The sequence below is a fragment of the Musa acuminata genome, chromosome BXJ3-9, assembly GCF_036884655.1.
Source record: "Musa acuminata AAA Group cultivar baxijiao chromosome BXJ3-9, Cavendish_Baxijiao_AAA, whole genome shotgun sequence".
NCBI classification, from domain to species: domain Eukaryota; kingdom Viridiplantae; phylum Streptophyta; class Magnoliopsida; order Zingiberales; family Musaceae; genus Musa; species Musa acuminata.
The window spans coordinates 39035001-39092498 of NC_088357.1; the positions used below are offsets into that span (position 1 = coordinate 39035001).

General features: G+C 35.4%; 2 protein-coding genes across 4 annotated transcripts; one reads left to right on the forward strand and one right to left on the reverse strand.

Annotated features, from left to right (window-relative positions):
• Nucleotides 1-13548: 13548 nt before the first annotated feature.
• On the forward strand, nt 13549-23447 carry LOC135648447 (pre-mRNA cleavage factor Im 25 kDa subunit 2-like). 2 transcript variants are annotated; one of them, XM_065166153.1, is made up of 8 exons: nt 13549-13819; nt 14030-14122; nt 15020-15065; nt 21437-21530; nt 21658-21731; nt 22365-22451; nt 22538-22648; nt 23148-23447. In XM_065166153.1, exons 1-8 carry the CDS (start codon nt 13701-13703, stop codon nt 23217-23219), a joined length of 696 nt encoding a protein of 231 aa, XP_065022225.1. In that variant the 5' UTR covers nt 13549-13700; the 3' UTR covers nt 23220-23447. The 2 variants fall into 2 exon arrangements, with proteins under 2 accessions (XP_065022225.1, XP_065022226.1); XM_065166154.1 differs by lacking the exon at nt 14030-14122 and having other exon boundaries at nt 13551-13819.
• Nucleotides 23448-30891: 7444 nt separating this feature from the next.
• On the reverse strand, nt 30892-43654 carry LOC135649144 (uncharacterized). Of its 2 annotated transcripts, XM_065167255.1 has the most exons (7): nt 43419-43654; nt 40128-40256; nt 39938-40039; nt 37627-37761; nt 37406-37513; nt 32392-32538; nt 30892-31043 (listed from the first exon to the last, which is right to left on the reverse strand). In XM_065167255.1, exons 1-7 carry the CDS (start codon nt 43500-43502, stop codon nt 30942-30944), a joined length of 807 nt encoding a protein of 268 aa, XP_065023327.1. In that variant the 5' UTR covers nt 43503-43654; the 3' UTR covers nt 30892-30941. The 2 variants fall into 2 exon arrangements, with proteins under 2 accessions (XP_065023327.1, XP_065023328.1); XM_065167256.1 differs by lacking the exon at nt 37627-37761 and having other exon boundaries at nt 43419-43639.
• Between the last annotated feature and the right edge of the window lie 13844 nt (nt 43655-57498).

A 57498-nucleotide genomic window follows, 5' to 3' on the forward strand; every position in this document is an offset into this window, starting at 1 on the left:
GGCAAAGGTAGCTACTACAATGATGTAGCTACTAACCGTGAAGGGCTGCTAATCTGCAAGGAACAAGACATATGCTGAATACGTGCTGCATTTGTTGCGTCGTGATTGTGAACCTCCATGGCATGGCATGTTTATAATCTCGTGCAAGACATTCTCACTTTTTTTCCTTTTTTTTTTCAGATATAAAATTTTTCATGATTTTTGCAAAGAAAATATATGTGTTAATTCCTTAAGCATTGGTTTTTTTTTTGTTGCTTAGTGAATTAAAAATTTTCTTTTTGGATAAAAAAAAGTCTCAACCACTCACAAACATACGCACTAAATTTCTTCTTTTTACAAAAAAAAAAAGAGTCCCAACTAACTACTCACAAACATAATCTAAACCAAAGATTTTATAAATCGATGCATTGTTTTGCTATATTTGTCGATTGTTTTGAAGTTCTTTAACACTTAAATTAGGCACAAATAAGCATTAATTTTCAACAAAATATTGAAAACAAAAAGGAACCCACCCTTCGCACAATCATATTTTGTTATTCGAATTGTTGAAACAGATTTAATTAAATCATTAATTAATATTGTGAGCATAAAAAACTATAATTATGCTAAATCAATTATGCGGAATTAACCTATATGCCAGGATTGAAATTCAATACATAGATCTAATTATACGATGCGTACTTTTGATGCCATCCGTTCAGAGATCTTGTTTGATCTGCTCAGCACCGTGATCCAAGATTGTTGCAGGCTCCGTCTTTAATCCGATCGCACTGCGGAATCTGCAGGGAGTGCAGGGAGTGCGAAGAGTAGACCCTTTCTCCTCTCTTCCTATCCTTTCACAGGATCACACAGATTGATGGATTTGGGGAGAGGGTTTTGGGGAGAGAGTCGAGGAGAATAACTAAATTCATACGTGTCAACGTTATGACGCTCTAACACACTAACACACCCTCAACCACTAGAGATCCTGTCCGTTAGAGCAGAGGGTCGAGATCTCAGAAGATTTCCTCCCATCAAGAATATCTCCGAGGAATCGTTCCGTAGTGGACTAGTCTATATTGGCTAAAATATCGCAACGGAACCCAATTAGTTATTCTATCTTATTCGGGCCACATATTCTAACATTCTCCCACTTGGCCCATTAATTGATAAGATATAAAAGAGATACAAAATCAAAACAAACAAAACAAAATTTGTTTGAAAACAATTTTACCTAATTGGATTCCAAAAAATTTTGAAAAAACATTTTATACATGGCCATGTTTTAAAATAAGCCAATAAGTCCAATAATCACAATAATACTATATTAAGTCCAACTATCAATGCGAGTCATAGCGGTTGTATTTCATCAATGTCATACTCCCTTCTATGTACCACAACATTGTTAGTCTTTCCTAACATAGTCCATAATGACCCATGTAATTTGTCTTGTCAAGACAATCCTGTTATTACATTCAACCATAATATGCATAAACATAAATGTAAACAGGATAGCAGAAACAGATAACTTTAATTAAATAAATATCAATAATAGCATCCACATAAATATGCATCACCATATCCTTTATGACTTGCTCACAAGCCCCATTCTAAGAACATGTTCTTTGAATATTTTGCACTGTAAGGCTTTTGTCAATGGATCAGCAATCATCATAGTGGTGCTCAAGTTCTCAATTGACACTTGCTGTTTCTGGACTCTTTCTCTAACCACCAAGTACTTTATCTCAATGTGCTTGGAACCACTAGAGTACTTGCCATTCTTAGAGAAGAAAACTGCTGCGGTGTTATCACAAAATATCTTCAGCGGCTTGGCAATTGAGTCGACCACACCAAGTCCTGAGATAAAATTTCGCAGCCATAAAGCTTGATTTGTGGCCTCAAAGCATGCCACAAATTCAGCTTCCATTGTTGATGATGCAATAAGCGATTGCTTTGCACTTTTCCAAGAAATTGCCCCACCAGCTAACATAAATACAAATCCTGAAGTGGACTTCCTGCTGTCGAGGCAATTTGCAAAATCAGCATCTGAATATCCAGTTACTTCAAGCTGATCAGATCTCCTGTATGTGAGCATATAATCTTTTGTCCCTTGTAGATATCTCATTACTTTCTTTGCAGCTTTCCAATGTTCCATTCCTGGGTTGCTTTGATATCTTCCCAGCATTGCAACTGCAAAACTGATATCTGGTCTTGTACATGTTTGAGCATATAATAGACTTCCAACTGCGCATCCATAAGGAATATTTTTCATTTGATTCTTTTCTAAGTCATTTCTTGGGCACTAGTTTTGACTGAATTTTTCACCTTTAGTAATAGGTACATCATTGGTTGAGCAAAGCTGCATATTAAATCTCTCCAAGATACGATCAATATATCCTTTCTGAGACAATCCTAATAATCCTTGAGATCTATCCCTGAATATCTCAATGCCAATGACGTAGGATGCCTCATTCATATCAACCATCTTAAAGTTCTTGTTGAGAAATATCTTGGTTTCGTGCAATAAACCAAGATCACTATTGGCAAGTAAAATATCATCCACATATAAGACCAATATAATAAACTTGCTCCCACTTACCTTCAGGTATATACACTGATCAACAGTATTTTCCTTAAATCCGAAGGAAGTAATGGTATTATGAAACTTTATATACCATTGTCTGGAAGCTTGTTTAAGGCCATAAATGGATTTCTTAAGTTTACAAGCCCAACTTTCTTTTCCCTTTTCTATGAATCCTTCAGGTTGTTCCATATAGATTTCCTCATCCAGATCCCCATTCAGAAATGCTGTTTTCATATCCATCTAATGCAACTCAAGATCATAATGAGCTACTAATGCCATAACGATTCTCAATGAGTCCTTTTTAGAAACAGGAGAAAAAGTCTCATTATAATCGATGCCTTCCTTCTGAGAAAAACCTTTGGCCACAAGTCTGGCTTTATATCGTTCGATATTGCCCGTTGAGTCGCGTTTTGTCTTAAAGACCCATTTACAACCGACTCTTTTACAATCATTGGGCAATTCAACGAGATCCCAGACATCATTCTGTACCATTGATTTTAACTCTTCTTTCATTGCATCATACCATTTTTCAGAATCGTTACTTTCTATGGCTTGTGAAAACGATAAGGGGTCTCTTTTTATTCCTATATCATAATCTGATTCTTGTAGATATACAACATAATCATCAGAAATGGCATGTTTCCTTTTCCTTTGAGATCTTCTCAAATCTGCCAATTGTGATTGTTCTACAAGATCATCAGCGGCGACATCAACATCATGTGAGAGTTCTTGGATGTTATTTTGTTGTTCACCCTCATCAATACTCTCATTGATTTGAGGAACAACAATCTCTCGGACAGGAGATGATATGGGAGAATTAACCTGAATCTCCTCAATATCAAAATTAACCCTTCGAGATTTTTCACTCCCACTGATTTCGCCATTTTCTAGGAATTTTGTATTACCAGATTCTACTATTCTCATACTATGATTAGGGCAATAAAATCTGTATCCCTTGGATTTTTCTGGATAACCAATAAAATATCCTGAAATAGTTCTTGGCTCCAATTTCTTTTCATGTGGATTGAATACTCTTATCTCTGCAGGACATCCCCAAATATGTAAATGTCTCAGACTGGGCTTCCTACCAATCCATAACTCAAATGGAGTCGATGAAACTGACTTGCTAGGAACCCTGTTCAAGATGTACATAGCTGTCCTAAGAGCTTCACCCCACATCGACTCAGGTACAGAGGAATAACTCATCATGCTCCTAACCATATCCATCAGAGTACGATTTCGCCTTTCAGCAACACCGTTCTGCTGTGGCACACCTGGTAATGCATATTGAGCACAAATACCCCGTTGTTCTAGGAATCTAGCAAAAGGACCAATATTCTGACTAGATCCATCATATCTGCCATAAAATTCACCACCTCTGTTAGATCTGACAATTTTAACTTTTCTATCTAATTGTCTCTCAACTTCATTTATGTATACTTCAAGAGTATCAACGGCTTGAGACTTTTCATGTATTAGATAAACTTTGCCATATCTAGACAGATCATCTATAAATGTGATGAAATATTTTTCTCCACTAAAACAAGGAATATGGAGTGGTCCGCAGATATCAGTATGAATAATCTCAAGGAGTTCTTTACTTCTTGTGGCATTTTTCTTTATTTGTTTAGTTTGCTTTCCCTTAATGCAATCTATACAAATATCAAAATCAGTGAAGTCTAAATGTTCCAAAATATTATCCTTCACTAATCTTTCAATTCTTTCCTTGGAGATATGCCCCAATCGTCTATGCCACAATATAGAAGATCTTTCATTATTGAAACTACGTTTCAATCAAACATTTGATTGCAGGGTCATTAGTGTCTTTGCAAACTCAAGATCCAAATTAATTCTGTACAAACCATCACACAGAATTCCAGAACCAACTTTTATTGAATCATAAAATATGCTGAGTTTGCCACTACCAAAAGAAATACAATATCCCAACTCATCAATTCTAGAAAGAGAAATCAAATTTCTAGAAATTGTAGGGACATAACATGTGTCAACAAGATCCATCAAGTGACCCGTCTCTAAGCGTAGACGATAAGTTCCCATTGATATCACTTTCGCTTTAAGACGATTTCCCATAATGATGAATCTTTCATGTTCTTTTGGTTTCTGAATTGAATGGAATCCCTGCATGTTATTTGTAACATGAGTTGAAGCACCGGAATCAATCCACCAAGTGTTAGAAGGAACTTCTGTAATGTTTGATTCGAAACATACAAAGGTCGAGTTAATACCTTTCTTTTCGAACCAAGTCTTGCGTTTAATGCAATCCTTCTTCACATGTCCTTTCTTGCCACAAAAGAAGCACTTTACATAAAGACTTTCTTTTCATTAGTCTGTTTAACATTTCCAGACTTAGCAAATCTCTTTGATGGATGATGCTTTAACTTTCTTTTCTTATTACCACCTCCTTGAGTAGTCGTCATGACATTATATGAATTTTCCTGTCTTAATCTCAATTCTTTTTGAACACACATGCTAGTCAACTCATTCAAGTCCCACTTATCCTTATTTGTATTGTAATGAATCTTGAATGGGCCAAATTGAGAAGGAAGAGAATTGAGAATAAATTGCACAAGGAAGGATTCATCAACATTCATGCCTAATGTTTTAAGTTTTGCAGCTTTGTCAGCCATATTGAGGATATGATCCTGAATTCCTCGAGTACCATCATACTGAGCCGTAGTCAGTTCTTTCATCAATGTGCCAGCCAATGACTTATCAGCAGATTTAAATCTGTCTTCAATAACCTTTAAATATTCCTTTGCGCTAGTTGCAATCGGTAATGAAGTCTTTATGTTATTTGCAATTGTCATTCTTATGAACATTAAACTAAGCCTATCAGATCTTTCCCAAGCCTTCATTTCATTAACTTGTTCTGCAATACTTTCATCAGTCAAGTCTGCAGGCTTTTCAACAAGTAATGCTAGATCAAGATCTAATACACCCAGTGTGAATTGCATATGCTCTAACCATTCTGAATAATTTGATCCAGAAAGTACAGGGACACTTGAAGCATATGAATGTATATGCGGAAGTACCACTGCAAAAAGATATATAACAACATTAATGCTTTGAGTTTGTCAAAAATTGATGAACTATTGATATAATCTATATTACACCTTTGGGTGAAATATTGATATATCTAGTGTTCACTCAAGAATATTTTTGGAGGACTGATACCATCCTTGAGGAATAGGTATTGTTACCTTTGGGTATACAACCCTAAACTGCAAAGATATCTAAAATAGTATCATCCTACCCAATCACATAATTATTTGAATTAGATTCTCCTTTGGGATTATCTAAATCTCATAATTATATGTGCCATTATGAATATTATTTCTTTAATATCATTTAGAACTAATTCTTTAATATTATTTTATAAGTCATTAGTCCATGTCACTTTGGTGGCTACAAGACTAATGCCATGATATAAAATAAAATGTCCTATAAATGATAAAACTTTTATTGTAATTCATATCACAAAAGTCTATCATCCTAGGCCACTTTGGCAGCTACTAGTCAGATAAAACTTAAGGAAATAAATTACAAATAATATTCATCAATATTTCTTTAATTTTGCTAAGCAGTTCAATAATAAAAATAACAATAATAATTATTGAACATTTATGTAAAGCAGTTCAATAATAAATAACCATAACAATTACTGAACATTAATGCAAAGCAATTCAATAATAAATAACAATAATAATTATTGAAATTTAATGCAAAACAGTTCAATAATAAATAACCATAATAATTATTGAACAATAATGCAAAACAGTTCAATAATAAAAATAACAATAATAATTATTGAACATTATGCAAAACAATTCAATAATAAAATAACCATAATAATTATTGAATATTAATACAAAACAGTTCAATAATAAATAACCATAATAATTATTGAACATTAATAAAACTCATATGATAATTTCAAGCATATACATGTGAATAAATAAATAAAAAATTCCAAAAACAATAATTGGATTTTAATTTTATTTACCACATATATAATGAATAATTCATATGAGAAAACCATAAAATAAACCATAATTTATAGTTTTTTTTTAATCAAAATTAAATCCAATCAAAAATTATAATCATGATTAAAATTAATCATAATTATAATAAATGATATTTATCAATTTTATAATTGAGAATTTAACCTAAATTTCTCAATTTCATAATGATAAAAAAAACGGAAATATTTGATAAGATATAAATCGAAAATATGTGAATGGCAGAACTGTAATTTGGCAGAAATTAGACTCGAGGGCAAAATCGTAAATATGTTGATAGAACATAAACTGTAATTACGATATTTGCAAAGCGTAAAACTGTAATTTTCAAAACCCTAGCCTCAATGGTAAAAACGTAAATATGCCAAAACCCTAATCTGCCATCGTCGTCGCTGCCGCCTGCGCGAGCGGCGCTGCCGCTGCTGCCTGCGGCCTGGCCGCCTGTATGCGGCTGCGGGTTGCCGCCTGTGCGCGGCTGCCGCCTGTACGCGGCTGCGGGCTACCGCCTGTGCGCGGCTGCCAGCGATAGATCTAGCCTGCGCACGGCCACTGCCGCCACGGCGCTGCCGCCGCGGGGCATACTGCTCATGCGCGGCCACTACCGCTGCGGCGGTTCCTGCCCGCAGTTGGCTGCTGCCAGCACGCGGCCGCCGCCTGTGCACGGCCTACTCACGCATGGCCGCCTCCTGGGCTGTCTGCCTGCGTGCGGCCGACCGTCGCATGGACGGATTCTGGCTGTGTGCGACCGGGGTTCTGTGATGCCGTCGCACGGACGGGGTTCGGTTATATGATGCCGTCGCACGGACGAAGTTCTGTGATGCCGTCGCACGGACAGAGTTCTGTGATGCCATCGCACGGACAGAGTTCTGTGATGCCGTCGCACGGACGAAGTTCTGTGATGCCGTCACGTGGACGGGGTACTGTGATGTCCACATATGGGACGAGTTCTGTAATGTCCGCATATGGGACGAGTTCTGTAATGCCCGCATATGGGACGAGTTCTGTAATGCGTACGCTACTCGGCGTAACCGCAGATTTGCAGCGAGGTCGACGGTGACCATTACTGCTTAGCAGTTCTTGGAAGATAAAGGTAATTATGCATCGTAAATTAATTTACAGATCTAATGCATGATTTCAAAAACTGGGCTCTGATACCAATTGTGAGCATAAAAAACTGTAATTGAAATGGATGAGTCAGATGTTATGATTAAATTGAACTCATCAAATTATTCCATTTGAAGGCGTATGATGAAAGATTTACTTTATTACAAAGATTTATATAAGCCCATTAAAATTAAAGATAAACCTTCTACTATGGATGATGAAGAATGAGAAGTTCAATATAGATTTGAATATAAATTTGAATAAGCATATTTCTGATGAAACCAGAGCTGATATTGTTTGGCAAATATTAGAAAACCTCGTTGCGAAAAAGGTAGTGGGAAATAGAATTTCTCTCCTCAAAAGACTTGTAAATTTAAAGTATAAAGATTGTGGTAACATTATTGAGCACATAAACATATTTCAGAGTCTTGCAAATAAGTTGGTTGCTATAAAAATGAATATAGATGATGAGATGCAAGGATTATTACTTCTCAACTATTTACTAGAAAGTTGGGAAACGTATGTGATGACAATTTGTAACTCCATGCTAGAGGGAACTTTAACTATAGATATGGTTAAAGAAAATTTGCTAAATGAAGATGCCAGAAGAAAAAAAAAACAGAGAGAATCTTCTTTTGGTGCATTTGTTACTGAAAAATAAGAAAGACATGGAAGAAGTCATAGTAGAAATTTATATAGTTATAGAGGAAAATCCAAATCTAGAAGAGATATCAAATGTTTTCACTATAACGGGCTAGGTCACACGAAGAAAGAGTGAATATTTTAGAAGTGAGAACAGAATGAAAGGAAGAAAAATGAGAAAGAGACCAATACATTTGCTGCTAAAGGTGATATCATTATTGTTTGTGATGACGGTTGTGTTAGTCTTACAGCTTAGGATAGTAATTGGGTAATTGACTCTGGTGTTTCATTTCATGTCACTTCTTATGGTGATTTCTTCAGATCTTATATTACTGGTGATTTTGGTAATGTTAAAATGAGAAACAGTGATACATCTAAGATTGTGGGTATTAGAGATATTTGCTTGAGATCAGTATTGGGAGTAAATTGATACTAAAGATGTCAAACATGTTCTAGATATTCGTCTTAACTTGATATCTACAAGTAGACTTGATGATGAGATATTTACATACTATTTTGGTGAAAGTAAATGGAAACTCACTAAAGGTTCTCTAATTGTGGTAAGAGGAAAGAAGCTTAACCCTTTTTATATCATGGAAGCTAAGCAACACAAAGGAGAGATTAATGCAATTCAGAATAGCGAAAGTATAGAACTTTAGCATAAGAGGCTTGGTCATATCAGTGAGAATGGACTTCAAACTATTGCTAGAAAGCAATTCTTATAAGAGTTGCAAAGTACATCTCTTAAAACTTGTGATCATTGCTTAGTTGGAAAAACACATAAAGTTACATTTCATACATATCCATCATCTAGAAGATCAGATATTATTGATTTAGTTCATACTGATATTTGTACTATATAAACTAGAACTCTTGGAGGTGCTTTTTTATTTGTTACTTTTATTGATGACCATTCTAGAAAAGTTTAGGCGTTTGCTTTGAAATCTAAAGACTAGGTACTCGATGTTTTCAAAGAAATTTTGTATCATTGTTAAAAGAGAAACTAGCAAAAAACTAAAAGTGTATTCGAGCAGATAATGGTGGCGAGTACAAGGGTCCTTTCTAAAACTCCAACGGTGTGCAGAAATGATGAACATAACCATTGAAGAAAGGATTATGTGTATCCTTTCCTACTCCAAGTTACCTAAGTCATTTTAGGGGGAGGCTATGAGAACTACAATGGACTTGATATATCTTTCTTCATCAGTTCCTCTGAAAGGTGATGTTCCAAAGAGAGTTTAGAAAGGAAAAGATATATCTTATAATCACTTGAGAGTCTTTGGGTATAAAGCATTTATTCATATTCCCAAAGATGAGAAGTCCAAGCTTGATAATAAGAGAAAAGCATGTATTTTCTTGGGATATGATCATGAAGAGTTTGAGTATAGATTATGAGATCTAGTGAACAAGAAGATTAATAGAAGCAGAGATGTTATGTTTCTTGAAGATCAATTGTTTGATGATGGTGATAATGTTGAGAAGTCAAAAACCTCTTTTTATATTCCTTAGAGTTTGGGTCCAATTCCTTCACCTGTAGTTCATGATGATCATGGGGAAGATGAACAAAAAGATTATGGTAAGAATGCTAGTGATGATACTCCTACAGTTGATGATATTGAACCAACTGAATAAGTACCTCCACCACCAGTCGAGATTCCATTGAGAATATCCACAAGAGAGCGACAACCATATACTATATATCCTCTATATGAGTATGTTATGCTTACTAACAAGGAAGAACTAAAAACTTACCAAAAAGCTATTCTACATGAGTATAAGAATGAGTGGGTTAAAGCTATATAAGAAAAGATGAGATCCTTCCTTGAGAACCATACCTATGACTTGGTAAAATTGCCTAAAGACAAGAAAGCTCTAAAAAATAAATGAGTTTACAAATTGAAAACTAAAAATAATAACTCACAACAAAGATACAAGGTAGGACTAGTTATGAAAGGATTCAATAAAAAAAAAGGTATTAACTTTGAAAAAATATTTTCTCTTGTAGTGAAAATGTCCTCTATTCGAGTTGTTTTTGGTTTGACTGTCCGCTTAAATTTAGAAGTTGAATAACTTGATGTGAAAACAATATTTTTTCAGGATGACTTAGAATAAGAAATTAAATAGAGCAACCAGAATATTTTAAAGTCAAGGAAAAAGAAAATATGGTGTGTAAGCTTAGAAAAATCTTATATAGACTCAAACAGGCACCTAGATAGTGGTATAAGAAATTTGATTCATTTATGATGAGCCAAGGGTATAATAGAACCACATCTGATCATTGTGTATTTATGAAAAAAGTTTTCAGGTGATGATTTCATTATTTTCTTGCTATATTTGATGATATGTTGATTGTTGGCCATGATGCTGGTAAAATTAAAAAACTTAAAAGAGAGCAAAATAAGTCTTTTGCCATGAAAGATTTGGGATTGGTGAAACAAATACTTGGCATGAAGATTCTTTGTGATAGGAAGAAAAGGAAGGTTTGGCTATCTTAGGAGACTTACATTGAAAATGTTCTTGAAAGATTCAACATGAGTAAAGCCAAAGTAGTTTGTTCTCTACTTGAAGGTCTTTTAAAGCTTAGTTTGAAACAATATCCTACAAGTCAGAAAGAAAAAGAAGAAATATCCAAAGTGCCTTACTCATTTGTAATAGATAGTTTGATATAATGCTATGGTTTGTATTAGGCCAGATATAGCTTATGCAATTGAAGTTGTCAACCGATTTATCTCTAATCCTGGTAAGAAACATTGGGCAGCAATGAAATAAATATTAAGATATTTAAAAGGTACTTCCAGGTTATGTTTATATTTTAGTAGTGATGAACCTATGCTAGAAGGATATACAGATGTAGACATGACAGGTGATATTGATTCCAAGAAGTCCACTTCGGGGTTTTTGATAACATGTACAGGGGGAGCTGTCTCTTGGCAGTCTAAGTTATAGAATTGTATTGCTCTATCAACCACAAAAAGCAGAATATATGACAATTACTAAAACTTGTAAGGAAACTTTATGGATGAAAAAATTTCTATAGGAATTGGGATTAAAACATGAAGGATATATTGTTTATTGTGATAGTCAGAGTGTTATTCACCTCTCCAAGAATTCAACATAACATTCTAAATCCAAACATATTGATGCGAGACATCACTGAGTTCGTGATGTGCTTGAGATGAAGGAATTACAATTAGAAAAGATGCATATCAAGGAGAATAAATCAGATATATTGATAAAATTTTTGCTTTGAAACATGTAGGCGAAGAGCGGGCTTAATATAACCCACCATATGAGTTGGAGAGGGAGAATTATTGGGTCCATAGAGGGGGAGAATTATTGGGTCTAGCTCACATGTGAGCTTGGACTAGATAATTTAAATCTGATTTATTTAAAAAAAGAAAAAGAAAAAGAAAGAGACGTGCGCAGTTGAGGGCAGCTAGCTAACTATGTGTGCAGAAATGGTGGCAGCCCATAGTGAGAGAAAAGAGGGGAGAGAAAAATAGGATTTTAAATTTTTTTTACTTAATGATCAATGGTCAAATTTGATCAGTTTTAACCCAAATTATGTGTGAAGAATCCTTACAGTAAATTTTATAATCCTAACGGTGCTGATCTATAGTTTACTCTTTTTGAGGTATTTTTTTTGCTATACTTGATTGGTGAGACTTAAACTTTTCTTTTAATGAGATCCGATATGTTATTATTGAGTTAAGACATTTGGTATTGACGTGATCATCTTATTATTTTAAAGAAGATTTATTATAAATCTGTTGTTAGTGGAAGTTTAAGGTGGATTACGGTCCCATGATTTTTCCTACATTAAATTTTTTACGTTAAAAATTTGATCTTACTTTGTGATTAATTTATTGTTCTATTATTTATGTTGTTCTGGTTCATATGTGTTTTTAGTATTAAGTTGATATTTTAACGAGGAATTTATTGATGTACAAAAGAATTATTTCACTAACATTAGGTATATGAGTTCATGTTGTTTTTTTTTTTTTTTTTTTGGCATCATTGATGTGATCAGGAAAACAGTCAGATGGTGTCACTTTCCAGAAATTGCTATGTATCATTCAGAAAATTGATTTGTATCATTCAGAAAACATGACTTGATCATGAAAACCATATGATTGCCTTCTAATTCAGATTTTTTTTTTGTTTTTTGTTTAGCAGTGAGTTGTAGTCTTTGCTATTACCCCTTTAGATCGTATATTTAATTATTCTTAAAATAAAATATTATGGACAATATTAAAAATATTTTTGTAATAAAATGATACAGAAGAAGAAGAATATATGTATGTTGAGAGGATGAGAAAATAGAAATACAATAGAGTTTTAAGTCTTTTATTCCTATAACGAAGAAGAAGACTTTTAAAATTATTGTATTTGATAATAAGGAAAAAGTGAAGAATATAAATAAATTCAGTCTTTTAAAATTTAAACAATCGAATTAGTTTTCTCGATTCAACCGATTGAATTTAAATTTTATATTTATGGTCGTTGGAATCGATAAATCTTCCTTCCTTGGTTTCTTGTTTTCTCGTGCATTATTTCTTGTCAGATGGAAGGATTCAGCTTGATTTTTTTAAAAATTATTTTCGATATAAAAATTTGTAGTTAATGGTAGTGGGGTCCACAAGGCAAATGATATTTGATGAAATGCCACGTTCACGCATTAAGATACCAAACACTGACAATCATATTATCTACAAGTGACAAATGCGTGTAATTTTTTTTTGGTCATTTTCAATAAATATAACCTCCATCAAATTATACTTTTTACGATGAATTTGAATTCTTGCTTGATTGTCGAAAACCTCCATGAATATTTCTTTTTCTATAATTTATATTTATTCAAATGTTTTGCGTGATTTACGCAATACTTACTATATATATATATGTATATATATATGTACATATATATATACATATATATATATATATACATATATACATATATATATATATACATATACATATACATATATATATACATATATATATATATATACATATATACATATATATATAAATATACATATATATACATATATATATATATATATACATATATATATATACATATATATATATATATACATATATATATATATATACATATATATATATATTACGCAATACTTACTAATGATATATGGACACAATCTATTTCTTTGAAACAAGGAATAAAACACTTTTTATTTGTTTCAAACTCCCCAACTCCCCAAAAAAAAAACACAAAAAATTCTCCAGGATAGAGTTCGTCTTTCTCTGCCTCCTGTCTTCCGCCGGCCGCGATCCCCAAACGCTGCGTGGAGCGACACAGCCGTGGAGGCGGCGGAGGAGCGATGGTGACCTCGCCGGTGGTGAACACGTACCCACTCTCGAACTACACCTTCGGGACGAAGGAGCCTAAAATGGAGAAGGACACCTCCGTCGCCGATCGCCTTGCCCGCATGAAGGTCAAGTAAGTCGGCTTCCATCTCCATCCCCATCCCAATCCCCATTTGTATCGTCTCCCTGGAACCCTGCCGAAACCCCGGTGTTTACCCTTCCTCTCCTGGTGTTAAACCCTAGTAATATATGACTTGTGGTTCGTGCGCCTTCTTTGTGGATCTACGCTGTAAGATTTGGCGTGAAACCCTAGAACCTCTAATTATGATGTAGAATGATGCAGAGTCCATTATTGGGTCCAATTTTCTGCGCCTTCTGTCGATGGGGATTCGTACTCTCATGTCGAGACTTGGAGGCTAATATACTCATTTTTGTGGTAAATGTATCATCTGTTCGAAAATTTCATCTTTTCTCTTGTGCAAGTGTAAGAGTTTTTGGCATAATCATCTTCAGAGGAATTCGAACTACTTTCCTTGTTGACTTTCTGACAACACACGTTCTGAATTTTCTAGTAACGGTTGGAAGTCTGTGTTGCGGGTAATGTATAATTTTTATTCTTGAGAACCATCATGATTATTTTCTTTTATCAGGTTTATTTTGCAGCTCTGTCTATCCATTATTATTTGCATTGTTTTAGCTCAAACCTGCTTGTTGATATTGACTTTGAGATCTGTAGCAGGTTTTATAGCCAAACGGTCTTAGGAATTACTAACTTTTGCAAAGTGATGCTCATCCTTAAAATGATTTCTCTTAATTCTTTTTGTTAGCTGCAAATCGTAGATCGCTTTGAGGACCTAATATATGATACCAGGTCATGCAATTTTTTTTTAATTTTAAAATTAAGGATATGAAAGTTCCAGTGATTTTGGTTCTAACAAGTAGTAACTTAGTAACAAAGAAAAAATGAATAAAGAAGGCATCAAAAGTCAGTGGACAAATATTGATTGAATTGTCAACTGCCACAAAGGCAATTTGCATAACTTGATCTTCTTTATAGTTTTATGGTTTTTTGATTATACATTGTGTATTGATAAACCGTAACTTCTATTTCTCATATACAACTGAGTACCATATTGTCCATAATTTGGTCTCTGGGGCCAATGTATAACTGATAGTTAGTGCTAATACAACTACATTTCTTTTACTTCTTTCTAAATTTGGAACCTACTCTAGGTGAAGGTTGTCTTAACTTAGCATATCTCATGCTCTTATTGAAGATCTCTAATGCAAAGTATACTTTATTGTTTGACTGCTTCCTTTTCTTTTGATTCAGCTATATGAAAGAAGGCATGCGGACAAGTGTTGAAGGAATTTTATTGGTAAGGATCTCCATGGTATACCATTAACGTATAAGCTTTTAGTTATAATTTGTTATCTCAGGTTTGCAGATGATAAAAAAATGTAACTTAGCGTTCACATTTTTCTTTGGAAGAGCGTTAATTATTTTGGAATGTTAAAACATGCGGTTGTTGCAGTGAATTTGTTTGTTATCCTATGATCCCTTGATTCTGATGTAATTTTCTTAGCTGCTAATGTGTACTGGATTTGGCACCGTTTCAAGACAACTGATAGGTGGCCAGTGATGAATCATTGTTAACTTTTTTGATGCAATGTTATTGATATTGGTTTGTGCTTTATAGCAAACCATACATTCATAGGATAAAAACAGGTCATGTACTTGACATTGGAGGTTTCAGTTTCTTTTTTTCTGAAAAATAAAATTTGTAAGCTTAAACCAGTCTGGAACAAAAAGGTCCCTCTTTATCAGAGGGGAAGATATTACAAAATTGGTTTGGCTAGTTTCCTTACCACAAAAAGGTAGTAGCAGTGAATCTTGCAAAAGCATCACCTCCCTATGATTGTGAGTGATTTGTGTCACTTCAAAATTTCTCAATAGTTGCTGAATGCTATTGTAGTCTGTCTTCAATCTCCATATAGGATTTTTCTGTTTGTTAAGGGTGTCCACCAGCAGGGTGGAATCACTTCCAACCAAAATGTGAGTCACTCCTCCTTTGATGGCTGCCTGAATGCCCTCTAGTACCACAAGAACCTCACAAGACTCCCCATCCCCTTTATCAACGTACCTGCAACTGGAAAGTGAACAATTACCAAAAGCATCACTAATAACAAAACCACTGCCCCCTTCTTTGTTTTTCTCAGACCAAGATCCATCTGAATTAAGTTTGAACCATCCTTGGCTAGGTTTCTCTCATCTAATGAAAATTTGAGCTGATCATTATATGCAGACAGTAATTCTTCAGCATAAGAGGCTGTGAGTGCTAAGTCTTTGTGGCAGACATCACTGGGAGTGATCTTGGCATTGTCAACTCTAGCCTCATTCCATGCTTTCCATAAGGCCCACAAGCAATTCGCCATACTGGCCCTCAAAATCAGATAGTTCACTTGATTGTCCTCCTCTCCTTCCTTGAGCCATAGCCCAAGGTGTCCACTGATCCATGTACTTGAATTGAATGTTCAAAAGGGACTGAACAATCTCACAAACATCCCTAGCCATCTTACAATCAGAGAAGATATGTTTCGTAGAATCATTTTGATCATCTCTTCCACAAAGCCAACAATTGTGAGCAGTGGTCAAGTTAAGGGCAGCCAATCTTTCTAAAGTAGGCAATCTTAGAGACCCTATGGGCAGTTGGCAGCTTCCAAAGGTTACCCCTGCTACCTCACAAAGTTTCAGTTCTGTTAGTTCCTCCTTTGAGAAATCTGTAGGCAGACTTGACAGTAGCTTTTCCACTCTCAGTGTGTCTCCAAATCCAATTGTCATCACTAGACTGGTGAGCTATATCAATTTTCCAGATCTTCTGGGAGATAGAAGTGACAAAATTGTTAATAAGAAGCTCCATGTTCCAGACAGTTGATGGTTAGGTCTTTTACAGTGGACAAATTTGAGATTAGGATTAATGTAGGTTGGAGGTTTCAGTTTTAATGTTAAAAGACACAACAGAACTATAACATCAAACATTTGTCCTTTATAAACAGGGATATCATAGTTGTGAAATAAAAAAAAGATTATTTATAGCCTTGACAAGAAGATGCATGTAACTTTTATGAATAATGAGTTGCCTATATTTTGGAGTTATGACAGAAAACATATTGCAAATATGGACAATGAAGTAATTTGATATTATGATTTTAAAATTGAAAAATTACAATTGTTGGGTTCTCCTGAGGGGTTTTGAAGTATCTTGAAGATTCATAATTTGGCCTCCTCCAATACTTAGCTGGATTGAAATACTATTATTGTTTCTAAATTTATTGTCTTTATGATATCCAAAATAGTTTGGAGTAGTGATTGCAAAAGGCGCTCGGGCGCTCGCCTAGGCGCTCGGGCGAGGCGAGGCGAGGCCCGAGCCCCTCGCTAATGTCCCTGGCGGCGCGCTTCAAACAGGCGCCGCCTGGGCGCTCGCCCGAGCCCAGGCGTTGGGCGCTTCGGGCGAGCTCTTGGGTAAACCAAGGCGACCGAACCAGAAGTTTAGGTCTGGTTCGGTCCTGGTTCGGTTGTTAGTTGGTTCAATCGAACCAACTAAACCGATATAACCCCAACCCTAACCCTAACCCTAACCCAACACTAACCTGCTGCCGCTGCTGCTCTCGATCCCGATCCCGATCCCGATCCCGATCGCGATCTCGTCGCTCGCTGCCGCTGCTCCCGCTACCGCTGCTCGCCGCTGTCGCTGCTCGCGCCTCCCATGAGCCCTCCCGCGAGCCTTCCCGCTGCTCGTGCCTCCCGCGAGCCCTCCCGCTGCTCGCGCCTCCCGCGAGCCCTCTCGCTGCTCGCGTCTCTTGCGAGCCCTCCCGCGAGCCTTCCCGCTGCTCGCGCCTCCCTCGAGCCCTCCCGCTGCTCACGCCTCCCGCGAGCCCTCCCACTGCTCGCGCCTCCCGCGAGCCCTCGCGCCTCCCGCGAGCCCTCTCGCCTCCTGCGAGCCCTCTCGCCTCCTGCGAGCCCTCCCGCGAGCCTTCCCGCTGCTCGCGCCTCCCTCGAGGCCTCCCGCTGCTCGCGCCTTCCGCTCCCTTTCCCTTTCCCGCTGCCGCTGCCGTCGCTCGCCGCTGCTGCTGCTGCTGCCGCTGCCGCCGCTCGCTGCTGCTGCTGCCACCGCTGCTGCTGCTGCCACTGCTGCTGCCGCCGCTGCTGCCGCCGCTCGCCGCCGCCGCTCGCCACCGCTGCTGCCGCCGCTCGCCGCTGCTTCCTCGTTTCTCCATCAGGCTCAGTATACTCTTAATATTAAGTTTATTTGAATTTTGAAATGATTAATTTTCTGTTAATAGATTAATAATATATTATTTTGATTTTAATGTTGTTAATTTTTATTTATTTGAAATTATTGTTATAATTATATTATATATTTTTATAATTTAGATAATTTTAAATAATTATATTATATATTTTTATAATTATATTATATATTTTTATAATTTAGCGCCTCGCTTCGCTCGGGCGAGCGCCTAGCGCCTCAAGCGTTTGTGGACCTTGGCGCCTTTTGGCGCCTAGCGCTTTTTAAATCACTGGTTTGAAAAATATTTTGTTATTTCTAGTCATTGATATCATAGATTGATGTGAAATGTATTGTTGGTTATCTTAGCTAGGATTGAGCCAGTTCCATATTAGATCTATGATGTGGAATGCATGTTAGGTCGAAGCCATAGGCAAATCGACCTGCTCTAACAAGTTCTCTGAAGTGGAATGCATGTTAGCTCTAAAAGGACAAGTTTGATTGTCATTGGTCACTATTCCTTTCTTCATCTCTTTCTCCTTTTCCTATTTTTGTTGATTCAATTCCTTGATTTTTAATATGCTTTTCATAAATTCAATAATCATATCTTTCTTTGCCCTCCCAATCTCAAGGAATGATTTTCTAGCTTGGCCGTAGCTCAACTATTCACTTGGTAATTCTCTTTGATGTTTCATTCAATCTTTTAAGTGAAAGTGTAAGAGCCTATAAACTAATTATGATTTTCTTTTACATTTTTCTAACTGATATGTCAAAATATAGTGCAAGTCTAAGCCCAACTTAGTTGAAGTATACTAACTTAAAACATTCTGGATTGGTTAATCAGTACTTCTTATTTTAGATCATTGCTTTTCCACTTGATGAGTTACCCTTTTTGCATTGAATTTACTCTTCTTGTCCTACCATTTATCATGTCATGGCACAAAGTTACACAATGTAACAATGAATTATAAATTTTGAACAAAACATAATTTGTATATGTCTATATTCATATACGTGCTTCTACACATCTTGGGATAAGTACATGCCTAATGTACTTTTTACATGATGGAGTTTAACCAAAGCATAAACCTCCTGTAGGGATGTAGGACTAGGCTTATGTTAAGGTTTGTCTGAATGATGAGTCTTGAATGTGGATTAGGTTTTTAGCCTTCAAGTTGCTCATTGTTTTTAGGGTTAAGATTCATTTTAGCCCATGTAGTTTTGGAAATAGATCACTTAAGCCCTTATGATTTACTCGTGTCTAAACTAACCCTTTACATTTTTAAAACGTAGCATATAAGCTCCTCCTGTCAAGTTTGAGTTAACAGACGTTAGAGTTTACTTACGTGACATGTTGACTCATAATAAACTATTAATATAATGTCACGTGTAATTTAAGTTTAAAAAAAAAGGGTCCATTTCACCCTTTGTGGTTTTGGTCATGGACCACTTAAACCTTTATGGTTTTGTTTGTGTCTAATATAATCATTACGGTTTTAAAAATGTAACATATAAGCTCCTCTCGTCAAGTCTAAGTTGACAGACGTTATAATTTGCTTACATGACATGTTGCCTCACAATAAATCATTAATATAATGATACGTATAATTTAAGTTTAAAAAAATATCTATCTTATCGAGGAAGAGGAAGAGGAAGAGGAAGCAGCGTAGGTTATAGTGGCGGACGAAGACGAAGAAGCAGAGGTAGGAGATGCCGAAGGCAGAGGTGATGGAAAGTTGGACCACCACATTGTAGGCACGATGGGTGGGGGCGCAGGAAAGGACGAAGTGGAAGGTGGTGGGACGAAGATGCCCAAGAGGAGGAAGAGGGACCAGGAGACCATTGCATGCCTAACGTCGGACTAGTCGACGCACATCCACCTGAGGCAGGATCGTAAGCTCCTGAGCTTATCGTCAGCTCGGGAGAGGCTGCGTGCATGTGACGCTCTGCTAGGCAGCAGCGGCTTAGTGCTGTTGCTAGTGGTCGCTTCTGCGATAATGCCTCCTCTCGTCATTGATGGTGGTCTCAATTTTTTTAATTTAAATTACACGTGTTACTATATTAATGATTTATTATGAGTCAGCATATCACGTAAGCAGACTTTAATGTTTTTTAACTCAGACTTGACAGGAGGGATTTATATGTTATGTTTTTGAAAATGTAGGGGTTATTTTAGACATGAGCAAAACCATAAGGGTTTAAGTGGTCCATGACCAAAACAACAAGAGCTAAAATAGATTTTTTTAAAAATTTAAATTACACGTGTCATTATATTAATAGTTTATTATGAGTTAGCATGTCACGTAGACAGACTTTAACATCTGTTAACTCAGACTTGACGGGAGGGGTTTATATGCTACGTTTTTAAAAATGTAGGAGTTATTTTAAATACAAGTAAACCATAAAGACTTAAGTGGTCCATGATCAAAACTACATGAACTAAAATGAACCTTAACCCTTGTTTTTATCCTTATGATATATTAATTTTTGATCTACTTAAATATTTGTATGTTGGACTTAGTCCTTTTATGCTATATAGGAGCCTTGGAGCCTTCCTGTTTTATGTCAACCTGTTCTGGAACAGGCTTATCTAACTTGATCTAAAGTCTTAGACAAATAGGCTTTTCTCTAGATTTGTTTTTGTTGCAAAACCTTTTCATATTGCAGGCTAAACATTTTCATCTCTTGGCCTCCATAAAACACTTTAAAGTTGAACCTTTAGGAAACTTTCATTTTGCACTGGTTGACATATAGGCAGATGACTCACTGGTCTTATAAATTTCAACTCAGAATAAAATCTTCAGTAAACTTCTGGTTGACATATAGTCTGATGCCTTGCTGGTCTTAAAATTCCACCCAGAATGATACTCTACAGTATATTCTGTAAGGATTTGACTGTTAACTGGTAGCCTGTCATTATAAAATGATTGATTAGGTTCTTTCTTGTTGTATTATTTTGGCTAATGTAAGTTGCAAATTCTGACTTTCTTTATTGAAGTTCGTTAAACATATATAATACATAATAATAATATGATATGCTTAATATTTGTCTGACTGGGCTAATTTGATGAATTTTGCCTCACAGGGGTTTCCTTTTCTTTCAGCTATCTTATATGCTTAAATTATATTTTCTAAATATCTTGCAATAAAATTTAGCAAATTTAACGGGAGCTGACTGCTAAGTGCTAACCAGATGTTTCCAGAACTAGTAATGATTGCTTCTATGTAGCATGACTAATATGCTGTGGTGTTGCACATGCAAAATATAGAAAAGAATTCTTATCTTGCACAGGTTATCGTTAGTTTGTCATACACCGTGTTATTCATCTGGACATGTGATAGTAATGGTTCTCCTGGGTTCATCTTGTTTTTAGCATATAATATCTATGTTAAATTAAAAAGCTGAATAAAAGTTTAAGTTTCAATTGCATTAATTGTGGAACTCTTTCCTTTTCTTGTAGGTCCAGGAGCACAATCATCCCCATATACTTCTACTGCAAATAGGAAATACTTTTTGTAAACTTCCTGGTGGACGTCTGAAGCCTGGAGAGAATGGTAGGTTTTCATTGTTAGTGGAATTTTATATCCTTACTCCACTCTTTCTGAGCTCGTTAATTGCTCATGACAAATTTTCACACATCGGATCGTGTCTGAGCTGTGTTTATGTGACTACACTCATCAGAAATGGAGGGTCTGAAACGAAAGCTTTGTAGCAAACTTGCTGCAAATTCACCTTCCTTTCAGCCAAACTGGCAGGTACATAATCTCCGCCTTCACTAGATCCACTTTCTAGTTATAGATCAAAGAATTCTATAAAAAGAAAGACTATAAGAATTGAACATAATTCATAAAGCAAAATTTGCTGTTTTGTGTTTGTGGTTAAATCATATTCAAAGAAGCATTCATCATTACAAGAAAAATAATTCATGAACATCAACACAGTGGCCTTCTATATAACCTTAGTCTCAGCAACTTGCATGTTCCACTCCACATTCTATGCCACCAGAGGTGGCAGATGGCTAATTGTTCCCCAGTTTGTTTCTGATTTCCTAAACCATTAACCAGCATGGGTATTCATCTGGAAATTTGTGGTGTTGGAGCAATTATGAGTTCTACTTACAGTTTTCCCTGTTATAATAATTGCAGGAATGCTATCAGATTTCTGTTGTCACTTGTTAGCTTAAGTCCTTCAAAACTTTTACTTTTCTGCATGGGTCAATTTAATTACTTTACCTGTGTCACGAGTTGATAATGAACTGGTTGCTATTTCATTGAATTGTTGCGGTACGCCGGTACATATGTTTACCATGTTGTTCTGTGAATTCTAGCAGTGAACCTCTTATGATGGTGATATTGAATTATTAGTTACATGTTTGCTTTAACCTGCAGATCGGGGAGTGTGTTGCTACCTGGTGGAGGCCGAACTTTGAAACAGCAATGTACCCATACTGTCCACCTCACATAACTAAGCCCAAGGCAAGTTGCATTTGTAGCTTTAGAAGTCGGATGCAATTTAGTGGTGACCAATTTCTGATTCGGAACCTGAATGTTTCTATTTACAGGAATGTAAGAAGCTCTTCCTCGTTCACCTGTCAGAAAGAGAGTATTTTGCTGTTCCAAAAAACTTGAAGCTGCTTGCTGTTCCACTGTTTGAACTCTATGACAATGTTCAGGTACCAGTATTTTCACATGACATTCTAAATATACAGCAGACATCTTAACCGTTGGAAGATCTGCTTTATTACAACAGATGCAGTCAATGGTTTATTCTGTTAAATATTAGTGTTGTGCATTATTTTTTTAATTCCTCGTCCATTATTAAAATTTCTTATAGATAAATATACCAATTTAACTAGATATTAATTTTCAGAGATTAGCCTATATATTCAAAGCATAATATCTTATGTATATTGGAAACTGGTTTTGTGGTCTCAATTATCTGTTAATTTTACCTTATTTGCAATTTTTCTTTCTTTTACCTTATTTGTAATTGTAAGGTCCTAATTCCTAACTGTATTTCATTTTTTGTGATGGTGGACTTACATTGTAATCTACATCACATGGTAAACTAATATTTTTATTGGCCATTTTACTGTTTTTATTGGGTATACCTTGTTTGCTGACTTGAGAAAATCATGGATAAGCTGAACCTGGCTGTTAAAATGAATGCAGAGATATGGTCCTGTTATATCTACAATTCCGCAACAATTGTCAAGGTTCCAGTTCAACATGGTTACATCCTAAAGCTGGTGGAGCTAATGTGGTTACTTTCAAGGTAGTTTGCATGGGTAGAAAATTGCTGAAGCCAATTCAATCAAACTTGATCTTGTCTGATACACAACAAGTATCTTAGTTTTTTCTTTTCTTCCTTTGGGTTTGGTTGTATGAACCTGTAAGTCAGCTTACAAGCAACACTTTATGTATCCTTCGATTGAAGTCGGTAGGAGTTTTATGTGCCCCCTCTTCCTTGCAGCTCACTCACTGTCACTGACTTTGCTTATTTGGGGGCAAGATATACAAGAAAAAAAAAAACTTGGCAGCTTCTCATGGTGAAATTTATTAAGTTTGCGATGAAACATGTAGTTAGTTTGGTGGAAGATAGCGTAAGATTTAAAGGTGGTTTGTGGGTGGTTTAGCTCATTCTGTGCATTGTTGTTCATCATGTACCAAAGATCTAATTATATAGGACCTTTGTATGTCTATCCCAAGTCATAATGCAATGATAAAGATGGTGGTGGTGTTGATTCTGATGCTGATGATTTCTTGGAGCTAAATGTTAGGAAATGTACACTGTACAAAATCTAGAGTTGAAAGGAATTCAGAAGAGAAAGAGCTGCCAAGAGCTAATGTTCTTTACCAGAGACGTAGCATCATCCATATTGAGGTATTTAGCGTTTGTGCTTAGCCCCCTGCGTTTGACGCATGGGTACATGAGTCAGATTTATATTGATAGTTAATCGGATTCAGAAATTAAAAGGGAGTAAAATTCAAGCCAACAAGAGATAAGGCGATGATTGTAGTTGGGACAAGAGAATGGCTGGTCAGCCACGTAGTTGGTACAAGAGGATGGAAAGGAAGATGATAGTAGTTGGTACAAGAGGATGGAAAGGAAGATGATAGTAGTTGGTACAAGAGGATGGAAAGGAAGATGATAGTAGTTGGTACAAGAGGATGGAAAGGAAGATGATAATAGTTCGTACAAGAGGATGGAAAGGAAGATGATAGTAGTTGGTACAAGAGGATGGAAAGGAAGATGATAGTAGTTGGTACAAGAGGATGGAAAGGAAGATGATAGTAGTTGGTACAAGAGGATGGAAAGGAAGATGATAGTAGTTGGTACAAGAGGATGGAAAGGAAGATGATAATAGTTCGTACAAGAGGATGGAAAGGAAGATGATAGTAGTTGGTACAAGAGGATGGAAAGGAAGATGATAGTAGTTGGTACAAGAGGATGGAAAGGAAGATGATAGTAGTTGGTACAAGAGGATGGAAAGGAAGATGATAGTAGTTGGTACAAGAGGATGGAAGGAAGGAAGGAAGAAAGGAAGCAAGAGCGCTTATATTATTTTTGAACGGGTCAAAGCAATGCCAAATGGGTTCTGATCTGTTCACCACACCATGGCAGGCAGGCTCAGAAGCAATGTTAGTACCTAAGGAACAACCATCGGCTAACTTCATATCATTCATTGAAATTTCCTAAAGACCATGTGTCCCAGTCCATGGCCGATTGATACATATCGGTCGATATAGGATCAAAAGTGGAATTTATTTTTATTTATTTTGGAGCCATTGAGAAAGAACTCAGTCTGCAATGGTCTTTGGTAGAAGAAAGTTTAGGTGTAGAAACTCTACAGATTTGAGCAGAGTTAAATTTAAGATAGCAGCATTATGTGTATATGCTTCTACTATCAAACTAAATAACGAGACTCCAATCAATCAATGGATTGGTGTTCTCAATGTCTCCATATTTTGTAGGTGTGTTGGACCAAAGCTTAAAACTATTTCCATGATATATTATGTATGTAAGTTATTGATGTGGCAATAGTTGTTGCCTCATCGTTATCAACAATTCGGAGCTTCCTAAGGTAAGTACGACCATGGCATACAGGGATGTAGAGGTTGAAGTGCAATAGTGCTATGATTATCATCACTCAACTATTGCTTTGTCATATAAGAATATTATGACGAACTATCTATTGACCATGAGATTCTTCGTACTATGAAGGTTGTGAATTGACATCATAGAAGCTTTGTCGTATCCGTTAAAAGTCAATGACTTTCTTCTTCTTCTTTCCTTTATCCTCCTTTACCATCAACGAGATGTTTGATCATCGAGCTCAGGAATATGAATGTTGGTTAGTATGTGTAAAATATTGCTCATCCGTCTATGCTCCCGAGCCTAAGTAGTCCAAATAATCAATTGATTATCGCTCCTATCCATGGATCTCAAGGAACATGGACTACGAGCGAGAAGGTGCCTCGTCATCATGTTGCTCGTCAATCATATTTGAAGGATTAGCCGATGTTGTTGCCTTCCCCTTCTTCAAAATGCTGGGGGACGCTTATGATTGTGACTTGTCATGACTCCTATTAAACTAACTCCTTGATTACCATCGCCATGCCTATCATAGGGCTCCTCTTCTTACGAGCCACGTTGTTCCTCTTTTTCAACATCTTGTTGATGAAATGAGATCAAGTGTTGCTCTCCTTTCATGTCCTCTATGGGATCCTGTAATCCACCTTATCTCATACTACATATCTTGTCCAATCGAGTAGCAGTTAGTTGTCTCATACCAGTATTCCTACCCACTCTCTATGACATGATAGAGATTCTTGTTGTAGATGATCCATTGTCATCGACTAAAGGTCGAGGCTCATATCATCATCGTGACCCTTGTACTCATCATACATTGATGTCTCGAGAGTGTACCTGTGCCTTGCTTCCTATTCGGATTACTTCTATAAATTTTTATTTTTTTCTTATCAAATTCTACTCGAAAGGCTCTTCTTATCTCTTGAGGAACCTTCGTGCATTATGTGACATTGAGAAGTTCACCAATTATATGTTGGTCTTGATGAGTTATTCTACTATCATGACTGATATGACCAGAATGATACACTGCCAATGATAATAATGCTTTAAATGACGAACGTGATTTTATGCCAGATCATAAAGTTAGTGCTCTGGGTTCATTGGCCTACAAAACATGTCAATGGAATAAATTATCTCTAGTTAGCCCTTAATTATGTTATAAACATGCTGTAATTAATAATAAATTATCCCCAATGACCCCTAAATTGGATCTAAATTGACGAAAAAAATTCTTAATTAGCTCCAATTACCCTTAATTCATATGTAAATGGAAGAATATACCTTTAATCCACAAACAATTTCATAATCAAGCAAGAATAAGCATACTATTATTAGCTCTAAATTGTTAGCATCATAACACTAAGATGGGTGAATTAATATTATTTATAAATTTAAAATCAACTTTACATTTCAATTGAGGGGCAGGAAAATATTGAAAACAATATAAGCAATAAGCATGAATAAGAAATGAAAACTAGAGAAAAAGAGGCACAAGATTTATAGTGGTTCGATTTTTCCAATCAAATTTCAGTCTTGATTCTTCGATCTTCAAAGCCATGATATCCACTAACAATCTTTCCTTTAATAGGTAAATATCAACTATCCTTTTACAAGCTTCTTCTTTTTAAGACTTAAAAGAGAATCTTACACTTAAATCTTTTATAAAGAACTCCCATTTTCTACAATGTAAAATCATAACTTAAGATAGAGAAAAATCAAACAAAGCATAGAGAAAGCTACAATACCTACAAACTCAAGGATTGGATATTTTTATCAGCCAAACCCGAATGATCAATTTATAGACCCCAAAAAATCTCATGAATAGAGCCAAAACTTTCACTTTCATGTAATTTTGAGGTATAAGCAATACTGTCATTACATCACACTGATATAACTTTTTACATGGTGGTGTTATCGTGATACTACTATATAATGTTTGACAAAACACCAAAACACCAAAGGCAGTATAGCACAATATGTTTGGTCCAACCCAATTTCAAACCCAATAATTACTTCAATAAATTGTGACTATTTTAGCCTAATAACAAGGCAATTTGGCCTAAAATAAATTTGACCAAGACTATTAATTATCAATGGTTCATTTGACACAATCGAATCTTTTGATTTATTATCACAACTTCAACATGTCATCATAACTTTTAATGTTATCAAATCTTTGGGCACATTATCAAATCTTCTGATATATCATCCTATCCTATCCTATCCTTTGACACGATATCCAATTCTTAGCATATCGACAAATCCTTTAGCCTTATGTTCAATTTCTTGACTTGATGATCTTTAGACACAATGACCAACTCTCCATCCGGATATTCAACCTTGCAGTGACTTGAATCCTTAATCAAAATATTTCTTACGTCATTTATCTTCTTTAAACTTATCAATTGATATCATTATTAAAATCTATGATTCATCATAAATTACTCTTGATTAACTCCAAATTGGGTCTTAATGTAAGAAAACGACCCAAATTAATCAAAGACTAAATCCACATAGATCATGACTTATTACAAAAATAAATAGTTAATAACATGCTAATAAGGCTTTACTTAAGATTAATCTTTTGAACCATGCAAGAATAAGCCTTTAATTAGCTAGAAAATGCAGTATAATATACTCTTAAATCATGTAAGAAGTGGACAAATGATATCATTGAGCTTAATTTACTTAATTACCACTATTTAGAAGTTAATTAATCCTAATCGACCTAAACATGAATTACTAAGACTTTAATTAGACATTAAACATAGTAGAATGAACTCTTAAATCATACAAGAAGTTGAAACATGATCAGCTCATTATGCTAATTACCCCTAATTACGTCTGGATCAATCATTAATCCTTAATCAATGAAGAATTATCAATAATCATTAGGCTAATTATATAAAATGATGAAAAAAATACATAGAGATCACCTAAATATCTTAAATTGAAGACAAATTTCAGCCACTCGAGAGATTTATAAAGCCTCTTTTATCTAAACCAACATCCACTAATCGTGCTTTGAAATCTAAAATCATCAAGAGAGTGATTGAGTAAGAGTGAAAAACAAAATGAGAGGAGGCAGCCAAGAGAGGTCAAATAACCTAACAAACGGGGCTAATAGGATTAAATTCGACTTTTAACAATATTATACCGATTAAAATTGAATCGTTACCGATCGATACTACTGTTGCCAATGTGCACTGATCGATATTACTGTTGCCAATGTGCACCAATTAAAAAATTGGATCATCACGGGCTGATAGTACTACCATTCGGTATTGATCGGTGACGATCAAAATTCTTGACTCTACCGCTCGTTACACTTTATACCCTGAAATTACGATCAATAACTTTGATAGAGTTAAGGTGATAGAAAAATATTTGCATGACTCTACCATCTGACCCCGTAGGGGTAGAGGAAATGGAAAATGCCTATTGAATGGGTGTAACAATATGGTGCAGTAAAAAGGAAGAAAAATACATGAAGTTATCCACTGGTTTCAATGTTAGCCCAAACACTACCATGTTATTTTAAATCTCACCACTACAAATAAATGACATAAAAGCACGTGTGTCATCCATCTCTATGGAGATATTCAATGGGTTTGGAGTCATTTAATCTCACCGCTTCCATATCATTTAATTTCACTAGTAGACTTCGACTAAAAATGAAATATTAAACTAAAACTGGACTGCTTCTACACGGTGCTACTTCTGATTTTGGATTCATCCATTCTCGTTTCAAAACCTCTGGTTTCAAATGATACAAATACATATATATATATATATATATATATATATATATATATATATATATATATATATATATATATATACATAAACATACATATACATATATATATATATACATATACATATGTATACATATATGTATATATACACGTACATATACACATATATATATGTATATATATATGTATATATATATATACATATATATATGTATATATATATATATACATATATATACATATATATATGTATATATATATATATATACATATATATATATATATACATATATATATATATTTTTTTGTTTCCTCTCTCTCTCTGACAGGGAAAGAATCCTATTGATGTCTTGATGCTTAACCACCTTCTTGATTACCCATATGGGCTTCTGACATTTTTCTTTTAACTTCTGACTCCCATGACTTCTTTCCTCCCTTCTTAGGCTGTTCGTCCCGATCATTCTCTTCCTTCTTAACCTCCCTTGTTAACATAGTTTTGAGCAAACAGAAACAGGTTAGAGCAAGTTCCACGTCACCATGAAATGTGGTACTGAAGTATTAGTAGTTCTAATATTTAACAAGCTAGTTTAGGCTACAACAGTGATTTAAAAAGTATTAGGCGTCAAAAGACGTTAAGATCCAAAAACGCCCAAGGTGCAAGGCGCTCGTCCGAGCGAAACGAGACGCTAAAATATAAAAATATATAATATAATTAATATAAATTATTTAAATAAAAAATATATTATTAAATTAAGAAAATTGGGTACAAAATCATAATATCATATTAATAAAAAGTCTTAAAAATCAAAACAATAAAATTTTACATCAAATCTATTGAGTTGCTCTATACACTTGCCATTTATTCTGAAACTTAACAATAATTTTAAATAAATAAAAATTAATAATATTAAAATTAAAATAATATATTATTAATCTAATAAATAAAAATACTATTATTAGTATACAGTAAGCAGGATACTGTTAATATATTGTTAACAGTATAGTGAGAAGAGTGTGAGAAGATCAAGGCTGTTGAGGCAACAACAACGGTAGCTGGAGCGGGAGCTACGCGTGGCAACTACAGTGAGAGCTGCGAGCGATAGCGGGAGTAAGAGCGGCGAGCGACGACAGTAGTGACGAGCGACGATTGTGGCAGCGGTGAGAAGTCGGCGAGCAGCGATTGTGGCAGCAACGACTAGCGACAGCGGTAGCGGTAGTAGAGAGTAGCGAAAGCGGAGAAGAAATCTCGATGGCAAAATCGCGAGTGTTAGGGTTGGGGAAGTCGAGGAAATCGCGAGTGTTAGGGTTGGGGAAGTCAAGGAAATCGCGAGAGGGAGCCTATCAATGATTTAGTTGGTTCGATTGAACCAACTAAAGCACCGAAGATCGAACCAGACGTAAAACATTGGTTCGATCGCCTGGTTTAACCTGGGCACTCGCCCGAAGCGCCCGGCGCCTGGGCTCGGGCGAACGCCTAGGCGGCGCCTCGTTGAAGCGAGGCGCTTGGACATGAAGCGAGGCACTCGGGCCTCGCCTCGCCTCGCCCGAGCGCCTAGGCGAGCGCCCGAGTGCCTATTGAAATCACTGGGCTACAACAGGTTAAATGACACAAATGCCAGGTGATGGATCCAGACATTCATTACAATGCTATCAGAATAACACAGTGATGTCAGATATAGGCTAACAAGTGTGTTACATAAAGATTATTTTATATTAATGTTTCTGGTATAAAAGCAAGATAGCTAAATATTTAGCATGCCTATTTAGGGCCACAAGATCAACTGCTATCTCTCTAGGGCTGCAGTGTCACCAGAACCAATGGCAATTAACAAGTTAACTGCTCAGCAATTCAGTAAAATTTTAGCAGAATAATAAACATAGTTGACAGTCAAATAAACCAAGATTATGAATTGGGTACCATGTACAATCAATCCGGACATTGGTTATTGCAGAATCGCTCCGCACAGGTTTTTCTGTCAGAAAGTTTATCAAAAGTTTCGCCAGTTCATAAGCAAAAGGATAACGATCAGTAGCAACTATTGGATGATGAAGTGCAGGAACTTACACTGAGATGACGCATATTTTAAATATGGAAAGTCCATATTCTCATGGAGTTCAGTTTTTATTAGCACTTGTAACTTCAAATTTTGGACTGCAAAATGGTGTCTCCTTGCAAATATCTTCGGTGGAGTTCAGTTTCTCATCTGAGTCTAAATCCTGTGTTTCCAAAGATTCCATATGAGGACCATGAGATAAGTAAAAATACTACTAAAGTTTATTGACAAAGTACAGCAAACAGGATGCCGATTTTGACATTATGTCAAATTTAGCTGGCATTGGTGCACAAATGAACCTGCAGCACATTTAGATAAAAGGAGGGGTGTGAAGGAAAAGTCACATCACTTTAATTAACATGATTACAAGTATCAACAAATGGTGAATTTTGGTGCCTTTGTAAGATTGCTCCACTACATGTCAAGGACTCATATGTTGGGCCATTTTATATATGTTTCAGCAAAACATAAACGAGTGCTTGGAAAAAGCCAACTCTCATTACACAAAGAAACTCATGATAGTGTTGTTATATGTCTACCATGCAGGTATTTATGCACTTATGCAGTGGTTCATAAGAGTATATCATCAGTAGATAATTTTTTCTGATTTCTTGTGAAACTTGACTTGTTCCATGCAGTCGCACGATATGAAAAGCAACATGAAATCAATGGTTTTTCGACATAACGAAGCATATGTTATGCCATGTTCTGGAAGGAATCTGAATTTTCAAACCTTGATGGTAAAAAATTTCTCGTGTCACTAGGAAAATGGTTATTAAAGTTTTCTTGATCCCTGGGAATCTAGCTTAAGTAGTCAGCAAAAATGTAGCAATATACATGTTCGAATATGACTAATTTTAAACATCCTATGACAAACAATTCTTGTGTATTCTTAGAAGTTAGAACTATCTTATTTGGTGTTCTTTGGAGCTACGTAGCCTTTTCTAGTTCATTTATTTCTCCAATCACCTCGAAGACCTACCCAGATCATATAATAATGTCAACAAGCTTATGGCAGATTGCTGCCTTGCCCATATAGGAGCACATTATCTCCATGAACTAGAGTAGCAAGCATCCATATACATCCAGGATCTGTTCTAGCCTAGTGCTTGATTGGTGTACACTTGGCATGACACCATGTAGTATTGTCCAAGCCAAAAGGTGCACAGTGATCCTTTGTTTCATGCATCTCAATTTATTTGCATATATTTCAAATTCAAGACACTTGTATTATTTCATACTCAGCCTGACAAATTCTTTTAAGCAAATATTATGCACTATTTCAAAGGATTCAACCATATCATATGTAAGTCACTACTAACAGAAATCATTCGAATAAGAAACTTATGGACAAGAATACCACATACTCCAAACTTGAACCCAAGATCGTTGTTACATAAGATAAGAACTGCTGAAATACAGGAAGCAGATGTGTAACATTCATAAACTGGGAAGCATAGTGCCACGAGGCACATGAAATAAACAAGGAACTAGGAACCCAGTATACTTACAAGGAAATCTTGTTCGAAAGCAAGGATCTTGCAGACACTGTTTATATTTGGTTTAAAGGCATGTTTACTCAATACTCCATGCTCAATATAGCATATGCAATCCTTAAGGGTTCGAAATACATATCCACTTTCTGGATCAGTGTAATACTGCAGCAAAGATGATATTGTCATCAAAGCAGTTCTCTACTTAACATAATAAACGAAAATGAGAAGTAAACTAGACATGAGCGAGAAGGGAAAATAGCAATGTCAAGAAACATACCGTAGGAGTGCTACTAATAGCACTATCAAAAACACTATGACTAATAGCTAAAGACAGTTAAAGTTAAAAGAGGCATGATTTAAGATTTACAATTGAAGCATCAGAATGACAGAATGACTGTTCCAATAGGATAACAAAGAGTAAGTTTCGATATTTAAGACATAAGAACATTCTTCGCAGTAACAGATATAGGACAATGAGATTTATGTTTGTGCATGTTGGTTCTAGCCCAAGCTTAGTTTAAAGTTGCACATTTCTGCACCTCAAATTGTATGTCACAATGAAAATATGTTTCGAAGAATGAGTAAACAAACCTAGTGATCAGTTCTCCTATGGCTACTATGTGAAGAAGGGCTGGAACATAGACTGATGGTAGAATGAACACTTTCATCAAAACATGGAACATGAGATCAGTGCAGGTGGGAAAAATGACCTGAATCATTGTGGTGTTTAAGTGCTTTTCGACGTGTATTACTATTGAGTGGCATAATTTATGCTTTTCTTAGATTATTTTGTTTCTTCTAGTAAGTGGCTTGCACGTGTCACTGTTGCTTCTGTATTAGTCCAGCATCATCCTAGGTGTAGAACGTAAAGTACAGACCAATGTGCTGATACTGTGCTTTTGCATCATCAACTAGCACTAGTCAGCATTACTAGCAAGTTCAATCCTTAGTTTACATACAGCAAGATTTCCTCTCTTGTATTTTCCAGTTTTCTTTATTTTTACATTTTGTGATTAAACTAACACTACAACTTGAAGCTGAACATTGCTATGGAACTCTAAATCCAAACCAAAAAAAAGGAATTTAACAGAGCACAAAAGGAGGAAACTATATAGGCTGTTTTGCATCTTTACTTATCTGAGTAAATAAATAATGGTAACAAGCATTTTTAGAGACTCAAGATTGCTGGGATCACAACCATCCATGCAAGAGAAATGCACTATGTTGAATCAATGACTTGTTGCCAAGCATGCTTTCGAAAGCGTATGAATATATATATATATATATATATATGGTCATGCACAGAATTATTGGATACAATGCTCATGGCTATCTCAAGCCAAATCCATTCATAGAAAACACAGCTGATATGTCATTCCTCACCAGAATTTATGAACTACACTAAGGACATACAGGGAAGTTGCATGTGAAAGAGCCATCCTATGGCTTTCTAAACCCAAGATTAAATAAATAGGTTGATGTGTAGTAGGACAAGCTGAAACCACACCTAAAACACTAAAAAGAATTAGAGATTGTTGTTCGGATGACTCAGGTTAAGTAATCAATAAGTCTAGAGAAAAAATATCATGACCCATAGGTTAATTGGCTTATCAACTTCGTTTGACCCAAACCACTTGTCAAAATATTTAACTTGAAGTTGATAATAGTGTACTCATCAAACCCTTATAAGTCAATCTTAATCTTGTCCACTTTTAATGTGAGACTAATTGGGGTGTTATAATTTTCCCCACTCAAGGGCTTGACGTCCTCGTTAAGGCCCAGCATAGCTCAAATCAAATCCTAGCATGGTGCATATAAGGTGTAGCCTAGTGGTGGCTTCACATCGTGACGAGTCCTCTAACTCCATCTACGGGTAGCCCTTTCTTACTCGAGCCCTCTCACCATGCCTAAATACTAGGTCAGCTCTATTACCAAATGTCATGATGTAAGCCTAATGGGCCAATTGGCCTATCAACTTTGTTTGGTCAAAACCACTAGCCAAAATGCTTAAGCTGAATTTGATAGTAGTGCACTCATCAAACTCTTATAAGTCAATTTTTGTCTTGTCCACTTCTGATGTGAGACTAATCGGAGTATTACAAAAATAGCACCTAAATTGTTATCTCATGTATTCTAATAAAGATTTGCCACTCTTGGGTGGAATCACATTGGATCAACTGATCTAAACACTGATCTAAACTGAGTTGATCACAATGTTTTTAAAAGTGATAGGCACCAAGGTTTCAAAATGCTCGAGGTCCTAGGCGCTCACCTAGGCACCCGTTTAAGCGAAGCGAGACACTTTAGAATATTAAAATTTTAAATATATATATAACGATTGAAACCTATGCTAAATAGTGTTTTCAATATGATGCTAAAGAGTTCTAACTCTAACAGAAATATAGTGCACCATAAGGTTTGCAATACTGAATGATACCGCTCGTATCGGGAGGTACATACCGGTCTGCAAGTAGACCGATACACGGACCGCTCACTACCGAGCGGTACTGTTGATTGGGGCTTATTGATGCTGTTTTTGCTCCGTTATCATCCTAAATCGAACGGTTATCGAGGGAGAAGAAAGAAGAGGGCGAAGGGGAAGAAAGTCAAGGGAGAAAAAGAGAAGAACCTGAAGATCGACGTCGCTCTCCTCCTCGTCTGTCGGCGATTTCTCATTCGCGCGTGGCGAGAAGAATCATCGGTGTCGAGGGGAGAAGAGAGCGATGCCTCGACGAAAACCTTATATATATATATGTGTATATATATATATATGTGTGTGTATATATATATATATATATATATATATATATATATATATATATATATATATATATATATATATATATATATATATATATATATATATATATATATATATGCATGGGGAGAAGAGAGGCGATGTCGTAGATTTTTTTTTTTTTCTGCGACGTCGCCCCGCATGGGGAGAAGAGAGGTGACGTCGTAGAAACTATATATATATATATATCGCCTGGTATACAGTACCGTACCGAGCAAATGTCGAAATTCTGGTATAGTACGAAATTTCAATCCTTGGTACACCATAGGTTAATTAAAATGAGAAATAATGGACTGAGAAGAGGAGTAACCAATGGCTATGGAGGAAGGTAAGGGTAGGAGAGGGAGGCAGACGAAGCTTAGAACGAAGGCGATGTAGGCAGAGGAAACTGCGGAGGAAGGCAATGTTGGTAGAGGAAGCTACAGACAAAGGCAAAGGTGGAGGAAGTTGGGGACGAAGGTAGTAGCAACAATTGTAGACGAAGCTGCGAACAAAGGCGGCAGTAGCGAATGGAGATACGGATAAAGGCAGTAGCGGCGGACGAAGGTAGTAGCGATGAACATAGGGTTTCACTTTGAAGACAAATTATGTCGGGCATGGGGGGCGAGGGTTGTGAGCTTTGTGTTAGGGCAAATTATTTGGTTCGACTGAACCAACTTTCTTGTTCAATCGAACCAAGCATAAACCCAGACCCATCTTCACTCGAGCACTCGCTCGAGGCACTCGGTGCTTGGGCTTAAGCGAGCGCTCGGGTAGCCCTTCATTGAAACATCTCACCTAGAGGTTTTACAAGGTACTCGGGCCTCACCTTGCCTCGCTCGGTGGTTTTACAAGGCACTTAGGCCTCATCTCACCTCGCTTGAGTGCCTTTTTGCTCGAGCGCCAATGCCTCGCTCGGAGGTTTTGTGAGGCGCTCGAGCCTCACCTGAGCATCTGCTTGCTCGAGCGCTTTTTGAAAACACTAGTTGATGAATCTACACCAATCACATAACTCTCATGTGTTGCATGCCACTTGTTGCAATGCACCACCTTTAAATTTTAATTGTTTGAGACTTAAATCCTCCACTAACTATGAGCCTCCTTGGATCATTTATATAATAAGAAAAATCCTCTAATACAAGCAACATACTTTTTGCATTTTGATGATAACGCTTTGGTTTCAATATTCTAGAATTATCATGCCTTGTATTGATAATTATTGATAACATTTGAATGTTGCCTAGAGTTCACTCTAATATTAAATCATGCAGTTTTAGCTTCCTTTCCATAAAAAAAGAATTTTTTGAACTTATTGAAATTGAACAGATCTCTCTCATTGATGTATTGTTTCATCAACAGTCATATCATGATGTAATATATTTTTTCAATGCGTCTTTACAAAGTTCTTTGTCCTAGACTATCACTAATTATCTTGTCTTACATTTTGTCAAAATTCCTATTGCATTATAAAACTGTTTTTGAAATCATTCTATGGTGAAATATCACTAAGGCAATCAGAAATGGGAGAACTTGCCTGAACTAAATCCAATAACCTTCCAGAACCAATCCCAACCTTTAAAAACCCTCCAAACCATGCCTCTAAACAAGCAATCCAAAGGTGCATATCAGAGATTTCTTACTCTTTCTTTTGGAGGGAACCAAACAATTTTTACATTAATCCTTAAAATGAAACATACTTCATGATGCAATTCTTCACTTTGATGAAAACCTGCACAACTTCAGTGGCCAGTTCCATTTCTAAGCCAAAACTTCAAGTTCCTATTAGACTTCTCTTACAACGTGGCATGAATTTTCAAATACACACTGACTTAGATTTAACTTGTTTTGTCTGCTCTATTTTGCAGAGCCCATAGGAAGCTCCATATTCAAGGGATTATTTAAAGGCTGTTTGCACTTTGCAGTGCTGCCACACATTTTATCAGCAAAAATACACGAATACTTTTAATCCACTTTTTGGTGATAAATCTCAGAAAAAGTACCAGCTAATAAATATTTCGTTGCATTTCCCCAGTAGTTTTTTTCAACATTTAACAGTTTGGAAGATTTTTAGATTTATCCATGGACAAGAACATGAAAATTCTAGTATTCAAGCAGTACAATGTTGAGCAATGAAAACAAAACTTAATTACTCGAAACAGATTACTGATCATAAAAAGTATTATTTACCGTAAAGACATCAAGTTAGTAGCTAAAGTTTTGTAAACAACATGGACTTATTTTCAATGTACGTACTGCATCCTGTTTGGTTGGGCTCTTCTTATCCTTGTTCCTTCTGAATCTGATTTCTTTGATCCATCCATCAGGTAAACCATCTGGGGAATATTCAATTCGGTATAAGACCTATTTGGAAAAAGAAGAAATAGATTTCTATCAATCATCAATTGCAGTGAATTTTTAGCAAGGAAAGGCATGAGATATAGGGTGCAATAAAAGAGTTTCAACAAAACCCATACAAGGTCACCGGATTTATTCCTGCAGCGTCTCTTCCGAGAGGACGTGGGGGGACCACATGCATTCCCTGACTCAATAAACTGAAGTACTTCTTCCTTTGAATAGAAAACAGTTCCAGTCGATTGATGCAAGTAGCACTAAAATGATACAAGCATACAATTCATGTAAACACCCTTTTGATTGCCATTCAAAAATTCAGAATTTTACAAATATATCAACTATTTATCAGTATATCTATATCACATTCTTTCTAATGCATCCAGGATAAGAAGTTTCTAGGATTTCCATATGCATGAGGTTCAATCTTTGTTCATCATACATCAAAAATTCATTGTGAAGTAATGTTGTTCTCTCAAAAGAACAAAAATCGGCTGGCTATTCATTCACACTACCTATTTTCTTAAATTTTATATCGCCACTATTCATCTGCATAACTTCCAAAACCCTATGATTTTACACCCAAATCTACTGCATATACCACAAAATTTACGAAAATATGCTCACAACTCTAGAAATACACTCATCTCATCATGCTAAACATCCTATAGCAGATGTTCTTGAACAATGAGCATGATAAGTATTCCTGGGAAGAAAGTACAACTAGACTATAATTTATCAAACTACAAACCAAGTGGACATAGCAAAGACCTGCCTGTATTTGAGAGAAAATAAATCAATTCTACAAGCCAGATGGACAACCTGAGTTCAACACGAAAGTTCAATCACCTATAAAAATCTAGCAAATACATAACCAAATAGTGGTGCCGAAAAGATATGGCAGATAAGAATGGCAGATTAAGAAATTTCACAAGCATAGTCTTGCTGCTGAATACTTCTATCATTTGCTACTAAGACTCACAGGGATAAAGCCCCATTTGGAGCCTCTTGCTTGAACAAAATTGATGTATGGTTTCTTGACCCTAATGGGGTTAGGTTTGTGTGGGCTACATTCTGACTAGTTTGGCATTCTTGTGCAGGTGTGATTCAGATCTAAGGAGATGTGGCTACAGGTGCAGAGGCCATTGCTACAATGGAAGGGATCTATGAAGTAAATATACATCAACTGAAAAATATGATTGAATCAGACCCCCTAATCCAAGCTGTCTCTGGAAAGTGAAGAATCAAAATGTGGAGCTAACAATCAGTATTTTGCTCAAGTGATTTGTCAATCTCAAATTGTGCATATCTATAGAGAAACTAGTGGATATGCTGATTATCCTCCTAAACTAATGTGTTAATTGTCTTGCTAATTTAATTTGTATGGTTTGAAAAACTTGATGAGTTCTCTTCTCCCCATTTAGATATATGCAAAGCTGATGTATCTAGATCTTCTATTTCAAGGGTAATATAAGGCTTATAATCCTTTGCTCTTTCATACCAAAAGAAGAATCAGGATCTAGACTTATAGAGAAGATGCCATATTACATCTACATTTGGTAATGGAAAATCATTATATCCTTAGACTGTTGAGAAATATCCATTATATAGCAATACTTTCATATGTTTATATATGTCCATATATCCTAATTATCATCTTTCATATATAATAATAAAAGTACATGCAGGGTAGAAAAAATAAAGGTGCAAACTCATAAATATGTGCATACACCATCTTGACAAGATGCATGCCAATGTTTACCACATATATCCCAAATGAATTTTCTTGCAAGAACAATAAGAAGCCACAGTTCCCAACTATTTCGGACTGGATGCATGGATCATTTTCTTCCATTAAGATTTGCTGAGAGCAATATCGATTGTCAAATGAACCATTAAAATTTAGGGCCAGCTCTATAGATATAATTGTCTTTAGCAATGTTTCTCAGGACTTTCTTCACCTGTCCTTGTGCTGCTAATCTGAAATGGCTTACCTTGCTTAAGGATTGCACTCATAAGTCTCCTTTAACATGTCCTGATTACCTTACGTGGTTTTCCCTCAACTTATGCTTGTTTGAGGCTGTCCCAATAGTTTATGAATGCAAATATCTTCTGTTGAATCATTTCTAGTGATCCCACACATCTCTGTCTCAACATCATCATCTCATCAACAACATTAACTTTCTGGATATATCTTTTTTCTAGCTAGCCAACTTAAATCTACAAAATATGCGGACCTTTTATATACTTCACACACAAAAATCATACAACATTCGTGGCACCAGTCTCCACTTTAACCATCCCTCTTCAACTCTACAAAACATAGAATAAGAATAAACACTATAGGTTGCAGTAGATAAAATGATCTCATAAAGATAAAGATGCAGCTCCAAAAGAAAACGAAATAGATACTATACTTCATTATGTATGTGATACCTTGTACCTCTCTTCTGCTTCTGCACCAATTTTTCGAGTTCTAATCTCCATGATCCACCCACGAGGCAACCACTTGAGTGAATCTTTTACTTTATGTACAAGCTAATAATCAATAAAATCAGCAAAACATTATTATAAGTCCCAAATATGCAACTAAAAGCACAAAAAACTTGAAGAGAGGAACTCTTACTTGCTGATCTTCATCTCCAAAACATTCTGTATCCTCAGATGCATGGGATGCAGCTGCTACAATGTTGAGATAGTGGATAACTTCCTCTTTTGAACAGAATGTGTACTCAGATATGGGACATGTGTAATACTGCAATAGAAAACAAAAATCAAAGGCTTGCTTGTCATGCTTACAGGGGTTCTTTTTTCATTCATAACCTATGGCATGTTCTTCATTTCACAAAAATTCAGCATCAGGAGCACATATAAATCTTCAAGGACATATAATGAATATCAATAATACAAAAAATGGCTATCATTATGAGCATTTGAGTAAAAGGGGATGAAAAGAACTGCAATAAAGAACACGGTTCGATGGAAATGGAAATAGCACATTAAATATCGAATCATGCTTTCTAACCTTATTAAATAAAGGCTATTAGAAGATGCATGCTGTTGGGTCCAGCCCATATGTGGGCTTGGACCGGATGATTTAGGCACCGAGCCCAAATCTGATGTATTAAAAAGAAAAAAAGGAAAGAGACGTGCGCGACATGAGCGAGGGCAGCGAACAGAGGCGTGCATGCAGCGAACAGTGACGGCGCTGAGAAAAGGAACAGAGAGAGAAAAGGAGAGAAAAAGTTAAGGTTTTTGGGGCTTTTGCTAGATGATCGAGCAGTTAAACTTCGTTGGTTTTGGTTCAAATTTTATGTGAATAATCCTTGCAACAAGCTTTACAATCTTAATGGAACCAATCTACAGTTTATCCTATTTAAGGTGCTTTCCTGCTATATTCACTTTGTGGGACCTAAAATTTTTCTTTTATGAAATCCATCTGTGGTGATGATGATATGTTATGGTTGAGCCAAGATCTGTGTTCTTGATGTTATTATGATCCTTTGATTATTCTGGAGATGGTGATAGTGAAAGTTTGAAGTGGACTACGGTCCCGTGGTTTTTCCCGCATTGGGTTTTCCACGTAAAAATTTTAGTGTCTCACTTTGTGATTGATTTATTGTTCTACTGTTTATATTGCTCTGGTTAATATTTTTTTTTGATAACAAGTTGGTATTTTGAATGAGGAACCAATTTTGATACACAAAAAGGGAAAAAAATTATTCCGCTATAATAGTTTTTCCCAACACATGCTTAGAAGTTACCTTTCTAATAGTAATTTTTCATATCAAGAAGAACCAATTGTACTGCCTGAATAAATAGAACTAAATTATGATTGGGATGACAATATTCCTTGACTTTAGCATAGTAGCCATGAAAATGTAGTTAAAATCCTATGCCCTATCTAAAATCAGAAAAGAAAAACCACCATCACAAATGAATGTCTGCATTTGATGTGGAAGATGGGAAAAGCAAGCAACGAGCTAAAATTAACCTATAAAGGGAAAAGGTGTTTGGATGATTCTGCTATAATTAATAGACCATAAAAAAAAATAACTGAAGCCAACAATATGCATAGAGATTTTGTGGTGTATAATTGCAAGTTCTAATTTCAAAAAATTAACCAAGATGTGAACCTGAATGCAGATCATTTCGGCATATATTGAATTACCAGCAACATCTCACAGTCAATAAAGCAGGACAGATTTTTTGATGCAGGGACTGAGTCATCAGTCACAATATACTACATGAAAGTGATGATGCAAATAAGTTGTTCCATTATGAAAAATGGCAGGTATTGATGAACATCTATTTATTAACATCAAAGATCCAGTTTATGCAAGCATGTTGCAACAGCCAAAGTGCTGAACCATCTTGAAATGTATCCAATAGTAAAAAAAGAAATTCAATGGTTCATGATCAACTGTAGCCTGTTTTGTGACAAGATCAGAAAAGAAAATTAGATGTTTCAATGAACAGGTGGATTCCTTATGATTTTTTCCAAAACAATGTTTGCTAAGAGTAGCCCGTTTAGCAAAACAGATCAAGCTACTTCCACAAAAACCACCATTTCTTCTTACTTATATGACCAACCTAACATTGAGAGTTTTAAAATAGAACCTAAGGTTTGAAGTTGCCAAAGAATGGTTTTCACTAAATTTTCAACACCTCTCATGTTCAGTTCCGTCCTCTTTTTTTATGGCATGATTCGTTAAACATGTCAATTCATGTTTCAGACTGAACCTTACAAACAACAAGAATAGACCAAGACGTTGGTGTCTTTCAGCACAAGTTCAAATATAGTATTACCAAGTTTGCATGATATGCACATGGCATAAATGCCCTTCAAATATAATATTTCCAAGTTTTCATGATGACTAAATTAATCATATGGGTTTTACATGCAAAGTATACATGGATATGCCATAAAGCCTATTATACTGTCAAATTGAGCCATCCAAATTGATGATTTTCAACACCACTAAGATTCCAGAAAAAAAAAAACGAGTGTTTGAGCTTTAACCAGAAACTGAATCAAGTGTAACGAATCAACATTTCTCAGTCCGAATTAGAAACTCTCGTTTGCTCAAAAGTCAAAACCACTGAAATCATTAGCAGGCTCGATGAAAACCACCAAATTTCAGAAACCATAAAAAAAAGCACCAATCCCGTTAATTTCTTTACATTGAAATCTCTTTTCAGTGACCCTGTCTTGGGGAAACTGCCAATCTCAATTCAGATCAATCAAGAACTTCCAAAGCTGTGAAAACCAACAAATTTGCAAAATTGTGCAATGGAAACTCTTTCCTTGGAGTTGAAACTGAAATTATAACTGACACTAAATCCCTGCAGGAAATCATTTATTTGATCGTCTCTCCAAGTATGGTTAGCAAATCAACCAAATATTTGAAATCTTATTTATGATATCTGAGATCACGATGAAACAGTGGTTAAAAGTCATGAATATTGACTGTGTGCTTTTAGTAACACAAAGTTAACACTAAACTATCTTTAACAAGTGCCCAATGTGAAGTAGATACTTAATTCAGTTCAGCCACACAAATTCTAAGTACAACTGCACTTAATTTGGAATCCTTCTCAAACTGGTAATAAGCTAAAGAGTGGAAGTTGTTAGGCCAGAGTGAAGCAACGAACTTCCTGACTTCATCTTCCTGCAACAATTGTGGCTACCATTCAGCTATTATTGATCGTTGAGAATAGAAGAGGTTTTTGCAATGATTCCCGTCACGTAGCCCTTCCTCACCAAAACCGACGAGTAAAGAACCGGATTCAGGAGCAAACCGAGATGACCGCGGAAGAGGAACAAACAGAAGATGAAAATTACATAGTATCACCAGATGAACGGCTAGAACAGGAAAAAGATCCGTTCAAGAAAGGAGAGAAGTGGTGGGGTTACTCGATAGGTGAAGCCCTTCTTCCCCCTCCGGACCTCCATGATCCATCCGTCCGGCAGCCAATCCGGCGGCTTCTCCTCCGACATTCCCTGAATGTATGTCTTCCGCTTCTATGCCGCGATGATCACCCACCGGCGATTCTCGGGTCGGCAGCAGCGGCAGGCACTCACTCTTGCTGACGCTCTCTCCTCGGGAGTCACCTAAGGGACAAACGACGATTGTGGAGGTACCCGCCTCGAGATGCGGGAAGAACGCATCATCAGGATGGCGATGGGATTGGGGATTTTTTTTTTTTGACACTTCTACAGTTTTGATTGAAGGCAATTTATCGAATAAAAACCATAATGATCATTTTTAGGAAGTTTAAATTGGCAATCCCATTATAATTCTACTTCTAAAATTTTTATTATTTTTTAAATATTCCTCTATAAATATTTTTAATTTATCATTTAATAAATATTAAAGAGAAGAAGGTAAAAAATATTTTTTTGTATTTATTAAATTGATTTAATATTTTTAGGACTTAAGAGATATAGTATTGTAAACCTAAAAGATGATATTTTAAGTGTTTATGTAATAGATTGAAAGACATAATAATATGAGCTGTCATATTCCAAACCAATGAAGGGATTGTGAGAAATAAAGAATATAATTAGTAATTAAGAGATTATAGTTAGTAAAATTATATTTTATTATTTTTAAAATAATTATAACATGTATTCAATAATAAAAAAAGAGATGTCAATTAATAAAACATTAACCACACTTATGAATTCACAAGTATAAGAGTTTATAGAATTAGAACTCCAACTATTTACCATAAGTTCATATAATTATAGGCTAAACTTAACATTCCAAAATTTCAAATATGATAGGTCTTTTAAAATTTTTACACAATATATCAATTCAAATGAGTTGACAACATTATTACATACAAAATATATGCTTATACAACAATCACAATATATCAACCAAGAAAGACTTATCCAAAATCTGAATAGCTTTCTATTACCTCAACTCAATTCAAACATCTTAGTATGTGATAAGTTAACCTAAAAAATTTATATATAGCAACGGAATGAACTACAAAGTTGAGCAAGTAATAAATATATCCAGGACAATAGGAGAAGTTTCAAGTAAGCTTGGTATCAAAATGCAAAGCAAGTATATAAGTATATAAGAGTTCATAGATATCATATCATTATATGCAGAATCGTAACTGTCATTTCATTCAAAATATATTTGGATTATAACAAATAGAGTTAAGAGTAATTGAAGCATATTAATGACATAGAAGCATTTCGGGGCATATCAATACCATATGAAATATTTTGAAATATATCAATGACATATGAAATGTTTCGGAGCATATCAATGGTGTATAAAATGTTTTGGAGCATATCGTTGACGTATGAAATATTTCCAAACATATCAATGGCATATAAAATGTTTCGGAGCATATCAATGACATATAAAATATTTTGGAGCATATTAATTATATATAAAATGTTTTGGAGCATATGAAAGAATAAATATGAAACAAAAGCTCAAATGTCTTTGACGTTACATTCATTTCATTCTTATCCAAAACACACATAAAAACACATAACCAAAACTTTGGATATCATATCAAACACATAGAAGATGAAGTGGGATCATAGACAAAATATGGTTAATTTATTTCTGGATGACCACTAGATAGAAGTTTTTCATGTTTGGGAGTGTAACATCTCTCATTTTTAAAATGTAAGGGTCTATTTGTAATGTAGGGACTTAAATATAAATATTAAAAATATGATATAATTTGTGAAAGATTCATATTAGGTTTTTTTTTTAAATAATGGGCATGTGTCACTAGCTAACCTAAGGTTGGTGCCACCTAAGTTTATTCTATAGATGACATATAAGCCTCTTTCCTTGCCACCTTGTAATTCTTATATTAGTCAAATCTAATCTATTAGAGGAGAAACTAAAGGAGAAAAACCTGCTGCATCCAACATAGGATTGAGAAGAGAAGGGAAGAGGAATTGAAGTAGGAAGAAAGCTTTGCTTTGGCTTGATGCAAAGCAAGTGTTCTAACCCCTTCCTACAGAAATATTGATCTTTGATTTCATCTTAATTCTGAAAACTTTAGAAGATTTTGGCTTCATACATCATATTTCTATCGTTTAGGAATAAAACTATAAATCTGAAATTTTTTTGAGATTTGACCTTTCTGTATTATTCTAGTTGTAACTTTATGCATCGATTTTGGATTTAGGAGAAATAAATTCATCCAAAAATGACTCAAAGCTTTTTCTTTTGACACCAGAATGGTAAATTTGGAGTCTACTTACCTATCCAAACTATTATTTCAACTGACCCTATGAAATCTGTAAAACAGAGATTATCGGTTTTGACATTTCAGTACTCTCTTGCGTATAATTCTCTATTGAAAACTCTGATTTATACAAAACATGATTTATCAGAGGCTAGACTCATAAACCTTTCTGTGCATATCTGATTTGAAAGATTTACAAAATAGAGATAATGTTCTCTGACCTTTGGTTACTAAATTATTTATAACTCCTTGTTGGAAACTCCTATTCATACAAAACATGATTTATCTAAAACTAGATTGATATATCTTTCAAATGACCTATATTTTATATAAATTAGAGTATAATTGGTTATCCAATAATTTATGAAATATGCCTCTCAAATTCTGTCAGAATCGAGCTTTGATTGATTTCGCTTATTCTTGTTTTATCTCTTTAGAAATTAATTTCAACTAAAATCCTTACTTCAGTTGAGCTTTACATTATTGCTTTAAAATCCTGTATACTTTTGTCCTTCAGTTATTTGCATACCCGAATCTATTATGTAAAGTTCATGTTTATATCGCAATGTTTCGTATAGGCACATGCATTCTGTTGTTCCGTATACATTTCCGATATGTCCCAATTTATTGTTCACAATACCCTTTGTACTATGGTGTTTGTGGACTTTACTAGAAATGATAAATGGATTATTTGGACCTTTGCCAGAAATGGTAAAGGATATGTGCCTAGAGCTTGCGATGCTCTAGATTACGTTTGATGGTCATTCAGAAATAGATGGACCATATTATGTTATGATCTTACTTCACCATCTATGTATTTGATATAATATCCAAAGCTTTGGTTATGTGCTTTGGATAAGAATAAAATGTATCTAACGTCAAATGCGACGTTTAAGCTTCTATTTTGTATTTGTTCTTTGATATGCTCTGAAATGCTTCCTATATTATTGATATACTCCAAAATGTTTCATTTGTTATTGATATACTCCGAAACATTTCATACGCTATTGATTTGCTTCGAAATATTTCATATGCCATTGATATATTCTGAAACATTTCATACGCTATTGATATGCTACGAAATATCTCATATGTTATTGATATGCTCCGAAATGTTTCGTCTACCATTGATATGCTCTAAAATGCTTCATATGCCATTGATATATTCCGAAGCATTTCATACGCCATTGATATGTTTTGAAATATTTCATCCACTATTGATATACTTTGAAATATTTCATCCACCATTGATATGCTCTGAAATGTTTCATATGCTATTGATATACTACGAAATGTTTCATACGCCATTGATATTTTCTGAAATATTTCATCCGCCATTGATATACTTTAAAATATTTCATAGGCTATTAATATGCCCCGAAATACTCCTTACATCAATGATTTGCTCCAACTAATTTTTACTCAATTATTATGAACAAAATATGCTTAAAGTGAGATGACATTGTAATTCTGCATTCGTTAAGTGGCTATCTATAAACTCTTGTATCCCTACCTTGTATTTAGTAACTTATTTATTTGAAAATATCATCTTTCACCATGAATTTGTTAGTTGCTTGCTGAGCTTTATATGCTCACCCTGTTGCTATATAAATTTTTTAAGATAGCTTGTTGCTCGCTAGAATGTTTAAATTGGGCTGAGGTAGTGAAAAGCTAGAAGACTTTGGGCAAAGCTTTAGTGAATGATATGTTTTTATTGTATAAGTATACTTAGTGTCTAATGGAATATTGATGGTAAATATGAACTTACGAGTTTTGTAAAAGTTAAAATAACCTCTCATGTTTAGAACTTTGGATTGTTAAGTTAATTTATGCAGTAATATGAAACATATAGTAAATATTAGTTTTGTAATTATGTAGAATCCCACACTTATAGATTTATGGGGTGGCTATTGTCTTAGTGAGTTAGTTTCAGATTTTATGATTCATCGAGTGATGTGGTATATGATTTTAAACTACATAGATTTTATGAATTATAGAATTATGGATATGAATAACTTAAATGTTTTCTCAGTATCTTCAAATATGTGTTTGGATCCTGGAATGTATTGTTCAATTATAATATTACCAATTTGGGGGCCGTGATAGGGAGCTCCATCCACCCATATATGGGTGAAGTCAAAAGGGCCCCAACAGAGCATAACTTTCTTTTTAATTTCTAGTAAAGGTTCACATTATCCCATAAATACCAAAGTACAAAAGGATATTATGAATAATAAAATTGGCGCATATCGGAAGTGTAGGAAAATCTAGGGGCGACATCTTATGCGCAACGGAAAAACAAAATACAAAAATCCTAGATTTCCTAAAAAGGTATTTATCATCGTACGAAGATTGGTACGTAAAAACTCACAAAACTTAAAACTACGAGATCGTATATCTCTAAAATCCTACAAATCTATGAGAGAGAATGAAGGAGGTCAAATATCCTCTCTAATGGTGCTCCATACGGTAGGGGCTACGAAGATGCTTCTTAAATCGCTATCCAAATATCCATATCTGTTGGCTGAGGAAGAGAAGGGGAAAGGAGAATAGAAGGTGGCAGCCAATAAGGACTAGCCTATAGACCTTTGGTTCCCTCATATTTATAGAAGTCCCTTGTCAACTTAACCATAATGGATTCTACCCTATTGGGTACTATATCATTATCCAACTACATAAGCATATTAGATTAGTGGATCTATATCTAATAATCTCTTATTGGATCTCATATATAGGATCTAATAATTCATGGGCTTATTGGATTTCCAATAAGATAGGGCCTCCGGTAGATATTTCACATTCGAACCTCTATTCGTCGCAACACCTACCATATGTGTGTGACCTTCTAGGCCTAATATCGAGTTAGTCATGAGTCATATACTTGTCAAAACTCCTTTTGGCTCAGTGAATTATTATTTTCATAATAACTCACTTGACTCATTGACTACGGACATACTAGACCACTATGTCATAGTTCCCAAACGATATAGGAGAATCCAATTTATTGGACATGTCCATCATCTATCTAATATCCTGGAGACTGTATACCAGGTATGGTGCTATCAAGCCCATACAGTTTTTACTCGAGTCTCGCTCTAATGATATTCTCCAGGAGTACTCTTTTTCTCTTAATCTAAATAACTCTAGCCAAGGATTTGTTTAAACAAGAATACATGAGATATTTCTCTCATGATACAAAGAACGGATGATCCTCTATTGACATTCAATAGCTCTTGTAAGGTTGATTGTCACTCCTGATGACTGGTTGTGTTAGATCTAAAACTTGCAAATCTATAAGTCCAATATCAAAGAATGAAATACTCATATAGGTCATCTTTAGTATCTCAAGTCTAAGGATTAGATACACCACTAAGATGATGAAATTACTATTTGACAATGAGGCATCATCAACCATCCAACATTCTGTAAGCGAATTAATTAGTTAATTCATTCTCCAATGAGCACCTACATTGTATTCCTAGTGTCCCCACATGAGTAGCTATGAGATCAGTCGCCTTCATCATATAGATGGGTATACAGTATATTAGTCTGCCTAGTTATCTCGATGTCCCTTTAGAGTAATATATGCCCGGGATTATTTATGGTCTATGTTTAAAGGTGAATCAGTCTTATTATCATAATCTCATCGTAATATGATTCCCATTACACAAATCCACGAACATCATAATATACGCAGTATATAAGATAAAGTGATAAAATATCAAATAATATAATAAGCAAAAAGAATGTGTATCATGTCACATATGTTATCACTCATGTGATTGGCTTATAGGGTACCTATGACTATCAGGAAGCACATGCAAAATAACGAAATATACATGTGCATTTATGAGTCAATACAATGCAAACATAATCTTTCACAAATGTATTCAAATTTGAAAAAAACTTAGAGCAAGAGCATACAGCAATCATATATATCTCAATTGAAGAAAAATGCTAAATGAATTCAATGTCTAAAGAGATAAAACTAGTATAGGCATATTTGACGAAAGTTCTATTAAAGTAGATTCTATGAGGAACATTGTATAAATAATTCAAACTATTAATCGAACTCTAATTTACTCAAGAAAGTTATCATTGGAAAGATATTTCAATTTACTTTCAGATAAAATAAGTTTTATATGAATTGAACTTTCCAATAGAGAGTTATAAATAGTTCGGTAACCAAAGGTCAGAGGACAAAATCTCTATTTTTGCAAACTCTATAGGATCGAATTCGATAGATGATTAGGTAAGTTATTAAGCTCTAACTCTTTCAATTAAGTACTAAAAGATAGATCTATGAGTCTAGTTTTCAATAAAGTATGTTTTGTATAAATTAGAGTTTCCAATAGGGAGTTATAAGTAGTTTAGTATCAAAAGATCAGAAACTTCAATCCCTTGTTTTACTAAATTTATAGGGTTGATTCATTTAGATGTTTGGGTTAGCAAATTGACTCCAAATCCTTCAAATAAGCTATTAAAAGAAACTTTTATAAGTCTATATTCAGATTAAATAAGTTTTATCTCAATTAAAAATCAGTGCATAGATTTATAGCTAAAACAAGATAGAAGAGTCAGAATCTTGATATTTGCAAGGCTAGAACTATTTAAATTTTCTTATAGTCAAGGCAAAAGCAACGATAAAATTATAGCAGAATTGGATTAGAATACTTTCCTTTCAAAGATTTTGATCCATATAAGTTTTAATCTCAAATCCTTCTTCTACTGTACCTCCTCCTCTTCTCCCAGTTTTCCTATCTTCTTTCTTCCTCTACGGCTACAGCTCATGCATAACATAGAGAGGCACGGTTGCCTGCTCTCTCGTCTTCTCCTTGTGTAGTGGACATCTTCTCCTTGCGTGGTCCCGATGGTCATCTAGATTCCATGGGGTACATGCAGTTGCCATAGAAGCCTTCCTGCGGGAGCAGCTGGCGTACGAGGTGGCGAGTGTTGCCACCCTTTCTAGTCACCCATTGCTCTCTGAACTGCATCGATTGTAGTTCTTCTTCAACGATCCTCCTCAAGAATGAAGGAACTGGGATGATTATTGGTTCTTGGCCGCCGACCGATCTGCACTGGTTGTAGCCAACCCTTCGTTGCCATTGCTCTTTGAACTGCATCAATTGCAATTCTTCTTCAACGATCCTCCTCTAGGAACGAAGGAATTGGGATGAGCATCATTCTGCCACACTTCCTCCTCTCTTCACCCCTACGGGCTCCAATTGGCTCGGAGTCGCAGTAGTCTCCTCTACTGCAGCCTCTAACATCCCAAGGACGCTGCGACATCTCCATAATCGCTTCTCGGCCTGCAACAGCCGCAACAGCTTCCTCTACCATAGTAGCTTCCTCTGCCTCAACAACCCTCTCTACCGTAGCAGCCACAGCAATCCTCTCTACCACAGTAGCTGCAGTAGCCCTCTCTACCGCAACAGCAACGATCTGCTCTTCTCCCAAGCCTCCTCCCTCCCTCCTCCATCTTATGTGAAGATCACTATTTAAAAAATAAAAAATAAAACAAAACAAAAAAAAAGAAAAAAAAAGTCTGGGATGTCTTCATTATCTTCTTCTAATATTCCAGTTACTATTTATGCAGGGACTCATAGTATTTCTCCTACAGGGCTTATCTCCATCAATGTTGTCACGCTAATCCCTTTTAAGTTATCGAAAGGTGGCAATTATACATCCTAGCGGGCTCAATTTTCTAATCTCTTATTTTGATACGACTTGCTAGGCTACATTGACGGCTCCTTCAGTTATCTGCTAATGATCAACATCCTCAGAGAATCCAGTCCAATACCAAATCCAGCTCACAAACTATGGCTGCGTTAAGATCGTCTCATTCTCTAAGCTATTCAAGCTTCAATTGTTGGATCCGTCGCTCCATTGATATCTTCATATGGGACTGCTATCGAAGCGTTGTCTAAACTACAAACAACCTTGGTGAATCATTTGCATACTCGTAAGCTTAGTCTTCTGTTCAAGCTAATAGTGATAAAACAAGAGGGAAGTACTATCACTGATTATCTATAAACTATCAAAGTTATCATCGATGATTTGGCTTTGATAGGTCATTCCCTATATGACGAAGAGATTATCATCCATACCCTTAATGGTCTCAAAAACGATTACAAGGGATTGACAACTGCAATTCGGGCACGCGACATGCCAGTATCATTTGAAGACCTCTATGATAAGTTGACTGATTATGAGACGTATTTCAAGCGTAAGGACTAGCTACCTAGACTGACTATCATAGTTCAAGTCAATCACAAGTCTAAGCGGAAGGGTACTCAGTACCCTACAAACATCTCCAAAGGTTTGGCCAATACACATCTTGATCCCATGGGTCCCATGCGAAACCCCCCTTATCCTCCTAATCATAACTTCTCGCAAAGTGATAACTCCAATAATCATCTGTCTTGGCATTCTGTCGCACTAAACCAACAAAGACGGGTTGCCTGTCAACTGTGTGATAAAATAAGATACTCCGCTAAAGTTTATCGGTCTCAACCCCGCCTCCCTACACTGTCACACTAGCCTCAAGTAAATCTCCTAACTACTCCGACGACTAGCCAGTCTAACCGGATTATCGACTCTAGTGCCTCTCATCACATTACCGTTGATCTTTAGAATTTGTCTCTTCATAGCCCTTATGGCGACGATGAAGATATCATCATCGGTGATGATAAAGGACTTCCTATAACTCATACTGGTTCCACAACGCTTAATTCTGATTCTACTACATTTACACTCGATGATGTTTTATGCGCCTCTCATATTAAACACAACCTCATTTATGTTTCTCAATTTTATAAATATAACAATACTTCAATTGAATTTTTTCCTAATTTCTTTCTTGTTAAGGACTTAAGTATGGGGCATCCTTGGTCTAAGGCCCGAATAGAGGCAATATTTACAAATGACCATCAACTCCCAAATAACCCAGCCCACTATTCATTCTTTCGTTGCAACTCCAATTGATGTGTAGCATCGTCGTCTTGGTCATCCCTTGTCCCTTATTTAACAGAAATTACTTTCTCATTACTCTCTTCCTATTTTTAAACCTAATAGTTCTATAATGCATTGTGATGTATGTTTTAGTAATAAAAGTTATCAATAGCCCTTTGGCTCATCTTCTATTTCCTCCTCTAAACCATTTGAATTATTTATACCAATGTTTGGGTCCTGCTTCAATCCTATCTTTTGATAAATTCAAATTTTATGTCATTTTTGTATATCACTTTACTAAGTACACATGGTTATATCCTCTTCACCATAAATTTAATGTTTCCACCATCTTTCCCACCTTTCGAAAGTTGGTCGAAAACTACTTTTAGTCTACAATCAAAACGATATACTCTGATGGTGATGGTGAATATCAAGCCCCGGCATCCTATCTCTCAGCTTGTGGAATCCAACACCATAAGTCTCCCCCGAATACTCCTCAGCTAGTTAGCTCCGCCGAACGCAAACATCGGCATATAGTAGAAACTAGGCTCACACTTCTACATCAGGCTTCTATGCCTTCGATCTTTTGGACAGTCCTACAATACTAGTCCCCCTTTGACATACTATTTCACAAACTCCCAAACATTCATAAACTCAGAGTATTCGGTTGTCTATGTTATCCATGGTTATATCCCTATGCATATCATAAGTTAACATCAAGATCTAATCCTTGTATCTTTATAGGTTACTCTCTTGAACATAATGCTTTCCGCTGCTATAATCTTCACACTCACAAAGTCTTTATCTCACGTAATGTTATTTTCGTTGAGTCTATCTTTCCTTCCAAAACCATAACTATCCCACCATGTGGACCACATCACTAACCATTCCTCACTAGAGTATACCTCCGATCCAACCGGACGAGCCTTCCATGACATCGTCCAATTCCTCCCTTCATGATCCACACTATACTACTCCTCTAGTTTAGCAATTGCCCATTCCCTCCAATCCTACTCCACTTATTTCTTCTCAAATTGATGGGATAATAAGTTCAGAAATATAACTATTATCTTTACCTCCTTCTTGACCAAGTGATACTTACGTGTCTCCACTTGACCCAGCTTGTGTCACTGACCCTCAACCGCTTATTCCAACAACACAACCTCACGATCTCGTAGTCTCCAACCATCCTATGACCATACGCTCTAAGAGTGGTATTTTCAAACAACGTAAAGTCCTTGACCTATATGCTATCATGGATTCCTCATCCACCACCGTTGAACTTACCACCTTTACTCAAGCCCAAAAATCTTCGCATTAGAATATCGCCATGTGTGAGGAATATAATGCCTTCCTCCATAACTCAATGTGGGATCTAGTACCCTTTCATCATTCACAAAACATCATCGGGTGTAAGTGGGTCTTTCGAATTAAGCGGAACCCAGATGGCTCTGTTGCCCGATATAAGGTATGCCTCGTTGCCAAAGGGTTTCATCAACGACCTAGAGTTGATTTCACTTAGACGTTTAGTCCCGTTGTTAAGCCCACTATAATCCAGCTTATCCTGAGTCTGGCCATCACTAAAGGTTAGCAATTACGACAATTGGATGTTAATAATGCCTTTTTATAAGGGTCTCTAACCGAAGATATTTTTATGCAACAACCTCCTAGTTTCACTCATCCCTAGTATCCAAAGCATGTTTGCAAACTTCGAAAAGCTATTTATGGACTTCGTCAGGCTCCAAGAGCTTGGTACACTGAACTTAGCTCTTTTTTTACTTTGCTTTTTCAACTCTAAATCTAACACCTCGTTATTTCTACGACAACACCATAGAGACACAATATATATTATTATATATATGGATGACATTACTATCACAGGCAACAATCCCATAGAAATCAAAGCGTTCATCAAATAATTAGCAAATCGATTCTCGCTTAAAGATCTAGGACCCTTGAACTACTTTTTGGGCGTGGAAGATATATTCACATCTTTAGGTCTCTTTTTATCACAACGAAAGTACATTCAAGATTTGTTATTAAAGATAAACATGCAGGATGCAAATGCGGTTACAACCCCTCTCTCTACTAATGGTTCTCTCAAATTATCTGATAGAAGTCCTACTACAGAACCCACTAAATACCGCCAAGTTGTTGGCTCTTTACAGTACTTAGCTCTCACCCGTCCAGACATATCCTTTGCAGTCAACAAATTATTACAGTTTATGAATAGGTCATCTACTATGCATTGGTCTGCGGTCAAACGAATTCTGTGATATCTTAAAGGGACCCTCAATCATGGTCTCTTTCTTCGTAAACACTCTCCACTTCATCTTCATGCCTTTGCCGATGCTGATTGGACAAATAACTTTGATGATAGAACACCTACATCGGGGTATATGGTCTTCCTTAGCGCTAATCCAATCAGTTAGAGTTTTAAGAAGAAAAAGACAGTCACACGGTTGACAACTAAAGCTGAATACTGTGTCATTCCCACTATCACTACAGAACTTAATTGGATCACAAATATACTCCAGGAACTTAACATTAATTATACTCTTAAATATATTGTGATAATGTCAGAGCTACCTATCTATACACTAATCTAGTGTTCCATTCCCGCATAAAACATATTGCTATCGACTTCCACTTTGTACGAGATCAAGTTGTTTGTCGTTAACTTCGTGTTTCTCATATTAATACGACTGATCAATTAGTCAACTTACTCACGAAGCCTCTCACTTGTAAACTTTTTACATTACATCGATCCAAGATTGGTATCCTTGATAGGAGCACCATCTTGTAAGGGCATGATAATAGATAAATAGGAATGGACATGTCACACAGCTGTAGTCCCTTCTTTCCCTTTTCTTCTTTCTCTCCTCTTCTTCCTTTCTCTTCTTCGCTCCCAAGTATAGCTACCATAGTTGCAACCACAGCCTCTTCTTTCCCTTTTCTTCTTTTTCTCATTCTCTTCTTATTTCCCAACTGCAACTGCCACAGCCACAGCCTCCTTCCTCCTCCTTCTTCCCTCTTCTTCTTCTCTTCCTCTCCTCTTCTTCCCTTCTCCTCCCTGATGTACCGCACCTCCTATATTTCCTCTTGCGGGAAATAGAAGTGTCGCAGCCCTAGCCGTAGCCTCCTTCCTCTCTTCTCCCTCCCTTCTCCTCACTGTTGCACCACACCTCCTCTATTTCCTTATATGGGAAGCAGAGATACGTAAGAGGCGGTGGGATAAAAATCATTATTTTATATATTTTTTAATTTTAACGGTTTAATTTTTAAAATTTTTAATTTACAAATAGATCTTTCAATTTACAAATAGATCCTTATATAAATTTCAAAAATAAAAAATATTATAATTGTATTATGACCAAAGTGCATAAATTGTATGGGAACTCGGTGTTTTCAATATGGTGATTGTCACTTCTCACTGAGATTACATGACATTAAGGTGAGGTGAGGACTTATTGTACCCTACTTTGATAACTTTTATCTAATTAAATTGTGATCTTAAAATATATATTCTGACTATATATAACTTATAGAGATTATAGATGGTTGTCGATTAATCTGAAAGAAGAATGCCCGGAGATTGTTAAATGTATAAAGAACCCATTCTTTTTTACACTCATAGTAAATTAAACTTGTAATAGATTACAATTGTGAAAGTTATTTGGTGTCTTTGTTTAGTATATGATATGTACACATATTCATATCGTACATAAAATACTATGTTGTTGTTGTAAAAGTTGTTCGATATGTGTATGGTATGTCGATACGATTTTTAACTCTTGATAGTTATATCATATATAAGTCATATTTTACATAGTATGTTATATTAACTAATGTATTTTAGTTTATTTTCAATGGTATGGGTCAATTTCTATCATACTAACTCAAATTTCTTCATATCTTTCCAACATCATTAGTACTATTTTTTTATTTTTATAAAATTTAAAATAATTAATTATGAAAATTTAAAATTTTTAGTATAGGTCATGTCAATGAGTGTCTTTAGTTAACTTTCACAAAATAAATTTAAATTTTCATAAATGTATTAGAAAATTATTTTAACACCATGAGTATCATTTTTTTATTATTACAGTATTTTAGAATAATTAATCATAAAATTTTAAATTTTTAGAATAGGTTCTCTAAACGAGTGTAACCTAGTCAACGATCACTAAATCATCTAAAAATTCCAAAAATGCACTAATACATCATTCTAAAATCATCTATACATTTTTTTTGTATTTTTATACTGTTTACAATAATTGATTTTGATTCTTAGAATTTTATGAACGAGTATATTTTAACTTATTTTTTAGTATAATTGTGTGAACTTCTACCAAACTATCTCAAAACTAATCAACTAAGACTAATATCATCAGAAATTAAAAATTAATGACCAATTCATGAAATTTAAGATAATTAATGATCGATCATATTATTAATATAATTTTTTTAGTATAATTGGGTCAACTTCTACTAAACTATCTTAATCTTTTACCGATCCACTAGGACATCAATCTACATCATCAATATTATTTTTTATATCTTTGTAAGATTTTAGGATAATTAATGATAGATTTATGAAATTTTTAGTATAGGTTGTATGAACGAGTGTATCTTAGCTTATTTTCAAATATACATAGGTCTAACTTCTATCAAACCAACTTAGCCTTTCACAAACACATAAGAATATTATTCTAACATCATCTGTACCATGTTTTCTATTTTTAAAATATAGTAAAATAATTTATTATCAAAATTGAAGATTTTTTTTATTAGGTTCAACGAACGAATAT

Coding starts and splice junctions, on each gene's coding strand:
- LOC135649144 (XM_065167255.1), bottom strand. CDS start 43,502: ATGTCGGAGGAGAAGCCGCCGGATTGGCTGCCGGACGGATGGATCATG. Junction 37,762..39,937: donor AAGCAGAAGAGAGGTACAAG/GTATCACATACA, acceptor GTATCATTTTAG/TGCTACTTGCATCAATCGAC. Junction 37,514..37,626: donor GGAATAAATCCGGTGACCTT/GTATGGGTTTTG, acceptor TTTTCCAAATAG/GTCTTATACCGAATTGAATA.
- LOC135648447 (XM_065166153.1), top strand. CDS start 13,701: ATGGTGACCTCGCCGGTGGTGAACACGTACCCACTCTCGAACTACACC. Junction 21,732..22,364: donor CCTTTCAGCCAAACTGGCAG/GTACATAATCTC, acceptor TTTAACCTGCAG/ATCGGGGAGTGTGTTGCTAC. Junction 22,649..23,147: donor AACTCTATGACAATGTTCAG/GTACCAGTATTT, acceptor AAATGAATGCAG/AGATATGGTCCTGTTATATC.